Source organism: Oncorhynchus masou, chromosome 30, assembly GCF_036934945.1.
Source record: "Oncorhynchus masou masou isolate Uvic2021 chromosome 30, UVic_Omas_1.1, whole genome shotgun sequence".
NCBI lineage: Eukaryota > Metazoa > Chordata > Actinopteri > Salmoniformes > Salmonidae > Oncorhynchus > Oncorhynchus masou.
Genome location: NC_088241.1, coordinates 21,066,198 through 21,137,896, shown reverse-complemented (window position 1 = coordinate 21,137,896; position 71,699 = coordinate 21,066,198). Strand labels below are relative to the sequence as shown.

At 43.5% G+C, this 71,699-nt stretch overlaps 4 protein-coding genes across 5 annotated transcripts; 1 reads left to right on the top strand and 3 right to left on the bottom strand.

The window, feature by feature from the left end:
* Positions 1-2,781: 2,781 nt before the first annotated feature.
* Positions 2,782-4,935, bottom strand: arl4aa (ADP-ribosylation factor-like 4aa). 2 transcript variants are annotated; one of them, XM_064948455.1, is made up of 2 exons: positions 4,496-4,935; positions 2,782-4,231 (listed from the first exon to the last, which is right to left on the bottom strand). In XM_064948455.1, the coding sequence occupies exon 2, from the start codon at positions 4,129-4,131 to the stop codon at positions 3,529-3,531; it is 603 nt and encodes a 200-aa protein (XP_064804527.1). In that variant the 5' UTR covers positions 4,132-4,231; positions 4,496-4,935; the 3' UTR covers positions 2,782-3,528. The 2 variants fall into 2 exon arrangements, with proteins under 2 accessions (XP_064804527.1, XP_064804526.1); XM_064948454.1 differs by having other exon boundaries at positions 4,699-4,931.
* A 693-nt stretch (positions 4,936-5,628) lies between these two features.
* Positions 5,629-9,867, bottom strand: si:dkey-30e9.6 (uncharacterized protein LOC564083 homolog). Its single transcript, XM_064949839.1, has 5 exons — positions 9,761-9,867; positions 9,126-9,606; positions 8,880-8,964; positions 8,514-8,656; positions 5,629-8,094 (listed from the first exon to the last, which is right to left on the bottom strand). The coding sequence occupies exons 2-5, from the start codon at positions 9,567-9,569 to the stop codon at positions 8,011-8,013; spliced, it is 756 nt and encodes a 251-aa protein (XP_064805911.1). The 5' UTR covers positions 9,570-9,606; positions 9,761-9,867; the 3' UTR covers positions 5,629-8,010.
* Positions 9,868-22,675: 12,808 nt separating this feature from the next.
* Positions 22,676-54,127, top strand: LOC135522316 (von Willebrand factor D and EGF domain-containing protein-like). Its single transcript, XM_064948453.1, has 31 exons — positions 22,676-23,030; positions 28,093-28,283; positions 33,330-33,561; positions 34,753-34,818; positions 35,559-35,791; positions 36,235-36,324; positions 36,505-36,658; positions 36,867-37,084; positions 38,026-38,099; positions 38,244-38,517; positions 38,849-39,051; positions 39,396-40,264; positions 40,468-40,613; positions 42,853-43,017; positions 43,355-43,459; positions 44,320-44,434; positions 44,985-45,247; positions 45,623-45,842; positions 46,159-46,293; positions 46,454-46,717; positions 46,980-47,411; positions 50,769-50,864; positions 51,028-51,123; positions 51,367-51,462; positions 51,615-51,710; positions 51,823-51,918; positions 52,090-52,185; positions 52,381-52,476; positions 52,593-52,688; positions 52,809-52,906; positions 53,001-54,127. Exons 1-31 carry the CDS (start codon positions 22,958-22,960, stop codon positions 53,013-53,015), a joined length of 5,403 nt encoding a protein of 1,800 aa, XP_064804525.1. The 5' UTR covers positions 22,676-22,957; the 3' UTR covers positions 53,016-54,127.
* Positions 54,128-54,317: 190 nt separating this feature from the next.
* Positions 54,318-56,541, bottom strand: LOC135522315 (von Willebrand factor D and EGF domain-containing protein-like). The gene is made up of 5 exons (XM_064948452.1): positions 56,154-56,541; positions 55,863-55,958; positions 55,519-55,623; positions 55,157-55,252; positions 54,318-54,554 (listed from the first exon to the last, which is right to left on the bottom strand). The coding sequence occupies exons 1-5, from the start codon at positions 56,392-56,394 to the stop codon at positions 54,445-54,447; spliced, it is 648 nt and encodes a 215-aa protein (XP_064804524.1). The 5' UTR covers positions 56,395-56,541; the 3' UTR covers positions 54,318-54,444.
* Between the last annotated feature and the right edge of the window lie 15,158 nt (positions 56,542-71,699).

The window sequence follows — 71,699 nt, the reverse complement described above, 5'->3', positions numbered from 1 at the left end:
ATAGACAGTCTCCCATACAGATCACAGCTGCCAATGTTCAAGCCCTCTCAGTCACAGACAAAGTTGACAAAGCAATCATCACCTTGACAATGAGCCTTTCACAGAGCCTTCCACACAGGGTAAGGCAGGGGATGCCATCACAGAGCCTTCCACACAGGGTAAGGCAGGGGATGCCATCACAGAGCCTTCCACACAGGGTAAGGCAGGGGATGCCATCACATGAACACGCAGGCAGCACTGACTTCTATGCATAGTAAAACAGCCCAGACAGGAATAATAAAATCACATTCACATTCAGTGAGTAGCTAATGAACTAACTCATAGAGTTGGCATTGCCAGCACGATATCCAAACCAACTGAGCAATATTTTATCAAAATAAATCACCACAAGCAACAACAGCAAGGACAACACAGTGGTTATTGGTCTTACTTCCCATGACTTCCAAGACCCAGAATATTAAATGAATCATTTCTAGGAACATATTCGTAATAAGAACAATGATACAGAAAGTTATAATCCCTAATGAATGGATAATGAATGAATCTATGGGACCAACGATAGATTATATGCCAGGGATCATAAACTACATTACGCCGCAGGCCGATTTCTTCCTTGAGTGGATAGTCAGGAGGCCCGAACACAATGACAAATCATTTGAAGACTGCAAATTTGAAGCCCAAACTGATATTTTTGACTAAAACATAACAATTTCAAACATTGCTTAGATTTGTATACGTTCTCATATATCTATTATGGTTTGGAATACTTTGGAACAGATTTCCAAATTAAAATCACTTGGAGCTGATTTGCTGGTGTTTTTTTTTGCTCAGACAACTTGGGGGGCCAAATAAAAATCACCCGCGGGATAAATTTGGTAAAACCCTGTTATACTGTTCACTTTTTCTCAGTCTCTCTTTTCATGCTTCTGAGGATTAATGTAAAGAGAGCAACCTTACACCAAAAGAAGAGCAAGAGCAAGCTTTTCTAGAGCTCTCTGCATTTCTTTCCCTCTCCCCTTGCAGGTGACCCCGTTCACCCTACTTTCAGAGAGGCTGCTGGGACGATGGAAGAATTCACATGTAAATAGGCCACTCGCTCGCTAAAACAGGAAAAAGATTCATCCTGATATAACCCTGCATAATGAGCAGCATAGGAATATGCATTATTGCTACTTCCCTTGAGTACAGTGTACACAGCTTGAAAATGTATAGTTATAGAAAATATATTTTTACTACACAGGTAGAGAAAATATTTCCACAAAAAAATATTTGATTCCAACTTGCTCCAGAAGACAGACTTGATGTACATGTTCTTGCATTTTGAGAAAGTGAGTTGAAGCACGAAATTCCTAATCTCAAGGTTAGCTAGTAGAGTAGTGGAATGAGGAGTGGTTCTCTCCTTTCCTACAATTGTCTTCCTAAAGCGACACGCAGTTTGCCAGTGCAGCCATGAGACAATGCCTTTCCTACAGTGATCCTGTTACTGAGGAGAGGGACTTACTATCGTCACAGAGTTGACCTCAGTCAGGGCCAAGCGGTCAAATAAAACCCACCAACTAGATGTCCAGGAAACTAGTTGGGCACAGGGATATCATGTGACGACAGGCCATTACAGGGCATGTACTTTCCCGTGTTAGTGTATAATTGAGTTAGCAAAAGCAAAGTGTGAGAAAGGAAACCAGCTTCAGGATTTCCAAAGCTATGTTCAAACATAATCCCTAGTTAATTACATCAAAAGATCAACGGAAGAGACCCTGCCACCAGGCCTGTATCAGGATCTGACCCCAAAACTAGTCCCATGATCAGACTCACACTCACTCCCATTACCTCCATTTCCTAGAATGGAGAGCAGGACATGGAAATAACAGGAATATGTGTTGCTGCCATCCAATAGGGTTTCCTTCCTTGGAAAACAAGCTGGGAAGAGTTGCGCAACACAGATAAGGAGTGACACCCTCAAGATTAATCTTGGACCCGAGACTGTACGGTCTGTCTTTAAAACCTGATGCATATCAATCAAAATGACAGACATTGTAAAATGTGGTGTAGGTTTAACATTACTAACAGGAAAGAAAAGACAGTCAAATGGCATCTATAACACACAGGACCATTACAAACAGGTCAAATAATTTTGTCAAATACATCATGAGAACATAGAGCAAATTCAGCACTTGAAGTGGAGCATTGTAAGGAACAGAATAACATATGCAAATATAGTACTATATTTAGTAGGTCAACTGCTGCTCCCCCTGTTGCTCTACAGTACAAGGTTATAATTGTTCTAAAGGGATGGGTGAGCAACAGGCATCACTTCACTGAGCTATGTGACAACAGCCTCTCCCCATCACAAAAATGTTCCCAAGCCTCCAGTCTCCTCCTGCCCCAGCCTGTTGTAGAGGGTATGGCATCTGGCTTGGCATGCAGAGTAGACTGCCCTGACTGCATTGCTGAGCCTCTCGGCTCCAGAAAACAGAAAAAGGACTCCAGGCCCTATAATCACACTGCAAGTAAACACTCAACCACCATCACCTCAATCATATCCGTCTTGTATACTTTCAGAAAGAGAAAAAAGGGAGGAGATTCATTATCCATCAGTACAAAGTGTGAGCAGGAGCAACCAAGATTCATTTTTGATTTACTTCAGTTTCTTTCAAATATGAGAATCAGAGGACATACATTGTACACATCTCATCAGGTTTATCAGATCTGCAGAACTTCTCTGAAAATATTATCACGACAAATAATCAAAATAGAAATATCCTTCATACAAAACAAAAGCAGTGCTGCAAAGAGGTTTTTATTAAAGATGAAAACATGAAACACATATCCCATCTATTGTCCATGTGGCCAATAGGGACCCAGTAGTTGGCTTCTTCTGAAGCAACTAAACTCTTTGTGTAATAAGCTACATTGGGAAACCTCAAGGCTGTAAACTCCATCAAAAAAGGTTATCTAAAGTGCATTAACAAACAGACAGTATAGGTACACTAGACAGACAAAAAGCGCAAGACTGTACCTTCCTTTTGAGAAGGAAAGAAACATGTAAAAAAATGTTTACAAAAAAAGGTACAACATTTAAAAGTAGCCTAGGCACTCTTTACAAGGTTCAAAAGTTCCGTTTGAGGAAGACCACGTTTGTTGTCCTCCCACTAACCTTTGTAGAGAGAAGTGAATTATTTTCTGTTCTTCGTCAAACATGTCATTTTTGGTGTTCAATTTTGAAGTAGCCATTACTAATGGTCTAATATCAAGGATCAAAACCATTCTTTGTAACGACAACTTACAAATTCCTATATAAATCCATAAACACCAAATCCTTTACCATAGTGCTTTCTCAACCACTAAAAAGCAACAAATACTGAAGACGAAGCAAAGAGACTTGCTGTCTGAGACACAAGAACCTAGTTTAACATTGACTGATATAACTCAGTGTGCCGAGCCTATGGGAGAATTCCTATATCCACCCAGGTGCGAGAACATCTCCTTTTTGTCCTTCATTTAAAACAAGAGATTCAGTTCCCTCCTTGATCATCTCTTTTTCTTCTGTTGGCGAAGCATCTTTCTCCGTTTAAGGATCATTTCATGGAGTCTCTCCATGCCGTCTTTTAGTCCGTCTCCTATGATGGCACAGGTGGGCTGCAGGTGCCAAGGCGTGCCAGGGCCCAGTTCCTTCAACGCTAGTGCCTTTTCAATCTCCGCCAGGCTCAGAGAGTGCCTCAGGTCTTGCTTGTTAGCCACCACTAGCAGTGGCACTCCCTGGTTGTCTCCGGTCTTGGCGATCTTATGGAGCTCCGTTTTAGCCTCCTCCATGCGTTCGGCATCTACAGAGTCCACCACGAATACAATTCCATCAGTACAGCGTGTGTATGACTTCCACAATGGACGCAACTTCTCTTGACCACCCACGTCCCAGAAATGGAAGGTCACCGTCCTGTGGCCGCCCAAAGACACATTGACCTTTTCTGCATTGAAGCCTTTGGTAGGCACTGTGTTGACAAACTCATTGAACTGCAACCTGTACAGGACAGTTGTTTTACCTGCAGAGTCCAGTCCCAAAATGGCGATATGGAATGACTGAAAGAAGGGGATTCTTGAGAGGAAGGTCTGTGGTTCTGATAATCTATTCCCCATATTTGCTCATGTGGGGAACAACAGGTGGAATAAAAGGGTTGGTCTACTTTTCCAACGATGATTGGCACTGATTATATTCCAATTAGAAGACAACAGTGACCTAAAAACAAAACAAATTTTACTTCAGCCAAGCAAAAATAGGACACAAATATAAGTCTACCGCAAACTTAAATCGACACAGAATACCTATAGACTATATGAAGGTGATCAAATCAGTTATCCATGTGTTATTCACTTATTGAGGGCAGCATTTGACCCGAGTACTGCCAAATGCATATGACATTCATTAGACACGCTCAATTATAAAGGCTCAAATGAAAATACAATGCAGAAATACCGGACTTTGTCAAGGTACGCTACACACTTGAATTTTAGGCGTCAGCAATGCACAATCCTATTCCCAAGGATAGGCGCGTAAATGAATATAAAGTCGATAGGCATACAGATGCTGACAGCCAGTAACGCCACTTGACCTGATACCAGGCTCTCAAATTGCGGCATACATCTTTATAATAGCCTACAACCGTTCCGTCCAGCAAGACATTTTTCGTGCAGGGCATCACTTACATCTATCCACTCTGAATACGCGGAACTATGTTCACGAGGTCCAGTAACATGTTATCCAATGTTCACAATACAGAGCTTCTGATGATTGTCGCGCGGTCAGCAGCGTCCTATTATTTTACTAGACGGTTTCATTCCCATAGAATAATACTGCAGTGCAATTTGTGGAAAACCCTGCTCATGTTCTAGCAAACGATTGGTTCAAGGGGTAGTCCATCAATAATGTATCCATTCAGACCACGCCCATCACCTGTTGCTGCAACGTCATTATTCCAGCCAATAGAGTTATTATACTATCATTACGCAATACTATACAACATCAACAATGCCTAAAATAAAAACGTATCTGATAGTATGCTAGGTCAAAGTCTAAACATAATATTTACGAATGGTTATTAACATAACATAGCAAGCCAAGCATTCTGTAGGCTATATTCGTAAAAGTAAAAGAAACAAAAAGTAAAAGAAAAGTCACTAAATAGTTTGTGATATGAATGAATTAAAATGAACAACTTATTGAACTATAAAAAATGCCTAATTTACTGTTTTTTTGTTGTTGCTGTGTTCGTGTGTCGCATGTGCCTTGGCTTGGGTTTTGATACACGCTAAACAGCGCCTCCACATGATGGGTCCTTATCTGTGTACTTTCAAACTGATTGGTCAATAGTACAAAATGTATCCCACGCATACTGAATTTATAGTGAGAATAATCACAGGATTATTTGTAGAAATTATAATCCTGCGGTATCTATTTAAATCATGTTAATTATATATAATTAAAATAAATACGTTAGCCTATGTTTTTATAAATAGCGCCCCATTGAAGTTTACATTTAAAATAATGAAGGTGTGATTTAGTTTAGGAACGTCCCAGGGATTCTGGATAGCACTATCCGTCTTGTCAGGGGGTTGCGAAGAATGAGTCAGACGGAATGAGGTGCAAAATGAACAAAATGGTGGAATTTATTTACAGGTGCAGAAGGTTAGCTTCCTTTTAGGCAGAGTGCCGACAAAAACCTCACACAGTTGAGTTTAGCAGAGCCCCAGCTGGGACAACATGCCACTCCAGCCTAAATGTACCCGAAAATGAGCCATCTGATGCTAGTAAGGTAAAATAATAATAATAACCCAACCCTTAAAACTGGGATAATCCAAAATGAACATAAACAGGTATTTCCTCAGTTTAAATAAAGATCTCACTCAATACTTCAAATACATAATACATTTCAACACATCTGGACATAATGTCACATAAATATTCAACGAAGAAAGATATTAGGCAAACACCCATCAACAAAGAACATTGTAATTACTAAGCGCAAGCACCTGTTGGATAAAATGTGGACGTGACCAAAGCGCGCCATCCAGGTCGAACCAGTTTACAAACAATCGAAATTGGCGAGTACAGACAGAGAGAGGGGTCCAACTCGGCGGAAAATCTGCCTCCCTACAGCAGGTGGCGTTTAATGGCTTATTTGCAACACGAGGTTTATTTGATCGAATATACGTTATGTAATGTTTAAGTTGTTACGATTGTACTGTTATAAATAGGGTACGTGACATCCCGGCAACTTTGAAAAAAACAAACACTTCATATTGGAGTTGTCTCGAGATTGAATACAGGCGGGTGACGTCAACGACCCTAATCAAATATTGTAAAAAGGATTACAATAATGTGATGTAGCAACCAATTCAAAGAAAGGATAGGCGGGAGCGAGACAGCCCTCCATGTCGCTTTGTGGACAAAGGTTGTGTTAGGGCAGAGGGACATGTATCTTGTCAGTATATCCATGGTCTACTGCAGAGGGGTATATGGCCAATATACCACAGCTAAGGGCTATTCTTAAGCACAACGTCTTACATTTTTACATTTTAGGAGACACTCTTATCCAGAGTGACCTACAGGAGCAATTAGGGTTTAGTGCCTAGCCCAAGGGCACATAGATTTTTGTTTTTACCCAGTCAGCTTGGGGATTCAAACCAGTGACCTTTCGTTTACTGGCGGGACTCCACTAGGCTACCTGCGGAGTGCCTGGAGTCAGACATTAGCCGTGGTATGTTGGCCATATACCACAAGGTGCCTTATTGCTTTTACAAACTGGTTACCAACGTAATTACAACAGTAAAAAAATGTGTCATACCCATGGTATAAGGTCTGATATACCATGGCTTTCAGCCAATCGGCATTCAGTTTTCGAACCACTCAGTTTATAACAAGGTTTAGAAACTATGTGGGCATACTACAAAGCAGGATTATAACAATATTCTGATAAATTTTTTATTTTGTATAAAGATAAGCTTGACATGGGCATGGTCTAATTGATTTAACAACAATGTATTTTATTAACCATAAAACCAAAGTTATTTCTGGTTGTTTATAAAAAAATTAGCTGGCTAAATCATTGATGCTGCTTTGTAGTATACCCCCAAGTCAGGAATACAATGTGTTGGCTACAACTTCTAAATATACCTAACTTTTTTCTCGAATGCAAACTTTTATATAGCCTACAAATGTAGGGCATGTTTAGCAATAGGAATGTGCTTGTAATTGCTACATGAACAAACATTTGCAATAATTTGGTCCCGGGTTCCGAAATTAGTTTGGCTGCTCTCTAATCTCTTGTGGACAGACGACTTTAACATAATTGGTACATTCATTTGTCACGATACAACGGGAAGTGTGAGATAATGAGCAGCATTAGTTCCGGTGCTTTACAATTTCGGAAAGGGGAGGGAACATTTGGCCCATAGATTTGCCCCTAACTTGCGAAGAGAACGGGTGGAGCTGTTTGTTCCCTTCTCCCTCTCTCATGTATGGACCCAGAATTTAATCGAGCATCTGACCAATTACTCAAGATTTTCGTTCTGGATTAAGCGAGGTTTAGCTGCTCTCCAATTGTGAACTTTAATTGCATTTCGGCCTACATTTTAGAAATTAGTTTCAATGGCATTGTAATGACACACTTTGTTTACATTTTCCAGTTATTTTTGTTGCCTATTGTCTGAGAGAATATATTTATACACACACAATAGCCTATTAGGTCTAGATACATTCAAAAAGTGTCATGGCATGAGCAATTGTTTTGCAATGAACTCTCTAGTCTAGCCTACAATTATTGTATTTTCATGATACCTCAAAGTATTTTTATTAGGCTACAGCCTGCAAGATTCCTTTCTGTGATTGCAAATATTTCAGCCATGCCTTTCACACACCCAGATTAGAACATATTGTCTGGCTTAACACCCTGGACATTTTAGTGGAGCCGATGCACCGCACAGCTGTGGACTCCATAGAACACTTTAGTGGTCAAAGCGTCAGCCAGTTTTCCAAGAGCTGGAGATCTTCTCCTCTACTCTGTCCATGAAAGCACTGTACACTCCGCGTCTGTGCCTGTGTCTCTGAGAAGAAGAAAATATTTTAGAAAATGTATATCAGTAGACACTTGAAGCAGAGGATACTATATTTATTATGGGTTTGCCTTATGCTCTAGGCTTTTTAATGGCGGAAAGATGATCCTACACTGTAGAGCCTTAAAACATGTAGTTAAAACAATAATCTTGATATCATGGAGGGTCAATCATTGCATCAATATCTCTGCCTATGAATTTGAGTTGTTACATTTCTCCAGCCCTAAGCTTTTTACCAAATCAGTGGCGGGCGGGGAAATGGTTTTGTTTTGGCACTTTTGTGTTAATCAGCATAATAACTTGGTAACTGACCAAGTCACGCTACGGAAGTGGTCTAAAGTATCATAAAAGCATTGAATTAAAATGGTGTGGGGCCTATAGCCAGACTGGGCATAAACCAACCCACTCACAGTGTAGGAGGCAGATTTTGGGGGCCAAGGCAATTGAGGGAGTGTGAGCCTGGCCTCCCATCTAGGCTCTGTTGGCTTATAGGTGTCCATCTTCCCAAAAGGTTCCCTTGAATAAATGTCTGTGTCTGATCTGGTCCCCCTAACTGGAGTAGAATGGAAACCAGTGTCACAGTCGGCAGGATATTGCTGAGTTTGCTGTGTAATGTAGGCATAGTTTTGATAAAAGGCCATGGACTTAGCCTTCAAATGATAAATGACTTTGTGCTTATGTCATGAGTCAGCACAAAATGGATGATGCTTAGGAAATTGTCTAATTACAGTAATAGAGCAGTGTCTCCGCACCAATATTCAGGAAAGCTGACTTACTTATACTCGGGTGCTGAGATTTGAAGTTCAACTGACCAGGATCCCTTTCAGCTGCAGTAACCATATTTGGCATGTCATCAGCAAGCTGAAATAAATGTTACAGAGCGAAATGTTTTTCAATATATTTGTCGCCATCTTGTGTTTAGAATCATACGCGGCAAGAATTTAGTACCAGTATTTTGTACAAATCATGGAAATCACAAAGAACATGTAAGGAAGGTGTTATGTTATATCACAGCAACATACCTGTCTAAAGTTATGTGGTTTAGGGTTCTTGTAGGCCACAGGAGGGTATTTCCCTGTTTTAACGAACATCAGCTTGGATTCTAAAGAGCCAGGAGGTCTGTATGATGTGCTGAACTTTGGCAGTGCTTTTTTATTCTGGTCAATCTCAGGAATTAGAATGTTTGGGGTAAATCTGTCCACACTTAAGACTGTCTCACTGGAGGCAAGTGTCAGTAAAGGTTGATGTGTATTTTTTGTCTTCTTCCTTCGAGGGACACTCAGAGATGTGTAGAGTTTAGGAGAGAAATCAGGCGGCTTCAAGTTCCATGGGTCAACCTGATGTGAATAATGAGGACGGATAAAACCTTTGCTTCTTATGGTGGCTAAGTTCAGGCTAGCAGAAAAGACTGTCTTTTTATTCAAATAAACTGATGTCGAAGGATCCAAATAACTGTTAGAGGTCATTGTGATATCACAGTCCTGAAATTGTATGAACGGTAACCTGTTCAGGTGCAAAGAAAATAATTAAGGGCTATTGAACTTCTCAACCATACAGCAGTAGAAAACTCTAAAGTGTCTAACATTACACACTTTGCTTCTACCTCTTTTAAATACATCAAACGGCGTTGACCAGGGATGAATGATTTTACTCTTACCTTGAATTTCAAAGACACAATCTGTTACAGACGACACATGTTCAGAAATGACCGCGTTTCAAGTTCAGCTTGCACTGTTTGATGTGAAGTAAGGGACAACACAGGAAGAAAGTGTTAATACAATAGAAGTGGTTGCTAAGTGACCAGGGTCTGGAGACTCTACATAAAGAATATGCAAAAGGTCTGAGAACAGCAGGAGACTCCGCTAAAAGAAAAAAGAGAAACGTCCTAGCAACCGAGGAACAATGTGCCCTCTGAATGCCAATATCAACCCTCAAACTTAAGGACCTGTCAGATTAGTAAAGACTGACTAAGTAATTTGGAGGCATATGAAATGACGCGGTCTGTGCTTGGTAGACTTTCTATCCTGAAGGGTAGTTTTCGAATGTGTAAACTTTAGTGTAGCTTCTTAGAATATTTGATTAAATCTACAGTGTTTGTCTGTTCACAAATGTGTTTGATCACTGAATTGTTATGAGTAATAGAGTAGAAAATGATATGGTAATTTACACAATCAGGATGTGAAGACAGAGGCAGTCTAATCTCGTACTAGACGTAACGTAGTACATGTAAATCCGGGACACTCAAATTAGTATGATATGTTTGGTATGGTTACAGAACATAGAAGGCTACTTAGTCGGGGTGGATGGGTGGGCATATAACACGAACGTCTAGCAAACCTGAGGTTGCGTATTTGAATCTCATCATGGACAACTTTTGATTTTTAGCTAATTACTTACAGGATTAAGATTGAATCCTACTACACCAGCTCTGACTCTCGTCGGATGTGTCAGGGCTTGAAAACTAGTACGGACTTCAAAGGGAAACCCAGCTGCGAGCTGCCCATTGATGCAAGTCTACCAGACGAGCTTACAGCCTTTTATGCTCGATCGAGGCAAGCAACACTGAAGCATGCATGAGAGCACCAGCTGTTCCAGACGACTATGTGATAACGCTCCCGGTTGCCGATGTGAGCAAGACCTTTAAACAGGACAACATTCACAAAGTCGCGGGGCCAGATGGATTACCAGGACGTGTACTCAAATCATGCGCGGACCAACTGGCAAGTGTCTTCACTGACATTTTCAACCTCTCCCTGACAGTGTCTGTAATACCTACATGTTTCAAGCAGACCACCATAGTCCCTGTGCCCCAGGAAGCAAATGTAACCTGCCTAAATGATTACCACCCCGTAGCACTCATGTCGGTAGCCATTAAGTACTTTGAAAGGTTGGTCATGGTTCACATCAACAGAATCATCCCGGATACCCTAGACCCACTCCAATTCGCATACCGCCCCAACAGATCCACAGATGACGCAATCTCAATCACACTCCACACTGCCCTTTCCCACCTGGACAAAAGGAACACCTATGTGAGAATGCTGTTCATTGACTACAGCTCAGCATTCAAGACCATAGTGTCCACAAAGCTCATCACTAAGCTAAGATCACTTGGACTAAACACCTCCTCCTGCAACTGGAACCTGGACTTCCTGACAGGCCACCCCCAGGTGGTAAGGGTAGGCAACAACACGCCGGCCACGCTGAACCTCAACACTGGGACTCCTCAGGGGTGCGCTCTTAGTTCCCTCCTGTACTCCCTGATCACCCACGACTGCGTGGTCAAACACGACTCCAACACCATCATTTAGTTTGCTGACGACACAACAGTGGTAGGCCTGATTACCGACAAACCTATAGGGAGGAGGTCAGAAACCTGGCAGTGTAGTGCCAGGACATCAAACTCTCCCTCAATGTGAGCAAGACAAAGAAGCTGATCGTGGACTACGGGAAAAGGCGTGCCGAACAAGCCCCCGTTAATATCGTCAGGGCTGTAGTGGAGCAGTTTGAGAGTTTCAAGTTCTTTGGTGTCCACATCACCAATAAACTATCATGGTCCAAACACACCATGAGAGTCGTGAAGAGGGCATGACAACACCTATCCCCCCTCCCAAAGATTTGGCATGGGTACCCAGATCCTCAAAAGTTATACAGCAGCCTCCCAGGTGGCGCACTGGTTACTGCAGTGCCAGCTGTGTCACCAGAGACTCTGGGTTCGCGCCCAGGCTCTGTCGTAACCGGCCGCGACCGGGAGGTCCGTGGGGCGACGCACAATTGGCCTAGCGTCGCCTGGGTTAGGGAGGGGTTGGCCGGTAGGGATATCCTTGTCTCATCGCGCACCAGCGACTCCTGTGGCGGGCCGGGCGCAGTGCGCGCTAACCAAGGTTGCCAGGTGCACAGTGTTTCCTCCAACACATTGGTGCAGCTGGCTTCCGGGTTGGATGCGTGCTGTGTTAAGAAGCAGTACGGCTTGGTTGGGTTGTGCATCGGAGGACGCATGACTTTCAACCTTCGTCTCTCCCGAGCCCGTACGGGAGTTGTAGCGATGAGACAAGATAGTAGCTACTAAACAATTGGATACCACGAAATTGGGGAGAAAATGTGGTAAAATAAAAAGTTATACAGCTGCCCCATCGAGGGCATCCTGACTGGTTGCCTAGTATGGCAACTGCTCGGCATATGACCGTAAGGCGCGACAGAGTGTGTAAGGCCCAGTACATCACTATGGCCAAGCTTTCTGCCATCTATAGGCAGAGTCAGAGGAAAGACCAAAATTGTCAACGACTCCAGTCACCCAAGTCATACACTGTTCTCTCTGCTACCGCACGGCAATTTGTACCGGAGCGCCAAGTCTAGGACCAAAATTTTATTTAAAATGCTCTTTAACAGCTTCTAACCCCAAACCCTAAGACTGCTGAACAATTAGTCAAATAGCCACCCAGACTATTTACATTGACCCACCCCCCTTAAATTAATTTGTTTTTACACTGCTGCTACTCACTGTTTATTATCTACGCATAGTCACTTTATCCCTACCTACCTACAAATTACCTTGACTAACCTGTACCCCCGCACATTGACTCGGTACCGGTGCCCCCTGTGTATAGCCTCGTTATTGCTATTTTGTGTTACTTATTATAATTTTTTACTTTAGTTTATTTGGTAAATATTTTCTTAACTCTTTCTTGAACTGCATTGTTGGTTAAGTGCTTGTAAGTAAGCACTACACCTGTTTTATTCGGCGCCTGTGACTAATAACATTTGATTTGATTTAATGTTAGCCTAGCTAACATTACCGTTAGCTGACGTTAGCCACAACAAATTGGAATTTGCAACATACACTACATGACCAAAAGTATGTTGACACCTGCTTGTCGAACATCTCGTTCCAAAATCATGGGCATTAATATGGAGTTGGTCCCCCTTTGCTGCTATAACAGCTTCCACTCTTCTGGGAAGATTTTCCACTAGATGTTGGAACATAAGTGAGGTTGGGCAATTAGGCCTAGCTCACAGTCGTTGTTCCAATTCATTCCAAAGTAAGTTTGATGAGGTTAAGTTCAGGGCTCTGTGCAGGCCAGTCAAGTTATTCCACACCAATCTCAACAAACAATTTCTGTATGGACCTCGCTTTGTGCACAGGGGCATTGTCATGCTGAAACAGGAAAGGGCATTCCCCAAACTGTTGCCACATGGTTGGAAGCACAGAATCGTTTAGAATGTCATTGTATGCTGTAGTGTTAAGATTTCCCTTCACTGGAACTAAGGGGCCATGCCCGAAACAATGAAGAACAGCCACAGACCGTTATTCCTCCTCCACCAAACTTTACAGATGGCACTATGCATTCGGGCAGGTAGAGTTCTCCTGGCATCCGCCAAACCCAGATTTGTCCGTCGGAATCCAAGATGATGAAGCATGATTCATCACTCCAGAGAACGCGTTTCCACTGCTCCAGAGTCCGATGTGGCAAGCTTTACACCACTCCAGCCGATGCGTGGCATTGCGCATGGTGATCTTAGGCTTGTGTGTGGCTGCTCGGCCATGGAAACCCATTTCATGAAGCTCCCGATGAACAGTTATTAGGCTGACATTGCTTCCAGGGGAAGTTTGGACCTCTAGTGAGTGTTGCAACCGAGGACAGACGATGTTTAGCTACTCGCTTCAGCACTCAGCAGTCCCATTCTGTGAGCTTGTGTGGCCTACCACTTCACGGCTGAGCCGTTGTTGCTCCAAGACGTTTCCACTTCACAATAACAGCACTTACAGTTGAGCGGGGCAAATCTAGCAGGGCAGAAATTTGACGAACTGACTTGTTGGAAAGGTGGCATCCTATGACGGTGCCACATTGAAAGGCGCTGAGCTCTTCTGTAAGGCATTTATACTGCCAATGTTTGTCTTTGGAGATTGCATGGGTGTGTGCTCGATTTTATACACCTGTCAGCAACGGGTGTGGCTAAAATAGTCTAATTCACTAGTTTGAAGGGGTGTCCACATAGTGTATCATACGATTTGAAAATTCGTAACATATTGCACGAATTGTAATTCGTAACATATCATACAAAATTAATGATGGACATCCACAAATGAATACATACCGATATGAAACCTAACATATCATACTAATTGGAGTGTCCCTTGATTTACCTTTACTATGTTACGTCTACCCTTGAGTCCAGGTTGACAGGGAATTTCTAATTATTAATTTGGTCTCCAATAGTTTACCTCTTGTCAGGTGGGGTGAGGAAAATAAGAAACCACTAGATGGCACTATATACTTTTCACTTGGAGTATGTTGTATGTGTTATAACATCAGTTGAGGAGGCTCTAGAGTGTGTGTGTGTGTGTGAGAGAGAAAGAGGAGTCTACATAGGTGTAGAGAGGGAATGTCTCTTGTTATATGTAATGTATGTAAACTCAGCAAAAAAAAAGAAAAGTCCCCTTTTCAGGACCCTGTCTTTCAAAGATAATTTGTAAAAATCCAAATAACTTAACAGATCTTCATTGTAAAGGGTTTAAACCCTGTTTCCTGTGCTTGTTCAATGAACCATAAACAATTAATGAACATGCACCTGTGGAACGGTCGTTAAGAAACTAACAGCTGGCCTCTCCGGTGGCGTAGTGGTCTAGGGCACTGCATCACAGCGCCAGCTGTGCCACCAGAGACTCTGGGTTTGCGCTCAGGCTCTGTTGCAGCCGGCCGCGACCGGGAGGTCCGTGGGGTGACACACAATTGGCCTAGTGTCGTCCGGGTTTGGGAGGGTTTGGCCGGTAGGGATATCCTTGTCTAATCGCGCACCAGCGACTCCTGTGGCGGGCCGGGCGCAGTGCACGCTAACCAAGGTCGCCAGGTGCACAGTGTTTCCTCCGACACATTGGTGCGGCTGGCTTCCGGGTTGGATGCGCGCTGTGTTAAGAAGCAGTGCTTCTTGGTTGGGTTGTGTTTCGGAGAACGCATGGGAGTTGCCTGTATGGGAGCCTGTACGGGAGTTGTAGTGATGAGATAAGATAGTAATTACTAACAATTGGACACCACAAAATTGGGGAGGAAAAGGGATAAAAACAACAACACACTAACAGCTTACAGCCTGGCAATTAAGGTCACAGTTATGAAAGCTTAGGACACTAAAGAGGCTTTTCTACTGACTCTGAAAAACACCAAAAGAAAGATGTCCAGGGTCCCTGCTCATCTGCGTGAACATCCCTTAGGCATGCTGCAAGGAGGCATGAGGACTGCAGATGAGTCCAGAGCAAAAAATGACAATGTCCGTACTGTGAGACACCTAAGACAGCGCTACAGGGAGAAAGGACGGACAGCTGATCATCCTCGCAGTGGCAGATTGCGAGCACTGATGGAGGATTGTGCATTCCTGGTGTAACTCAGGGAGTTGTTGTTGCCATCCTGTACTGCGGGACAAGTACAGGATGGCAACAACAACTCCCCGAGTTACACCAGGAATGCACAATCCCTCCATCAGTGCTCAGACTGTCCGCAATAGACTGAGAGAGGCTGGACTGAAGGCTTGTAGGCATGTTGTAAGGCAGGTCCTCACCAGACATCCCCAGCAACAACGTTGCCTATGAGCACAAACCCACCGTCGCTGGACCAGACAGGACTAGCAAAAAGTGCTCTTCTCTGAAGAGTCATGTTTTTGTCTCACCAGGGGTGATGGTCAGATTTGTGTTTATCGCCGAAGGAATTATCGTTACACCAAGCGAGGCCTGTACTCGATTTGGAGGTGAAGGGTCCGTCATGGTCTGGGACGGTGTGTCACAGCACCATCGGACTGAGCTTGTTGTCATTGCAGGCAATCTCAACGCTATGCGTTACAGGAAAGACATCCTCCTCCCTCATGTGGTACCCTTCCTGCAGGCTCATCCTGACATGACCCTCCAGCATGACAATGGCACCAGCCATACTGCTCGTCTGTGCGTGATTCCCAGCAAGACATGTATGTCCGTGTTCTGCCATGGCCAGTGAAGAACTCGGATCTCAATCCCATTGAGCACGTCTGGAACCTGTTGGATCGGAGGGTGAGGGCTAGGGCCATTCCTCCCAGAAATATTCAGGAACTTGCAGGTGCCTTGGTGGAAGAGTGGGGTAACATCTCACAGCAAGAACTTGCAAATCTGGTGCAGACGATGAGGAGGAGATGCACTGCAGTACTTAATGCAGTTGGTGGGCACACCAGATACTGACTGTTACTTTTGAATTTGACCCCCCCTTTGTTCAGGGACACATTGTTCCATTTTTGTTAGTCAAATGTCTGTCAGAACTTGTTCAGTTTATGTCTCAGTTATTGAAAAATACAAATATTTAAGTTTGCTGAAAATAAACAGTTGACAGTGAGAGGATGTTTCTTTTTTTGATGGGTTTATTTCAGCAGTTCTCTCAATATTTCAGTTAAATTCTGAGGCATATTTCCATCAGTAAGACACAGTGAGGCCTACCTGGTAAGCAAATAGTTTATAATGAATACTTCATCAGAAACCCTCTAGAGACAGGCCAATGCATGCAGAGATTATGCTTCTTCCAGACCTTGACTTGCTATCATTCTCTGAATCAGACCGCTGTTTTATGTCTACTATACAGGTAGCTACATGGAGATACTTTTACAGACTAAACCTCCCAGACAAATCAGACTGTCAGCAGCAAGTTCTGTCCTGCACAATACATTTCCACCTTTAATTATGTCTTTGTAACAACTGTCCCAATAGTAAAATGAGTAGCCCCCTCATCATATTTTGTGATCATTGTGAAATGCGTCTAGTCACATCTCAGTGTTTTATGTCAGCTTTATCCCCAAGCAACAATGAAGTTGTTGGACATTACGTTGTATAGAATAGTATGATGAGTTATCCTCAAGACTGTTTCCTCCTTTCAGGTCAGCGTTCTCAAGGCAACTAAGAGAAACATGCACAAACCATAACTGCATTCATTGTATTCAGTTGCCATTGTGCTATGCCAAGTCAGCCATCTATAATGGTCTAATGGTCAATTGTGCTATGAGGAAAACATTTTTGGACATGCTGAAAGAAACCTTTGTCTATTTCTTTCCTGATAGATTCCCAATATCCTGTGGTCGAATGAGGATGGAACATCAGGTCTAGACACAGACAGAGGAGGTCAGAGGTCACAGCTGCAATATATTGGGGTCAGACGTAAAGCGGAGGGTATCCCCTTACACAAATTCATATCTGCATGTGGGAGAGTTTACCCACGCAGTTGGTGTGGTGGCCTTTTTATTTGGGCCCATCATGGCAGCTGTACAGACAGGCTAAAGGCAACAGGAAACCTGATACAGGCCATACAAACCCTGTAAAGGAGTTGACCCTAATGCCCCTATAAAGCTGGGTTTAACCTTTGCCTTTTCAGCTGTGTCTTAGAATAGTTCTTGCCATTGTATCCAGTATCATTTACAGCTACCAAGCCCTCAAGGTTCAGTTGTACCAATTATTGTGGGTTTTTGTCAAAGCTGTCAACCTGAGAGGCCATTGATGACCCTCTGTTTAAGTGCACTTAAACACATCCCACTTAACCCCACAATAAGTGTAGTGGAGAGTGCCAAAGCAGAGAACTGTCAGCGGTGCCTAATTGCTATATTGTCTGAACACAAACAAGTGAATAGCCCAGACAAATCACGCTGTGAAACAGAGAGATATCTCTGGTAGCTGTAGGTGTACTGAAAGAAACACACAAAGCTAAATACAGATGGAGAACACAAAGAACAAATGGCAGCCGATAGTATATGTGTGGACTGTGGAGGTGGGCTGTGAAAATGGTTCTTCCATTAACCGCTTGGGTTCATTACTAAGCTGCATGTCTCCTATTTCCTCCCCAGCCATTCTCCTTCAGCTCAACGCCCCCGTCTGCCTGGGCCACAGCCCGTCTCTGACCACGTTCCAGGACCCAACGTCTGTTTTTACCGTTGTTTAAGCTCGGTCACAAAAGTGACTGTGGGTCCTAGATCCAGCCATTCCCCCCCCCCATCCTTTCAACTGTCTACCCTCTCACCCCTCCTCCCTTAGGTAGGCCTACTTTTATCTTTGTCTGGAAACAGGATGTTTGGTCTTAGGAAAAAAGGAGTGAACAGATTGCAGTGTAAATCAGGGTCCTGGGTCAATGTCGTATTTAGATGTCATGTCAGAAAGGGTTGTACACTGAATGCATATCTAAAAAGGTCAGAGGTCAGCAACTGACTTGATGAAGACCTCATATTTTAGGTTGTTTCTGGAGCACAACAAGCAGTGTGTGGGTTATTTTTTATTTCCTGTACATCTAGGGCACCAGAAGCACGGTCATGTATATCGACAGCTTTAATACGGCATGTTACCATGTTATCGAATAGCCTCCCATCCTTTTGTCTGTATAACAATTGACCATGTCAATATGCCAATCTGCTCAGCAGTACCTCCTGCTTGGCAACTGATTATAATGAACATCACTTTCTCCATAGTGCCATCTTTCTATCAATAAGCAGAAGAGGGCTGGGCATGTGAGCACATGTCTGGATGCGTGTGTGGCTTTGGCCTCTGGAGTGGTTCCCTGTTGCAGCACCACTATGCTACATGGACAAGGTCAGTCCGGTAATGGTCCTATAAGGCCTGTCACTAGATCTTTCCATTACTTTTCCTACTGACATAAATCATATAGCTTGTTCTGTCTTTATCTTTTGTATTTTGCTTCCATTGTTTTGTTCTGTTGGTGATTATAGTTAAAACTGTGTGTGCTTTAGTGGTAGGCTTTACACTGTTTTGTAAATATTGTTTGTGAGAGGGCCGCGTTTTGTGTTGCACAAATTAGGGGCTAAAAGTATAAATACCAAAACCATGTTGTGTATACATGAAGTTGTACATTCAGGGTTTGTAAGTGGAGGTCAAAGTAATTACACAGCAGTATTCCATTAGCTGATATTAGATTTCTCACAGGAGGTATAGGAAGTAGTATTTTCTCCTCACTCCATCCATGCATAATTGTAATAGGGAAAATTGCAGAAAATGAGGTCAAGTGCTTAGATTAAAATATCAAATGGTCAATTACCTGTATTTGTTAATGGGTCAGATCACTTATTCTTTCCCGAGATTAGATTTATACATGATTGTATATAGTGTTTACATGGTTGAAAAACTAAGTGATTAGGAATGTACGATCAAGATTTTACCTAATTACTTGTTATGGGAAAGAAACTGCATGAGGGGAATATCTGTGTTTTACCTGATAGATTTTCCAGACACTAACAGGTTGATGGTCCAGGAGATTTACGAGTGAGCGGTTGTGCCTCCCTCTGCCTGAGAGTCAAAAGGAGAAAGCCTTGGACAAGATGGTTAGGGAACCTTTATCCAGCAGTATATACAGTGCCTTGCGAAAGTATTCGGCCCTCTTGAACTTTGCGACCTTTTGCCACATTTCAGGCTTCAAACATAAAGATATAAAACTGTATTTTTTTGTGAAGAATCAACAACAAGTGGGACACAATCATGAAGTGGAACGACATTTATTGGATATTTCAAACGTTTTTAACAAATCAAAAACTGAAAAACTGGGCGTGCAAAATTATTCAGCCCCCTTAAGTTAATACTTTGTAGCGCCACCTTTTGCTGCGATTACAGCTGTAAGTCGCTTGGGGTATGTCTCTATCAGTTTTGCACATCGAGAGACTGAAAGTTTTTCCCATTCCTCCTTGCAAAACAGCTCGAGCTCAGTGAGGTTGGATGGAGAGCATTTGTGAACAGCAGTTTTCAGTTCTTTCCACAGATTCTCGATTGGATTCAGGTCTGGACTTTGACTTGGCCATTCTAACACCTGGATATGTTTATTTTTGAACCATTCCATTGTAGATTTTGCTTTATGTTTTTGGATCATTGTCTTGTTGGAAGAAAAATCTCCATCCCAGTCTCAGGTCTTTTGCAGACTCCATCAGGTTTTCTTCCAGAATGGTCCTGTATTGGGCTCCATCCATCTTCCCATCAATTTTAACCATCTTCCATGTCCCTGCTGAAGAAAAGCAGGCCCAAACCATGATGCTGCCACCACCATGTTTGACAGTGGGGATGTTGTGTTCAGGATGATGAGCTGTGTTGCTTTTACGCCAAACATAACGTTTTGCATTGTTGCCAAAAAGTTCAATTTTGGTTTCATCTGACCAGAGCACCTTCTTCCACATGTTTGGTGTGTCTCCCAGGTGGCTTGTGGCAAACTTTAAACAACACTTTTTATGGATATCTTTAAGAAATGGCTTTCTTCTTGCCACTCTTCCATAAAGGCCAGATTTGTGCAATATACGACTGATTGTTGTCCTATGGACAGAGTCACCCACCTCAGCTGTAGATCTCTGCAGTTCATCCAGAGTGATCATGGGCCTCTTGGCTGCATCTCTGATCAGTCTTCTCCTTGTATGAGCTGAAAGTTTAGAGGGACGGCCAGGTCTTGGTAGATTTGCAGTGGTCTGATACTCCTTCAATTTCAATATTATCGCTTGCACACAATGCTCCTTGGGATGTTTAAAGCTTGGGAAATCTTTTTGTATCCAAATCCGGCTTTAAACTTCTTCACAACAGTATATCGGACCTGCCTGGTGTGTTCCTTGTTCTTCATGATGCTCTCTGCGCTTTTAACGGACCTCTGAGACTATCACAGTGCAGGTGCATTTATACGGAGACTTGATTACACACAGGTGGATTGTATTTATCATCATTAGTCATTTCGGTCAACATTGGATCATTCAGAGATCCTCACTGAACTTCTGGAGAGAGTTTGCTGCACTGAAAGTAAAGGGGCTGAATAATTTTGCACGCCCAATTTTTCAGTTTTTGATTTGTTAAAAAAGTTTGAAATATCCAATAAATGTCGTTCCACTTCATGATTGTGTCCCACTTGTTGTTGAGTCTTCAAAAAAAATACAGTTTTATATCTTTATGTTTGAAGCCTGAAATGTGGCAAAAGGTCGCAAAGTTCAAGGGGGCCGAATACTTTCGCAAGGCACTGTAAAGGTCATCATGTGAAAACTTTTTCTGAAAGTCATAGAATGGTTATCACCCATCTGATTGGTTTGTTAGTTTTTCAAGAGCTCTTTGAGCCCACTGAAAATCCTCCCCATTAAGATATCAGTCCTGTCTTTATAGTGTAATTCTGTGTTATGTAATTCTAACAGTTCTCACACAAATGTTAGTGTGGGATGTCAATGTGTTATTGAATGATGTCCACAGCTATAGTAAAATTTCAATCTTTATAAACACAATTCAACAGCTTTTTAACTCCCACACACATCACTGAACTTATTTGCCTTTATATCATAGGTAAAATTTCGGCTCAGTAATGAATAGCATTTCACATTTCCCTATGTAGGATCTTAATTTGATCACTATTGTTGATGAGAATTTCCCCATACATCAGGAAAAGCAAACGTAGTGTATTCGAAGGTTTAAAAAAAATCTTCTAACATCATAATACACATAGTAATTTCCATTTTAAAATAACAAATATGCCATAACAAATGTATCAGCCCCTACAAAACATTTCCATATTACAAATAACATGTTGCTACAGGATTATTTTCCTGCTGTAGCAAACTGGTTCAAATTAAGATCCTACATCTCTGTATAAACAATTCGAATTGAGCGATCATTGTCGGTTCAAATCCAAACACTGAAAGAGATCTTGGAATGCCCTAAGCAAGGTATACGGTTGCACAATACACTTTCAAATTAAATGAGACTGGAAAGATACCGTTTAGCGTTTATATTGTCCTACGTGATATCTAGCCTATCCAAAATCTCACTATTTGGCCGAGTCATTTTCCTGAAAGATACAGTATGACCATCTGGTTTAGTGGATTGGAGTAGTGACATCCCATGACTGCATAGTGAATGGAAATCATTATCGCCTAAATTGTCGCTGGATAATTAGAGAGAAATCTAGGGGGAGAGAGAAAAATCATAGACTGTACACATCTTTGCCTGTGGTAAATTCAGTTTAACCTTACTGTTCTGGTCCTACATGGGCGTATGGAATGTATAATTATTGTATACTGCAGAATAATTATAAGGCAAATAACCAGCCAAGCTCGGTCAAGTTGGTCAGGTTCAATCACCCAATGGTAATGTCATACATTTTAGTGCTAATATTAATTTCCATGTTTTTTGTTTTATTATGCATTTGTAATTATGATGGTATTCAACGTCATCCACTCAGCAGCAGCAACGGTGACAAAATTATGATGTGTTTTGGGTAGAGTTCACAGTTTGCTGAGTGGTAATTATAGTCCAGAGGAAAAATCAATCATGACTAATAACATTGTACCAAGAACAAACATTGTAATAACAGTCCATTATTTTCAACAACAACAAAAACATCAATTCTACTTTTATTTCATAATTGATTTAGGCCTACCATTTTTACATTTGCTTAAAATTGAAAGCTGCATCAGTTCTCGGCGAATGAATGACCACAATCATGATGACGACTCGACCATGTTCCTGTTGATGCAACTGGATAGTCCCCATCACTTGTCCTCGTCTAAACAGTCGTCGCTGTTGATTCGGTCGAGATAAGGTTCGTGGACGCTCCTCCTAATATGTTGCTGCTTTTGCTCTTGGAGTTTGTGGTCATGCGCCGCAGTCCGGTGTACCGGGGAAGTGCTTTTATCAGCTCTTGCGAACCTCTTAGAAACGGACTTTCTTTGACTCTCGGCGGTGTCTTTGATTCTCGTTTATTTCTGCCCATCCCTACTCGTTTTTAAGGCTACTGGAAAATCGAAGGCAGCTGAACTGAGCATTCCTTTTGAGGAGCCAAGGACCGTTGTAAAACCGTGGTCTGTCAGTGGTCATTTTAGAAGGCTTCACATTGCCTCGTGAACGATGAAACTTAACATAGTTTTGGAACATTTGTATTTACTAATTTTACTCCCTAATGCAATGTTTTGTCAAACAGGTAAGTGGTATGTCATGGTTATTAATTGATCATGCCAAATTGGGACTACATTGGATGTAGACCGTAAAATGATGTGCGTAAATGACCTGGAGCCTACCATTCTTTTTTCAACGGATGGTTTACGATGAATATTATGAACACAGTAAGCCTACTATTATGAACTGGGGGATAAATGTAGCATAGATATGGAAGAAAAGGTGACAATACCGTTTTTAATGCTGAAAATATATAATTTATTAGAGCCAGATAAACATTTTGTATCTGCTCTCTCCATTAGTCCTGTCCATCTGGTAAGAATGGTGTAAATCTGTGGCGTGTATACTGATAGTAAAGTTCATCAATCAAGGTGCTGTCATCCAAGGGCACATACCTACGACTCTCATTGCTATGGCAGTCTGTTGACCTGTCATTGGAGGCAGCAAGGGCCAAGCCTGTCTCTGTGTCTTCTCCAACCACACAAGCCTTTGACCCCTGCGGCCAAGGTGGAAAGAGACACGTGTCCATGAGGGCCGCCCACTCGGACAGAGATATGGTGCTGAAGGGGATCTCAGGACATTTACTATGAGAGTTTCCGTCTTGGCGGAAGAGAGATGGACTGACCAGGTGCTGCTGAGAGTGAACGATGATAGGGTAGCTCTGAAAGATCCTGTCGTCACCTGCAACAACTTGTCCGACTGGCGTCACTGTGTCATAGTTAGTTGGGCTATGACTTTTCACTTGGCTGTGAAATCCCTGCCTCATGCTCATCTCATGTTGGCCTTTAAGTCCCACAGCTCTCACTTTTGGAGTTTTCTCTCCATCTTTATCTCTATTCATCTTGCCTTCGTCTTTATGTTCCCTCATGCTGTTCTGCTCTTCATTAACCATTAGCATATATAAGTCTCTGTCAGGGGTACCCACCACTTCTCTTTTGGCCTCAGTTGCCTGACTTGGAAGATTCACCATATCAGTAGCGTCCCATCTCTGATAGTTTGTATAAGAGGTGTCGTCAATTTTGGTTCCAGTCTTGCCCATCACCGTCATCAGTCTCCTGTATTTCTGAGTGAAACTGTTAGGGTCTCTTTTTGCCCTCGACCTAACAGCTCGTTGCCTTTTATCCTTCTCTCTTTTCATCACCGTAGAGGGGATGCTGGGATCAACCACAGACATGGGAGGAATAGCAGCACCCACCATGTTTGGAACACAGTGGTATGGCTGTGAGGGCCAGGCTGGTCCAATAGGCAACATCGGAAAGGGCTGAGGGTGTGGTGTGTAGACATAATCAATCAATGGAGTAGATGGCTGGGTGATACCTCCAGAGGTGTAGGCCTCTGTGGAAATGTTTGCAAGAACAGCAGAAGCTAGGCCCATTTTTGAACGGTGTCCTGTATATTGAAGACAAATTAGTTTTATATTAAATATTTGATCAATCATGACCATCTATTTTTGTTAGGCTTGCAATTTAATAGTAATCATACTTGATGCTAGTACACCCTAAGTACACTTTTTCTTTGTGAAGCAATTTCTGATTGTTTCAACATTTTTGGTTTTGTGGTTATGCTATTAAAAGATGTTCAAACAACACACTTACCATGATCTTGTTGTAATAAGTGTTGTTGGTAATTGTACTGAAAGTTCATTTTTATCCTCTGCTCTTATGCCAGATACATTATAAAGGACACACCTACATAAAATCAAGAGCATCAGTAGCACATTTTAGAATGTTTTTAGAATGTTACCTGACTGTGATGTCAGAATTGTTACTCAGGTGAACACAGCTGGTGTTACTGTGGCAACAACCAAACATTCTTGCTTCAGAACAGCTGTATTTGCAGTAGGCTCTACTTTCCCTCTCAGCAAAGTTTCAAGAGGATGTCTTTCTTTTAGATTCTGTCCAACACCCGAGGGTCTTGCTTCGGTATGCTCCAAATAAATACTTTCCCTCCTGTTTCAATTTCACATTTCACCTTAAACTGAGAAATCGGACTGTCTTTGAAGCTACTTTAAGCATGCTTATCGTAAGCTAAATTCTGATCATCACATCAGTTTTTTACTACATACCATTGAATAGCATGTACCTCATATTGCTTTCCCCTTTTATGATACCTCTCATGTGAAGGCATATATTAAAATGTACCATATGGACATTAGCAGTCACATCCTGCCAAACCTGAAATATCTCTACTTGACTTGGAAGCCTATAAATAATAAGGCTGTTAGCTTTGGCTACGGCTTAGTTCCGTAGCCAAAGAGACGCCATGTTTGGTAACGGATCCTTTCATACTAAACACTTTCACTCTAACTGCTCCCAGCTGGGACTGTCATTGGCTACATTAAATTACATGTAGGGGAAGTTGAAGACAATCACATACAAAGTGGATCTCCTCACTGTGCATAGTGGATTTGACAATCACCCTTCCCTGTAAATCACATTCAATTAGTGAAACACGACTGTCCGTAACTTGCATACAGTACAGTGACAGTCAATGTAGAAAACATAGAAGTGAACCATCTTTACCACCTTTTGTAGTATACCCCGTGCATCACTAGTTTCCTAAAAGATACACTAAACACATGCAAACCAAAAAAAAAATGCCATTCATTTATTCCAGATCTCCATTAGCTTTTTCCAGGCGCTCATGGTTCCCTTCAGCATGGGTACTGTGGGACTACTCAGGTATTTCTCCAGAGTGTACTGGTCCCTGTTGATGAACACGTTGTGGTCCCAGCCTTGTTTGGTGATCCGGGACATCCTTTCTCTCTGCTGCTGGGTCTTCCTCTTCATGTCCTCCCTCTCCTCCCTCTGCCACAGAGAGATGGGCACAGAGGCCTGCCATGGGCTGGGAAAGTAGAGGGAATCAGGAGGGGGTAACCTCCCGTACTGCCCAGGAGGGGTTGGGTGATGGCACGTGTTGGGATGGCGAGAACCACGGTACCTTCTCCTTGGTTGAGGGTTGGGGGCTTTGAACGGGGGGTGGTTTTGGGTAATGGGTGGTGCGAAGGGTAGGGAGTGTGTGGGGTCGCTGTAGATTGTTCCCCCTGATGAAGTTGGTTGTCTACTCTGACAAGATGGTGAGACAGACTTGGTTGTGGAGCTAGCATACTTCTGTGAAAGGTTGTCAAGTGTTATTGGGTTGTCAAAGACAGTTGGTTTTGCAGACGAAGGATGTTCAGCTTGGGATGCCCCAATGGTATCTACAACATCTCGCATTCTTATTTCCACCACTGAGGAGTGACTGTTTGCTACGGTAACATGAATCGTCTCAAAGTCTAGCAGGTCGCGGTCAATCAAAATGACCTGTTCTTCTGTTATTTGTTCATTGGGAATAGACTGGTTGGACTGATTGGATGTGTGGGATTTTACCCCAAGTTTGTGGAAAACCTGGACAGACTGCATCATCTGATGACCCAGACGGCTCCTTGTCAATTGGGGTGGTTGAGGAGCGTTTGGGGTAGGCTGCACCCCTAACTTAGCCCCCTTAAAGATACCTTTCTGCTTCCTGGATGAGGAAATGTCTGAACCTGTTCTGTCCCCACCTCCATCTGCAGCACCACTCCTTGCACATTGGACCAGCTCCTTCACAGGACTAGGGTTACTCTCCTCTACACTTCTTTCTCCATCCCTCTTTTCACCTTCTATCTTTTCACTGTTCACGCCATCACTACTGTCACCAACCTCTCCAATGATGGCCGTTTTCTTTGTCGTCTCCCCTCTTCCCTGCTCTGCATCCTCCTCTTTATTTTTAGTAGCTTCCATCACAGGGCTTCCTGCAGCCTCCAATGGGACAAGTGGATTGTCAGTGTTCATTGTTGTGTCAATAGGTGCCATGGTAATGTTGGTTGCAGCTGCTGGTGCTGGTGCAGCCACACAGATGTACCCTGGTGGGGGGCATACTGCCCAGATTTGTGGCACTGGTGGTGGCTGAGGGGGCTGATCTTTGGTAGACAACAATGTGCCATAGATCGCATGTTGATGGGTTTGATGATGAGAAAGAAGGGGTTGATGGTGATGATGAAGATGGTGATGAAGGAGATTGGGATGATTAGGAGGCTGCTGGAAATGGGCTGTTACAACCGGAGGGTTTGTGCTGTGATCTATGACCAGAGTTATCTGTCCTGCCAGTAAACTGTTTCCTGAAAGGAAACCAAATTATAATTGTTTGATTCACAAAATATTTTGTACAGTATGTTATGAATAAATGCATTTGTAAAGTCATTATGCCTTAATTAATTTCTGTCATGCAAAATGATAATTTCATGCTAACTTTAGAATAAAGCATAAAGCATAGATAGTTAGAAAGCTGAAAAGCTAACAGACAGTTTTGAGAGGTATGAATTGTAATTGAACATAAAATGCTTACCTTGTGTTGAGTCAGGTGTGAATGCATTACTCTGGAAAGGGTTATGATCCTCCATAATTATAAACAGTTATTTTAACTAGTTTAACACAATATTTTTTGAAAGTACTTTGTTGTTTGGTCAAGTAATTATTTGATTGATGCACCTAGAATGTCAGTGTCTCTCTATGATGTCACCATTTTTTACTTGATTCTAACGAGAGGGAGTACAGCTACGACCGGAAGGTACTTTTTCGTAGCAGGTTAGGATCATTTACTCAGCAGGTTAGGATAATTAATGTGGCAGGTTAGGAGAATTAGGTTAAGGTTAGAAAAAGTTTAGGGTTAGCTAAAATGCTCTCCTAACCTGCTGCGAAAAGTAACTTCTGGTCGTAGCTGTACTCCCTCTAGTCACAACTCCTAGACGTTCCAACTCCAGAAATTCCAACTCCACAAACAAGATCAACATATTTTCAACATTAATTTGTCTCATAATCCCGTAACTCCTATTTTACAATTATTATGATTAGGCTAGGCATAGTTATTGCATGGTTGCAACATAGTATTGACAGTGTTTCATTGCTAACTCAGTTGATTTTGTTTGTGTGTGTTGGGGGGGAACTTGGGATCGGTAAAATCAAATCAAATTGTGTGCATATGCGTGCGTGTGCTTTGAGTGAAATCACAGCAGCACCTTATTGACTCATGTTTGTGCTACATGTTTGGCTGCTTGTGTCTATCCTCAGTGCTTCCCCCAGAATGTGCTCCGGGGGGTCACTCTCTGCTCCAGAACCCATACCGCAGCACCAGTTTCAGCTCCCGCAGCCTGCAGCAGTCAGCCCTCCAGGACTTCATCTGTGACCATTCCCTCATACCAGGCTGGTACCAGTTCCAGATCTTTGACAAGCCCGCCAGCATGCCCACACAATGTGTGGAGGTAAATACCGATGATATATTTTATTTTATAGTACTTTTTCTCTCTAGGTCTCAAAGCATGTTACAATGTATGGAGGTTACCCAATGCCCCTACGTGTCGCTAACACCCATATTTTTTCTTGACTGTGTCCAGCATATTTTTTCTTGACTGTGTCCAATCACCAAAATGGATGCTAGACAGTCAAGAAGGAATAAACATTTCCAAAACAATGGATAGAGGACTATTTTTTTTTTTGACGCAGAGGAAATATTTTTTTAAATATCAGTGCCGCCCTCCGGACCTCTGTTGAAGACCGAATGTGGCCCCCAGAGAATGTTTTTGTTTTACACCCCTGGTTTAGGTGGTCTTTCATAGCAAATGCCATACCTCAGTCAGAACAGTACAGAAAAATATTGTCCCCATGATATAAGATCTTATAATGGCGCCGGAGGGGATGGCTGCCATTTCACGGGCTCCTAAACAACTGTGCTATTTTGTGTGATTCTTTGCATTGTTTGTAACTTATTTTGTGCATAATATTGCAGCTACCGTCTCTTATGACTGAAAAGAGCTTCTGGAAATCAGATCAACGATTACTCACCTCGAACTGGGTGAAGATTTTTTTATTTAATGAGTCCGACGTGAAGGATATACTGCATCTCTGAGACCAGGCCCAAATCCCATCATTTGCGTGAAGAAAAGACGGAAATACAGGGGGTGGCGATCGGGGTGCCTTAAGAGAATTCGTCAGCGAGTGGGTAACCCGTCTCTACCATCCGTTCTATTGGCCAACGTGCAATCACTGGAAAATATACTGGATGATCTCCGTTCGAGACTATCTTACCAACGTGACATTAAAAACTGTAATATCTTATGTTTCACCTAGTTGTGTTTAAACGACGACACAAATAATATACATTTTTCGTAGCCGCCTATTTACCACCACGAACCGATGCTGGCACTAAGACCAGTAAGGCCCTCAGCAAACAAGAAAATATTCATCCAGAAGCGGCGCTCCTAGTGGCCAGGGACTTTAATGCAGGCAAACTTAAATCCATTTGACCTCATTTCTACCAGCATGTCACATGTGCACCCAGAGGGAAAAAAAACTCTAGACCACCTTTACTCCACACATAGAGAGGCATACAAAGCTCTTCCTCACCCTCCATTTGGCAAATCTGACCATAATTCTATCTCCTGATTCCTGCTTACAAGTAAAAACTATAGTGGTCAGATGACGCGGATGCTACGCTACAGGACTGTTTTGCTAGCACAGACTAGAATATGTTACGGGATTCATCCAATGGCATTGAGTATACCACCTCGGTCACCTGCTTCATCAATAAGTGCATTGACGACTTCATCCATAGTGACCGTACATACTGTACAGTTGAATTCTGAAGTTTACATATCAGTGCCTCTTTGCTTGACGTCATGGAAAAATCAAAAGAAATCAGCCAAGAAAAATTGTAGACCTCCACAAGTCTGGTTCATCCTTGGGAGCAATTTCCAAATGCCTGAAGGTACCACGTTCATCTGTACAAATAATAGTATGCATGTATAAACATCATGGGACCACGCAGCTGTCATAGCACTCAGGAAGGAGTTGCATTCTGCCTCCGAGAGACAAACGTACTTTGGTGTGAAAAGTGCAAATCAATCCCAGGACAACAGCAAAGGACAATGTGAAGATGCTGGAGGCAACAGGTACAAAAGTAAAACGAGTGCTATATCAACATTACCTGAAAGGCTGCTCAGCAAGAAAGAAGCCACTGCTCCAAAACCACCATAAAAAAACAGACTACGGTTTGCAACTGCACATGGGGACAAAGATCATACTTTTTGGAGAAATGTTCTCTGTTCTGATGAAACAAAAATAGAACTGTTTGGCCATTATGACCATCCCAACCATGAAGCATGAAGGTGGCAGCATCATGTTGTGGGGTTGCTTTGCTGCAGGAGGGACTGGTGAACTTCACAAAATAAATGGCAACATGAGGGAGGAAAAGTATGTGGATATATTGAAGCAACATCTCAAGACATCAGTCAGGAAGTTAAAGCTTGGTCAGAAATGGGTCTTCCATTTGGACAATGACCCCAAACATACTTCCAAAGTTGTGGCAAAATGGCTTAAGGGCAACAAAGTCAAGGTATTGGAGTGGCCATCAAACAGCCCTGACCCCAATCCCATAAAAAAATTGTGGGCAGAACTGAAAAAGCGTGTGCGAGCCTACAAACCTGACCAGTTACTCTGTCAGGAGGAATGGACCAAAATTCAACCAACTTATTGTGGAAGGCTACCCGAAACATTTGACAATTTAAAGTCAATGCTACCAAATACTAATTGAGTGTATGTAAACATCTGACCCACTGGGAATGTGATGAAATAAATAAAAGCTGAAATAAATAATTCTCTCCACTATTATTCTGACATTTCACATTCTTAAAATAAATTGGTGATCCTAACTGACCTAAGACAGGAATTGTTACTAAGATTAAATGTCAGGAATTGTGAAATACTGAGTTTAAGTGAATTTGGCTAAGGGGTATGTAAACTTTCGACTTCAACTGCACATATCCCAACCAGAAGCCATGGATTACAGGCAACATCCACACTGAGCTAAAGGCTAGAGCTGCCGCTTTCAAGGAGCGGGACACTAATCTCGCTATGCCCTCAGACGAACCATCAAACAGGCAACGCATCAATACTGGACTAAGATTGAATCGTACTACACCGGCTCTGACACTCGTCGGATGTGGCAGGGCTTGCAAACTATTATGGACTACAAAGGGAAGCCCAACCGCGACCTGTCCAGTGACGCGAGCCTACCAGATGAGCTAAATGCCTTTTATACTCACTTCGAGGCAAGCAACACTGAAGCATGCACGAGAGCACCAGCTGTTCTGGACTACTGTGTGATCATGCTCTCCATAGCCGATGTGAGCAAGACCTTTAAACAGGTTAATATTCACAAGGCCGCAGGGACAGACGGATTACCAGGACATGTACTCAGAGCATGCGCAGACCAACTGGCAAGTGTCTTCACTGACATTTTCAACCTTTCCCTGACCGAGACTGTAATACCTACATGTTTCAAGCAGACCACATAGTCTCTGTGCCAAATAAAGTGAAGGTAACCTGCCTAAATGACTACCACCCCGTAGCTCTCATGTCTGTTGTCATGAAGTGCATCATCCCGGAAACCCTAGACCCACTCTAATTCGCATACGGGCCCAACAGACCCACAGATGACGCAATCTTAATCGCACTCTACACTGCCCTTTTCCACCTGGACAAAAGGAACAGCTATGTGAGAATGCGATTCATTGACTACAGCTCAGCATTCAACACCATAGTGCCCACAATGCCCATCACTAAGCTATGGACCCTGGGACTAAACACCTCCTTCTGCAATTGTATCCTGGACTACCTGACGGGCCACCCCATGTGCTAACAGTAGGCAACAACACATCTGCCACGCTGATCCTCAACACTGGGGCCCCTCAGGGGTGCGTGTATAGTTCCCTCCTGTACTCCCTGTTCACCCACGACTGCGTGGCCAAGCACAACTCCAACACCATCATTAAATTTGCTGACAACACAACAGTGGTAGGCCTGATCACCAACAACGATGAGATAGCCTATAGGGACGAGGTCAGAGGTCTGGCAGTGTGGTGCCAGGACAACAACCTTGAGCAAGACAAAGGAGCTGATCATCGACTACAGGAAAAGGAGGGCCGAACACGTCCCCATTCACATCGACGGGGCTGTAGTGGAGCAGGTTGAGAGTTTCAAGTTCCTTGGTGTCCACATCACCAACAAACTATCATGGTCCAAACACACCAAGACAGTCATGAAGAGGGAATGACAACAACTTTTCCCCCTCAGGAGACCGAAAAGATTTGGCACAGGTTCCAGATCCTAAAAAAGTTGCACCATCGAGAGCATCCTGACCGGTTGCATCACCGCCTTGTATGGCAACTGCTCGGCATCCGACTGTAAGGTGCTACTGAGGGCAGTGACTACCTCCCAGTACATCACTGGGGTCAAGCTTTCAGAGGAAGGCCCAAAAATTGTCAAAGAAAATTCACCCAAGTCATGGACTGTTCTCTCTGCTACCGCACGGCAAGCGGTACCACAGTGCTAAATCTAGGTACAAAAGGCTCCTTAACAGCTTTTACCCCCAAGCCATAAGACTGCTGAACAATTAATTAAATGCCCCCCCCCTTGTTTTTACACTGCTGCTACTCATTGTTTATTGTTCATGCTTAGTTACTTTAAAAACTCTACCTACATGTAAAAATTACCTTAACTAACCTGTAACCTCGCACATTAACTCGGTAATGGTATCCCCTGTATATAGCCTCATTGATGTTATTTTATTGTGTTACTTTTTACTTTAGTTTATTTAGTAAATATTTTCTTAAGCAGCTTTTCTTGCACTTGAGTACTTTTCAGTGGGTAGCCAAATCATTGCAATGGTAACAGGAGTGCTAGTCTTGCCCTTTGAAGTGAACATAGGCTCTTTGTTCTGAGGACCCTGGGATGGTATCAGCATTAAGCACAGGACCAAAGAGAGCGAGAGACAGGAGAGAGATATTAGAGACACAGGAGAGACGGGAGAGAGACGAGAGACACGAGAGAGACGGGGAGACAGTTAGAGAGAGAAAGAGACAAGGTTAGAGAGATAGAGAGAGAGCATTAAGAGAGAGACATGGTTAGACAGCAAGAGAGGGAGAGAGAGAAAGATCCTCATTTTCCCTGAGCTGCCCGCTGTGCTGCAGACTGAAGGATCCATCAGAGGTGTCAGCTTCCTATTCTTCCCAGGTCATGTGTCATGTGTCATATTGCAGTTGTTGCCTGCAAAGTGTCGCCCTACCAATCATTACCCATGTGGTTGTATTATTACCATCCAGTATAAACTAGCCTGGTCCCAGACATATTTGTGCTGTCTTACCTTTTATCACATTGAGTGACTAGAAGTTTGCAAGACAGCACAAACAGATCTGGAACCAGGTTAAAGTAATCTCATTCTGTTCTCCATTGTCTTTACCTGTGTCCACCAGGTGAACCACTGTGGGACCCAGGCCCCAGTCTGGCTGTCTCTGGGGGAGGGCGAGAGCCTTCCCCGGCCTCTGGAGGTGACGCATCTGACGGCCTGTGCCACCTGGCAGTTCTTCCTCAGCAGCAGTAAGGACTGCTGCCTGTTCCGCATCCCTGTCACCGTGCGCAACTGTGGAGACTTCTACGTCTACCTGCTCCAGCCCACCCAGGGTTGCATGGGCTACTGCGCACAGGGTACAGCAGCTGTTTACGATAGTCTGTTTAGGTGGAGGCAATGAGGAGCTCCATATGCTATGAAAGTGAGGTGGCATAGTTTTTTTCTTCTTCAATGGGCAAAAACGTAGCGCCATGGTCTTCAGCGGCACAATGTCATAAAAGGCAATTCATCCACAAACACAAATATAATTTCATAAATGAACGTGTTTTCATTAATTTGATGATATAATCGTCAAGCCCACTCAAAAGATTAGGGCTGTCCTCGGAAGTACAGTCCGATGTAGTGCTGCATCACTTTCATAGCGTATTGCCAATTCTCTATGCTGTGATCTCTTACTGTATGTGTCAATGTAAACATGACATTACTTTAATCAAATCAAATTTATTTATATAGCCCTTCGTACATCAGCTGATATCTCAAAGTGCTGTACAGAAACCCAGCCTAAAAACCCAAAACAGCAAGAAATGCAGGTGTAGAAGCACGGTGGCTAGGAAAAACTCCCTAGAAAGGCCAAAACCTAGGAAGAAACCTAGAGAGGAACCTGGCTATGTGGGGTGGCCAGTCCTCTTCTGGCTGTGCCGGGTGGAGATTATAACAGAACGTGGCCAAGATGTTCAAATGTTCATAAATGACCAGCATGGTCAAATAATAATAATCACAGGCAGAACAGTTGAAACTGGAGCAGCAGCACGGCCAGGTGGACTGGGGACAGCAAGGAGTCATCATGCCCGGTAGTCCTGAGGCATGGTCCTAGGGCTCAGGTCCTCCAAGAGAGAGAAAGAAAGAGAGAATTAGAGAGAGCATACTTAAATTCACACAGGACACCGGATAGGACAGGAGAAGTACTCCAGATATAACAAACTGACCCTAGCCCCCCGACACACAAACTACTGCAGCATAAATACTGGAGGCTGAGACAGGAGGGACTGAGACTTTAGGTTTCTTTAGAAGTGCTAAATGCTGTACATGCTCCTAGAATAGGATATAACTCATTTTATTATTATTATTATTAAGAGGGAATTCTTATACAGGTAATAGCGTAAAGGTGACATGATACAACTGTAAAAACGCAAAAGAATTCGCACTAACCACATGTAACTCATTAAACTGCTATTTATGTGCTTGTGACTCAGACCTCTGTAGTGTTAACTGTTAAGACCACCACTGTTAATTGTCTGTTCATTGTCCTGCTCTCATTCACCATGTAGAGATGTCAGACTCTGCGGCTGTGGTGTGTGGTCCTGACGAGGTGGAGGTTGATGGAGCGTGTAAAGGTGAGTGAGCTCTCTGCCTCCTGACTGTGTGCTGTCCGGCTCTATAGGAGGCCCTTGTTAAAGTCAGACACCACAACAATCCACGTCAGAATTGCCATGCGGTGTGGAATGCAGTAACAGGCCCCTCACAGGCCCTCTTAATGAGCTAAGCATGTGTGTCCTGCCTCCCTCGCCCCGTCTCTATGACGATATCTCTCGGCGAGGTCGTGAATTTTCCCTCCCGGTTTTAGGGCGAAGGAGGAGGGGGGCTGGGGACATAGGTGGATGGTTTAATGAACTTTTATTCACACAAGAGACGTTATCAAGTTGAAAGGGATACTATAAATAGGAGAAGGTACCCACCGTTTAGGTACCTACTCTTTTGGTTTATTATGGTTGGCCCCTTTCTCTGATTAGAGTTACAGAAATAGACCAAAATGTTGGGACCCACTGGAAAGCAGTGGCTGATGACTGGATCTTTGTCTGAAATATAGATTTTGATTACTTAATGGGTCACAGGACAGAAACATTCAGCCAAGCTTCTATTATAACACAACCATCTCATATCACCCAAATACTGTATACACTATTACCTGCTATGGCCATGTAAATACCAGTTACATGTTCAGTAGGAAGAAAACTGGGTGAAACTACCCATTTTGTCCAATAAGACATTTTGTCTAATTTTGTCCAATAAAATATGTTGCTAAACATTTTGCTTCGGTGTACCCTACTGAACACAACTCCGTTATCCCTTCCAGCCAAACATCCTCCTTCCCCAGCGGTACCTGTGATAGTAGCAGAGCTCTCTGGGAGCATCGTCTACCTGAAGTGCAGCTTCGAGGGCCATAGCGTGAACAGCTCCCTAGGTTATGTGGTTGCCTGGTCTCGCCTCTCCCCCCAAGGCATCAAAGAAGAACTGAAACAAGAGATTACTGTCCAAACCGTTGCCTTCATCGAGCTGGATGGGATCAACCTCCGACTGGGGGACAAGGTGGGTAGAAGTTACCCCTAACCACTGACACGGGTTCAGATATTTTTCCTCTCTAATGGTTAAGGTTAAGATCGGGGGTGGTATTATTTGATCCGAGACTTGTGGTTACGGGTAGCTTCTACTTCGCTTGTATAACAGTCAAACGGCCAGAATAATGCTAGCTTCCGAGCTCTCTCTCAAAACTGAAGTGAATTTATTTTACAAGTGAGGATATAGAGCAATCGAGCTGGCCGTGTTGAAAACCTAGACTGCCACCAGCCATCAAAGTTATACAGTATATTGTCGTGTCATCCTTTTATGAATCTCTTGTCAGACATATTGCTTTGTTTTCCTGTGGTATCATGTATATTACCTGGCTTCAACTATAAAGGCTTTTCTACATCCTGAACTGTAGCCTCTCTCTTCCTCCTGAACGGCTGTGGTTGTCCTTCCCTCTCTGTCAGATTTACTGCAGTTGCTCCAGTTTTTTTGTGGACTCGCCGGACATCCAGGGAGCCCCAGCGGAGAGCGAAGAGTTCTTCGCCGGGATCAGGGTAAGTCAAAGAGATAGAGAACACTATTTCAAGGATTTGGTGTTTGAGTGTGTGTGTGAAGTGTGTGTGTGCGTGCATACCTGTCTGTCTGTCTCTCTCTGGGTCTGGGTTTGTGTGTCTCCTTTTTGTTTTAAATAGTCACTGGTTAATCAGAATTTCTCTTGTGATTTGTCTCTGCAGTTGAGACCCAAGGTGACTACTGTGTCTGAGGATGGGAAGGACTATGAGTTGACTGTGGAGAGTACCATCCCTGTCCCCTGCCCTGACGGTGCCTCCTTCTCCTCTACCACAGAGCAGTGTACTCTCTCCTTACACCTGAGTACAAGCAATCAAGGTAAAGGCTTCGTAAGTAATCCTGCATACTCACAGTATCACCACAGTAAAGTTTTATTCTTCAAAATGTAGTATTCTTAATAACTGATTTTGGCAATAAATTTGATTTCCATAGCGTCTTGATTCTCTTGTGACATGTTGGAATCCCTACGAAATAGACAAAAACAAAGCCAATGACAATAACCATTAAATAATCTATTCCTCCGTAGGAGACGATCTGCTGGGTCCAGACGTGGTGTTGACGTCGTGCCGGGTGGATCTCTCCCAGAGCCTGGGGTGTCGTAACGGAGTGTGTAGCCAGGCCCTGGTTCACCTCAGCGCAGTCACAGACTTCCTCAGGGACGGGGACAGGACAACGCAGATCTTTGTCAAACCCATCGTCACATCCAACTTCCTCTGGAGCGGCTACACACCACAGAGTGTGCAGGTACTGGAACTGGAAAAAGTACCCTTGTGATGGGTTGGGAGGAGAGTGACGGATTTTATTAGCCTGGTCCCAGATCTGTTTGTGCTGTCTTGCCAACTCCTATGGTCATTGTCATACTGTTTGCCATAACACAAACAGATCTTTGCCATAGCAAGACAGCATAAACAGATCTGGGACTAGTCTAGGTTGTTAACAGATCTGGGACTAGTCTAGGTTGTTAACAGATCTGGGACTAGTCTAGGTTGTTAACAGATCTGGGACTAGTCTAGGTTGTTAACAGATCTGGGACTAGTCTAGGTTGTTAACAGATCTGGGACTAGTCTAGGTTGTTAACAGATCTGGGACTAGTCTAGGTTGTTAACAGATCTGGATGTAACATATACGCCAGGAGTCAGGAAACAGGTGCAGAAGGTGAGTTTAATAAAGAACCGATACAGATGAACAAACACGAGGCTGAACATTGGAGAAAACAATAACACCTAGTGTCCGAAGACAACTGAGGGCTAAATAAAGGGGGAGTAATCAAGGAGGGAATGACAACCAGGTGTGCGTATTGATGGGGAACAGGTGTGCATAATAATGAAGCCAGGACCGGAGGTTAGTAGACCGACGAAGTCGAGCACCGGAGGGAGGGAGCAGGAGTAGGCGTGACACCAGAACCAGCCTATGTTAACAGATCTGGGACCAGTCTAGGTTGTTAACAGATCTGGGACCAGTCTAGGTTGTTACACTTAACTCACTCAATGCAGAATATGCTATGACGCTGTATACACTGTATAGTGTACATTTGCTCACTGACACAGTGCCCATACACAAACTGTAAGCTGCCAACACACTCATATAAGCATGCCCTGTATACACTTTATTTTCTCATCTAGATAGCTGAATGTGAAAATGAAATAAATTATATCTGATATGTGATATGTTCTCTGTGTTTTCAGATCACAGTGACGGATGTTCCCTCTGCATACTGCTACTCTTTCACTGATCCTCACATCATCACGTTTGATGGCAGGTACTTCAGTCACTCCTTTATAGTCAGCATAAATGATAGATGCAGTCAAGGCAATGTTAACCTGCAAATAGGACAACAATCACAAGGATACACATTACCGTAACTGATACTGTAGTGTAATGTATTTCATGCATTTCCTTTCAGGCAGTATGACAACTATCAGATCGGGACGTTTGTGTTGTACAAGAGCACGAGGCAGCCGTTCGAGGTTCATGTGCGCCAGTGGGAGTGCGGGAGCGTTGTCCACGGCGCCTCGTGCACGTGCGGCTTCGTGGCGAGACACGGCGGTGACGTCATAGCCTTCGACATGTGCAATGGAGAGCTGGGGGACACCAGGCCGCACCTGTCGGTGAAGAACAGGGACGTGGGCAAGAGTGGCATCCGCATCACTGAGTCTTACCAAGGACGCAAAGTCACAGTGAGTGAATAAATAAATAAAGTCTAACGTAAAAAATTGAATTCAATTCAAGTTGTCTTCCGATGAGTTGGTGGTGGCAGGAAAAAGAAAAGATCACAGAGTTGAAGCCCACGCCCACAGGTAGTAGTCATTAGCCAATAGGGTGTTGAGAAAGGCAGTGTAAACTTACAGTGCAAAGTCGGTATTCAATTGTTTATGCTAATTATGATATGATACAGATGTGGTGATATAGCGAAACACTGGAAAGCAGAAAATCGTTTAGTTGTAATAGAGTAGAGCAAAATCAAATGAAATACAATAGGATCTAATCCCCTTTCTGTCTGTGCTGTAGATGACCTTCTCGTCTGGGGCATTTGTGCGTGCCGATGTGTCTGACTGGGGCATGAGTCTGACCCTGAGGGCCCCCAGCTCAGACTGGAGCCAAACCCAGGGCCTGTGTGGGACGTATGACGGACAGACCCACAATGACCTCCACACAGCAGGGGGCGCAGCGCTGGACAACGAAGACGTAGCAGCCTTCATCTCTGAATGGAAGTTAGTCTGATGCCAAGTCTCAAATCAACCTCACGCCCCTAACGCTATGGAGTTTGCAGATCTGAAGAAGATATGTGGTGATGGTTCTAACCAGCCTATCAGTGATTGCACTGCAGCTTTCATTGTAATTCCTATGCCTATACAGTTTCTTTAGATCTGCAAAGCGGGAGTGGGCTTTTGTCCCAACCAAGTCTGGACATGAGACTGTTCTTTTAAACGATGGATATGAATCATTTTGAACATTTTACATGAGCTCTTTCAGCTGTGGTTGTGTTACGTCATTATTTGTTGAATGTGTTTCCGTCGAGATCCTAACTGATAAGGATGTATTTCTCTTCTGGCAGACTCCCTCCTGGTGGCAGCTTGTTTGACACCGTTCCGTCCTATCAGAGCGCCCCAAACCCTCGCAGGTACTGTAACTGTGAAGAGGAGTCCCACCCCATGTCCCCGCAAACCAGGTCTCAGCCAATCCCTGGCTCCGACTCCTCCTGTTCTCACCATGGCAACGTGAGACTCCACAGTATCATCCCCACTCTGGATGTCACTGCCGAATACATCAAATCAGTAGAGCTGTTCAAAGGCCACCACGACCACCCGTCAGGAAACTCCAAAGAGCACGGCCGGGCCGAGGACACCGCCGGCCAGCCTGTAGAGAGAGGCTCTACCCTAACAGGCTCCAGCCATGGAGCCAACAACCAGAGGAGCCGTGGAAGGCGCCAGTCCTACCAGTTCCTCCCCGACACGCCCTACCAGAGCCTGAGCCAGTCCGACCTGGAGGGCTTCACCTACTTCTTCCCAGAGGACCACGAGCTGACGGCCCGGCCCGAGTTCTCCCCTCCCCCGGCCTGGCCCACCCTGTCTGGGCTAACACAGCTCCAGGCCAGGGTGCAGTGCCAGCGGGCGGTGGCTAACTCCAGCATGGCCCTGGGCTGCGGCCGGCTCTTAGGCCCGGCCATAGTGAGCCAGGCGGTGGCTATGTGTGTCAGCGACCTCCAGCTAAAGGACGACCAGGCCTGGGTGGGCGCCACTCTGCCTCTGCTTGAGAACGAGTGTGAGAGGAGGCTAGTGGAGGAGAGGAGGAGAGCGGAAGAGCACCAGGACATGCTGTCCTTCCTCAAGTGTCCTAATCTATGTAATGGGAATGGGCAGTGCTCCAATTTGGGGTGTGTGTGCTTCCCCGGGTTCGGGTCCTATGACTGCAGCATTATCTATGGTAAGAAGAGGGGAGGGTTAGATCTGTAATACACACCTATACTCTAAGTCAATCATACATATTGTCAACACTAGACCAGGGTTTGGCTCATAGTTCATCAAAGACATATCACAGTGATTTACTAATCCTAGTGAAATTATTTAAAAAAACCTGCTGACATTTTTTTTGCTTCTCATTTCTGTCTGTTTCTGGTTTCGTTTGAGATGGTGAAGACCAGACTCCAGAGATCACAGAGCTGGAGAACGAGGGACTGTGTGATGTCAGACAGAGTGACTGCTCCACTGTACAGGTCTTTGGACAAGGCTTCAAAGACTCCTATGAACTCAAGTGTGAATTTTTGAAGGAAAAGGTACCATACTACATCACACACAGAAACACACACATATACAGTGGGGCAAAAAAGTATTTAGTCAGCCACCAATTGTGCAAGTTCTCCCACTTAAAAAGATGAGAGAGGCCTGTAATTTTCATCATAGGTACACTTCAACTATGACAGACAAAATGAGAAAAAAATCAAGAAAATCACATTGTAGGATTTTTATTGAATTTATTTGTAAATTATAGTGGGAAATAAGTATTTGGTCACCTACAAACAAGCAAGATTTCTGGCTCTCACAGACTTCTTATTTAAGAGGCTCCTCTGTCCTCCACTCGTTACCTGTATTAATGGCACCTGTTTGAACTTGTTATCAGTATAAAAGACACCTATCCACAACCTCAAACAGTCACAGTCCAAACTCCACTATGGCCAAGACCAAAGAGCTGTCAAAGGACACCAGAAACAAAATTGTAGACCTTCACCAGGCTGGGAAGACTGAATCTGCAATAGGTAAGCAGCTTGGTTTGAAGAAATCAACTGTGGGAGCAATTATTAGGAAATGGAAGACATACAAGACCACTGATAACACACTACGCCGCCAGGGACTCAAATCCTGCAGTGCCAGACGTGTCCCCCTGCTTAAGCCAGTACATGTCCAGGCCCATCTGAAGTTTGCTAGAGAGCATTTGGATGATCCAGAAGAAGATTGGGAGAATGTCATATGGTCAGATGAAACCAAATGTTACGGATACAGTTATCCTGTGTGTGTGTATCCTGTGTGTGTTTCTTTTCTCTCCTTCTCCCCTCACAGGTGAAAATCATCACTCCCCAATCAGTCAACAATCAATCATCAATCAGAAGACACACCTCCTCCTATTTCCTAACCTATCACAGTTCCTTCCCCATGGTTTAAAAACCCCATCATTTGTTTGTTCTAGAGCTCAGCTCAATCTCTCTGTAAATGTCATGTCTGTAGGTCTCTGTGTTTCACTCTCGCTTTGTGTCTTAACCTCTCTTTTGTTTAAGCACCTCATAGCACTTTGTCATCACCTGTGAGTATTGTTTTTGGTTATGGTGTTTGTGTTTGATTGCTGGTGGGAAAAGGGGGAAACCAAGACAAGTCGCCCATGGGCATACACTACCCGTAGGTGAACTTTGTTAAATACACTAGTTATACAGTGGGTGGTCCGCCCAATTCTTTTTGGTTAGTTAGTTAGCTGTTGTTAAAGTAGGCTAGTCTAGCTTAGGGGTGTTTTTGAATACTTATTGTTTCTTTCCTTGGGTCCAGCTCAGCCCCTTTTCCTGCTCCCCCCATTACCGTGTGTTTATAAATAAACCTAGAGTTTGACGGTAGATTTCTGTTGTCGTGGTTATTTCGTTCACACTTTTCCTTTGTCACAATAATAATTTGCATGAGTTATGTTACGGGTCTCATTACCATCCCCCCTAGACTCAACTCGTCGTGTTTGGAGGACAAAGAATGCTGAGTTGCATCCAAAGAACACCATACCTACTGTGAAGCATGGGGGTGGAAACATCATGCTTTGGGGCAGTTTTTTCTGCAAAGCGACCAGGACGACTGATCTGTGTAAAGGAAAGAATGAATGGGGCCATGTATCGTGAGATTTTTGAGTGAAAACCTTCCATCAGCATGGGCATTGAAGATAAAACGTGGCTGGGTCTTTCAGCATGACAATGATCCCAAACACACCGCCCGGGCAACGAAGGAGTGGCTTTGTAAGAAGCATTTGAAGGTCCTGGAGTGGCCTATCCAGTCTCCAGATCTCGACACCATAGAAAATCTTTGGAGGGTGTTGAAAGTCCGTGTTGCCCACCAACAGCCCCAAAACATCACTGCTCTAGAGGAGATCTGCATGGAGGAATGGGCCAACATACCAGCAACAGTGTGTGAAAACCTTGTGAAGACTTACAGAAAACGTTTGTCCTCTGTCATTGCCAACAAAGAGTATATAACAAAGTATTGAGAAACTTTTGTTATTGACCAAATACTTATTTTCCACCATAATTTGCAAATAAATACATTTAAAATCCTACCATGTGATTTTCTGGATTTTTTTTCTCATTTTGTCTGTCATAGTTGAAGTGTACCTATGATGAAAATTACAGGCCTCTCTCAGGCCTCTCATCTTTTTGCCCCACTGTACACACACACACACACACACACACCTCCATATTTGTGATATTAACTTCTGTAGCACAGTACTTCTGAGCTGAGTGTCCCCGCCTGTCTCTGTCTGCGTGCGTCCAGTTTGTAGATGGTGAGTGGACCCTGGACGAACCTCAGTTTACCCTGGCTACCTTCCTGGATGTGTCAGGTCTGGAGTGTCAGCTCCCCCTGGAGTACAGACAAGCCACTGCAGGCCTGGACATGGATACGCCCACCGACAGACCCCTCGCACGCTGGCAGATCAAAGTCAGTGGAACAACACTATGCAGCACATCGCAGTAAAGTTTTTACCGTTTCTAACCAGGAGCCAGTCTTAAGCTGTTACCCAAAAGATCCCAACCCACCAATGGGCAAATCCCTCATAAAATACAGCTGGGTAAGAGAGCCCTAAACAATAGTACGGTTTGCAGCAGGGCAGGGTTCTGGCCTAGTGTTGTAATATGGTTTGTTTGCACACCTACCAGATGTTTTCAAGATGGTGCAACCTGATGTTTTCACGATGATACCCTTACATAGTAGTAGCTTCTGTAAAGGTGTATTACCAGAAGTCACTGATAATAAGTCATTAACGTTGTCTTGGCAGGTGTCCAACGACGGCTACGGCTACAGCAACGCCAAGATCCTGACCCTGTTCGATGGAGCCTGTCAGATCTGCACGCTCAACGCTGACGTTCTCTGTACCTCCAGGGTGGGTTTCTCTCTTCTTTTTTTTCAGGGTTTTAACGGTATCAAAGTTTCTGGTAGCATGATCAGAATGTGTTGTTTAATGATTAGAATCTGACTTTAAATGATTCAATACTTGTAACAAGGTAACTTTCCCCCCTTTTTTTCATGTCCTTGTTCATTGTGTTTTCCATGTTGATTGAGAACATGTTCTCAGCCTGGCGATGTATGAATCCGCTTTTCGTAGTTTGTGTTCTGCTTTAGACACTAACATTCAACAGATACTGTACATTATGTTGTGGGACATTCCACAGACGTTCAGGCTAGCTCAAATTTCAGGCCCCTTTCCCACCAGGAAAAACCAGCACATGGGCTCGTACCCTCTTAAAACGAACTGTGAGTGTAGCACATGGGGATGTGTGAAACGTACTCCTCCACCCGAAGCGTCTTACCAGTCGGCGCCACACAAAAAGCTAGCTATGTGGCGCAAGTGGAGACGCTTCATGCTGACAAGTATGTTTCACACATCCCCAAGTGCTATATGAGCATCACTCCTCCTTGTTACGCGTGCCAACCAGTTTCTTCTCAAGAACTCAAACAGAACATTTATCACCCAAATGAAAAGTGGCCAATGCTCTGATTGATTACCTCTCTGGCATCTCTTAACATAGGAAACAATTAGGTGTTTTAGCCCAGTCCACATGTACAGTGTGATTGTCAAGGTTCACTTGCTTGTATATGTAGTAAGACATTGCCAGCCCTTGTTCTCTTGTTGGCCCGAAAAGTGTTCCTGGTTCCTATTTCAATGGCAAGAACAGATGTTTTTATGTTTTCTAAAAGGCAAACGGATAAATGCCAATTTTGTTACTGTGTATCAATCCCCAGGAGAAAACATGCAACATTGACAGTGTGTGTTATGGAGAAGGAGACCTCAATCCCAGCAGCCCTTGCCTGATATGCCGACCAGACTCCTCCAAATACACATGGTCCATCGCTGAGAGTAAGTACAATGTCCTCTTACCTATAACGTACTTTTACTCGACAACTGCTGTTTACATTATACAACAGCGTCTCTATACACATTCATACCACGCAAACTGGAAGGTATTTGCTGCCACCCACTACTGACGACAGCACACAGTCACAGAGAACACATATGGCTGCATGGTCTCTGCAATATGTCTACAGCTCAGTGTTGGTCATGCTATAGACAACAAGGTTACTATAATGAGTCTGACCCCAATAACACATCAGGCCTCTGGGTACTGTAATTGTGGTTGACTCAATGTGTTCTTTGTGCTGTGTTTTGATTTGAGTGTTTATACAAAATGAGGCCAAATCACTCCAGATCAATCAGAGTAAATTGTAGAAATTAATACAACTGGTTCAAATTAGGAATAGAACCATTTACAAAGATAAATAAACATATCCATAAACAAGTTGAAATAAAGGGAAAATGATTGTATATTTTGTACCTCAGATAATGGCATGGACTTTAAGGATGAAATGATTAACGTTATTACTAAATATGACTATTCTGCGCCTGGAAGAGAATGAGCCACCAGTGTTTCAGTCAGCACAGGGGCGTCTGCAGACGTTCCAGGGAGAGAACTTTGTGTACCAGCTGCAGGCTCAGGACCCAGAAGGCTCTGTGGTGCTGTTCAGTCTGGAGTCAGGCCCCAGGGACTCCTCCCTCTCCCCCACTGGCCTGCTCATCTGGAAGGCTACTGACACTCCTGCCTCCTCCTCCACACAGACCTTTCAGTTCACTATCACAGACGGTTGTAGTGCTGAGACGCTTGCCTCTGTACAGGTAGGTTTCAAAAGATGAGAACACTGTTGAATAAGGATGTTCCCGAAATAAGAAACTTGGGATGCGAATTCCTTGACTTGATTCTGTTAACTCTGTGAATAGGGATTCCGAGAGATTTCTCTTGATTGTCAGCTTTTCTGTCTACTGCGAGAGGGAGCTCTAGATGTACAATCCTTATTGTCCAGCCTGCCGCTGTACTAGTCTTTCTGCATCTGTTGCTTTGGTATGTCTGTTAGCAAGACATTCAAAACTAAAATGCACTAATTACTCACGGATTGTCAATCATTCTTCCTCATGCTTATATGTCCATTTCAAAGTATTTGTGAATTAAACTCAAGCTCTACTAACACTTCCCACTCCTTTGTGTGCGTCCAGATCTCTCTGCGGCCCTGTGGCTGTCTGAACGGAGCTTCCTGTGTTACAAACATCAACCTCCCCTCTGGCAGCGGGGAGTACCTATGTGTCTGTCCCGCTGGCTTCACAGGGGACAGGTGTGAGGAGGACATAGACGACTGTAAACCCAACCCCTGTCGTCTGGTCAAGTGTATAGACGGACCCAACTCTTTCTCCTGCATCTGTCCCCCCGGAATGACCGGTACTGTACATGACATAAGTAGAATTACAACGCACACTGTACGTTGTACATGCTGTACATGCTAATACTGCAGCTCATTTGTGGGTCTCGGATGCTTTTATGACTCTGAGAACTTACTTTGAATCATTCAGTTAGGAAGCTGTGCTTTGACATTCTATGAACCATACTCCTTATGACCACTCTTTAGTGTTTGGATACAAGCATTGTAGATTTCCTTATCTGGTTCAGTGAATTTAGATTTTGATGTTTTGTTAGTAGATTACAATCTGTGTGTGTGGGAGGCTGAGTTTTCATTCATGTTGTTTTTGTGTTCCAGGTCATACCTGTAGAGAGGATGTGGATGAATGTGCCGCAGAGCCATGCTTCCCTGGGGTGGGCTGCAAAAACACACTAGGCTCATTCACCTGTGGCTTCTGTCCAGAGGGTTACACTGGGGACGGGAAGAGTTGCAGTGGGTCCCACTCTCCCCCTCTCCCTGTCTCTGTTTCTATCCCTCCCTCTGTATCTCTCCCTTTCTCTACCCCTATCCTCTCACCCCCACCCCTCATTATTTTATCAATATATTTCTATTGACTGTGAATAATTATATTCTACCTCCTCTTCTTCTGTAGTTAAATCGGAGTCGTCCAGTGGTAAGGATGATGACTTCGAGCCTATTCATAGAGTGACCGTGCCTGTACCCGCTGTACCCACAGGAGGTCACCAGGGTTCTGGCACGGTTAAACCATCAAACCAGGCCCCCTGCTCCAGACAACCATGCTACCCAGGGGTGCAGTGCTTCAAGAGCACACATGTGTCCGTAGGGTACATCTGTGGACCCTGTCCACCTGGGCTCCATGGCAACGGACACACCTGTAGTAGAAGCACCACAACAGGTGAGAAGGGTCACCTGATCACTTAGCTGATGATTCCTCGGGGTTTGGGTGTTTATAATAAGGTTATTAAATATCTGGGCTTATATGGGCTTTTTTCATAGTTTTATAGCTGGATCATAGCTGGCTCCTAGTAAAGCTAACTGTTATGCCAGTATTATTTAGCTAGGTCTTCAGGGTTAATTGATAGAGTTGATAGAGGTGATTGAGTTATAATAGCTCTTATACAAATCCCATTTAATTTCTAACTTCCAGTGTTTTACAGGACAGAGGCCAGTTACCACCAACAGAGAAGATGGACGTCCTCAAGTGACGGAAGACTCCAGTAGGGAAATCACTGGCACCACCTCCTCCTCTTCTTCCTCCACCTCCTTCCCCCAGAACAGGAGAAAAACTGAGGGGCCCTCATTGGGGAGCAAGAGAGTCTTCTCCGTGAACAGAAAGACATCTATTAGCCCCCAGGACCAAACTATCACCAGAGTCTCCACCCCCACCAATCACAACCGAGGTCAGAGCAGCAAGGTGGAACTGACTCCTGACCTCAGCCACAGGGTGAGGTGGGGGTCATCGTCTCCCATTGTGACCTGTGCAGACTCTCCCTGCTTCTCCGGTGTGCCCTGCGAGCCCACTGTCTCAGGCTCCTTCAAGTGTGGCCGCTGCCCGTATGGTTACACTGGAGATGGGGTCACCTGCAAAGGTTAGCGGTTAGCACTCTTGTTGTCTGTTTTTCATTCATATGGTCTTTGTTCTTTTTTTCATATCTTTTTAACATTCAAATCCTTACATGGAAGTACAATGCCTTGCAAAATTATTCATCCTCCTTGGCGTTTTTCCTATTTTGTTGCATTACAACCTGTAATTTAAATGGATTTTTATTTGGATTTCATGTAGTGGACATACACAAAATAGTCCAAATTGGTGAAGTGAAATTAAAAAAATAGCATGTTTCAAAAAATGATACAAAATAAAAAACGGAAAAGTGGTGTGTACATATGTATTCACCCCGTTTGCTATGAAGACCCTAAATAAGATCTGGTGCAACCAATTACCTTCAGAAGTCACATAATTAGTTAAATAAAGTCCACGTGTGTGTAATCTAAGTGTCACATGATATGTCACATGATCTCAGTATATACAGTTGATGTCAGATGTTTACATACACCTTAGCCAAACACATTTAAAGTCAGTTTTTCACTATTCCTGACATTTAATCCAAGTTTTAAAAAAACCTGTCTGAGGTCAGTTAGGATCACCACTGTATTTTAAGAATGTGAAATGTCAGAATAATAGTAAAGAGTGATTTATTTCAGCTTTTATTTATTTTGTCACATTCCGAGTGGGTCAGAAGTATACATGCAGTCAATTAGTATTTTGTTGCATTGCCTATAAATTGTTTAACTTGGGTCAAACGTTTTGGGTAGCCTTCCACAAGCTTAGCACAATAAGTTGGGTGAATTTTGGCCCATTCCTCCTGACAGAGCTGGTGTAAATGAGTTAGGTTTGTAGGCCTCCATGCTCGCACAAGCTTTTTAAGTTCTCTCCACAAATTTTCTATAGGATTGATGTCAGGGCTTTGTGATGACCACTCCAATACCTTGACTTTGTTGTCCTTAAGCCATTTTGCCACAACATTGGAAGTTTGCTCATTGTCCATTTGGAAGACCCATTTGTGACCAAGCTTTAACTTCCTGACTGATGTCTTGAGATGTTGCTTCAATATATCCACATAATTTTCCTGCCTCATGATGTCATCTATTTTGTGAAGTTCACCAGTCCCTCCTGCAGCAAAGCACCCCCACAACATGATGCTGCCACCCCCGTGCTTCATGGTTGGGATGGTGTTCTTCAGCTTGCAAGCCTCCACCTTTTTCCTACAAACATTACAATGGTCATTATGGCCAAACAGTTCTGTTTTGTTTCATCAGACCAGAGAACATTTCTCCAAAAAGCACGATTTTGTCCCCATGTGCAGTTGCAAACCATAGTCTGGCTTTTTTATGGCGGTTTTGGAGTGGTGGCTTCTTCCTTGCTGAGCGGCCTTTCAGGTTATGTCGATATAGGACTCGTTTTACTGTGGATATAGATACTTTTGTACCTGTATCTTTCAGCATCTTCACAAGGTCCTTAGCTGTTGTTCTGGGATTGATTTGCACTTTTCGCACCAAAGTACGTTTGTCTCTAGGAGACAGAACACGTCTCCTTCCTGAGCGGTATGACAGCTGCATGGTCCCATGGTGTTTATACTTGTGTACTATTGTTTGTACAGATGAAAGTGGTACCTTCAGGCGTTTGGAAATTGCTCCCAAGGATGAACCAGACTTGTGGAGGTCTACAAATTGTTTTCTGAGGTCTTAGCTGGTTTCTTTTGATTTTCCCATGATGTCAAGCAAAGAGGCACTGAGTTTGAAGGTAGGCCTTGAAATGCATCCACAGGTACACCTCCAATTGACTTAAATTATGTCAATTAGCCTATCAGAAGCTTCTAAAGCTATGGCATAATTTTCAGGAATTTTCCAAGCTGTTTAAAGGCACAGTCAACTTAGTGTATGTAAACTTCTGACCCACTGGAATTGTGATACAGTGAATTATGTGAAATAATCGGTCTGTAAACAATTGTTGGAAAAATTACTTGTGTCATGCACAAAGTAAATGTCCTAACCGACTTGCCAAAACTAAAGTTTGTTAACAAGAAATGTGTGGGGGTTGAAAAACGAGTTTTAATGACTCCAACCTAAGTGTATGTAAACGTCCGACTTTAACTGTGTATACCTGTTCTGAACGGCCCCAGAGTTTGCAACACCACTAAGCAAGGGGCACCACCAAGCAAGCGGCTCCAAGACCAAGGAACTCCTCAAACACTTCAGGGACAAAGTTGAGGGGAAGTACAGATCAGGGTTGAGTTATAAAAAAATATCAGAAACTTTGAACATTCCACGGAACACCATTAAATCCATTATTCAAAAATGTAAAGAATATTGCACCACAACAAACCTGCCAGGAGAGGACCTCCCATCAAAACTCACAGACCAGGCGAGGAGGGCATTAATCAGAGAGGCAACAAAGAGACCAAAGATAAACCCCAAGCAGCTGCAAACCTCCACAGCGGAGATTGGTGTATCTGCCGTACACTCCACAGTGCTGGGCTTTATGGAAGAGTGGCCAGGAAAAAAAACATTGCTTAAAGAAAAAAATAAGCAAACACATTTGGTGTTCACCAAAAGGCATGTGGGAGATTCCCCAAACATATGGAAAAAGGTATTCTGTTCAGATGAGACTAACATTTTGCTTTTTGGCCATCAAGGAAAACACTATGTCTGGCGCAAACCCAACACCTCTCATTATCCCCCGAGAACACCATCCCACAGTGAAGCATGGTGGTGGCAGCATCATGCTGTGGGGATGTTTTTCTTCGGCAGGGACTGGGAAACTGGTCAGAATTGAAGGAATGATGGTTGGCGCTAAATACAGGAAAATTCTTGAGGGAAACCTGTTTCAGTCTTCCAGAGATTTGAGACTGGGACGGAGGTTCACCTTCCAGCAGGACAATGACCCTAAGCAAAATGCTAAAGCAACACTCGAGTGGTTTAAGGGGAAACATTTAAGTGTCTTGGAATGGCCTAGTCAAAGCCCAGACCTCAATCCAATTGAGAATCTGTGGGATTGCTTAAAGATTTCTGTACACCAGCGGAACAAATCCAACTTGAAGGAGCTGGAGCAGTTTTGCCTTGAAGAATGGGCAAAAATCCCAGTGGCTAGATGTGCCAAGCTTATAGAGTCATACCCCAAGAGACTATGGTGGCTCTACAAAGTATTGACTTTGGGGGGGGGTGAATAGTTATGGACGCTCAAGCATTCAGTTTTTTTGTCTTATTTCTTGTTTGTTTCACAATAAAATATATTTTACATCTTCAAAGTGGTTGGCATGTTGTGTAAATCAAATGATACAAAACCCCCAAAATCTATTTTAACTCCAAAAAATACCAAGGGGGGTGAATACTTTCGCAAGCCACTGGAAACTGTAGGTTCCCATGAAACTGTTTGTGGTGTTTTCCAGCTGTGTGCCGGTATCCATGTGGAAGGAATATGGAGTGCTCTCTACACAATACCTGCACTTGTAAAGAAGGCTATACCGGATATAACTGCCACATAGGTGGGAACAACAGTCAGGGTTGGACGAGACAGCTGAGTTTCTATTCTTAAGGCTTTTTATGAGAGTTACAAAGTAACTTCTGCAAAAATGTCTGTAAATTTGAAAAAGTTGTTTTCAGTTACACATAGAAGTTGTAAATTCTATTAACCTTCTACCTTCTCAGCTGTCTGCCGCCCGGACTGCAAGAACCAGGGGAAGTGTGTCAGCCCAGATGTGTGTGTCTGTCCCGTGGGCTACAGCGGACCAACATGTGAGGAAGGTAAACATATCATCCCACACATATTTGAACTCGAACTATGTACTCTATATCCTGGCCCCAAATCTGTGCTAACTTGCCAACTCATTGTCACTCATTGTGTGGCTTGACAATGACGTAATAGGAGTTGGTAAGATAGCACAAACAGATCTGGGTACAGGCTACATGTTCTCCATGTTAAATATTGTATATATTGTCCTTTTCTTACTGGATGCTCTGTACACCCCTTGGTTACTGTGTTTGTAGCTAACTGTGAGCCATCTTGCCAGCATGGAGGAACCTGTCTGGTCAGGAATCTCTGCACCTGTCCTTACGGTTACGTGGGACCAAGATGTGAAATCAGTGAGAGATAATTCAATCCATTTGACCCTTTCTGGCATATATCATGTTTCCCTACAATTATCTAAACCAGTCTGCTTCCTAACAAAATGGAATGTGTGTATAGGGGTTAGGAGTTGTCGTGTGTAACTGTGTCTATGTGTTTCTCTGTTCAGTGGTGTGCAACAGGCACTGTGAAAACGGAGGGGAGTGTATTTCTCCCGATGTGTGTAAGTGCAAGTCTGGCTGGTACGGACCAACATGTAACTCAGGTAACTCCAATCAACACCACATGTTTCTACTTAGAAGCCCATGACGAATATATCTCTTTTCGACAACAGTGTGTTAGCTATGGGCTAAATATTCCATTGTCTTCACCTCCAGCTGTCTGCAATCCAGTGTGTTTGAATGGTGGGACTTGTATCAAACCCAACATCTGCGCCTGTCCCGGTGGCTTCTATGGCTCCCGATGTCAGATTGGTAAGAATAGGTGTCACACTGACAATCAATAACTTCAATTGATTATGACACATTCTACTGTTCCCCTATTAGTGATTGATCCGTCATTTTGCACAGAAGTCTATTGCATGGTGGTTCTGTGGTTTAGTGAGGTATAACTGTAGCTGTGTCACTGTGTGCCTTGCCCTCCAGCTGTCTGCAGCCCTCCCTGTAAGAATGGAGGTCAGTGTATGAGGAACAGCGTGTGTTCCTGCCCCGGGGGCTACACAGGGAAGCGGTGTCAGAAGAGTAAGAGCCACTGCCACCCAACACGACCAAACACCCCACATCACTGTCTATCCATGTAGTATTAAATGGTTATAGGCCCTATACCAACGGAAATACATGTGAAAGGACCTAATTGTAATAACCCTGTAGCAAGCTAGTATGTACATGCAGTTATGTTAGTTGAGCCAAAAATGCATGTTGCATTGTGTCTTTCAGGTGTGTGCGACCCCATGTGCATGAACAAGGGGAAGTGTGTGGGGCCCAACTCCTGCTCCTGTGCCTCTGGGTGGAGGGGGAAGAGGTGTAACATTCGTGAGTGACAACATAATGTACAACCACTGTTAACCTGAACCTGTCACCATGTAAAGATGCCTTTACAATGCTAAGCAACTCTGTGTGTGTGTGTGTGTGTGTGTGTGTGTATTTAGCTGTGTGCCTGCAGAAGTGTAAGAACGGTGGTGAGTGTGTGGGACCCAACACCTGCCACTGTTCCACAGGATGGGAAGGCCTACAGTGTCAGTCTGGTGAGTCCTTCTCTCATTCAATATGATATATTGTTGCCAAGTTTCAATACATAGCTATATACTTTTATCCTGTACTTATATTGAGTTCTATACTATTTCCTCCTTCTGCCTAACGGACAGCCATCTGTAAGCAGAGATGCCTCAACGGGGGAAGGTGTGTCCTGCCCAACTTCTGCCACTGCCGCAACGGGTACACTGGCGTCACCTGTGGGTTAAAGGTGAGCATTGGGCCACAGTTTAGGTGTTTATTAACATTTTTTAATTTTTTATTGTTGGGAGATTATGTACTGTAAGATCTCTGCTCTTTTGTAGGCCGCTCTTGCATAAGGGAAATGACTGAAGATGCTGAAGTTTTACAAAATACACAGCGCAAGTGGAGAGTCCTTATTAGGCAGTGTGTGATCATGAAGTGTGTGTGCCTGTATGTGTGCTTGTGTGTATCTTTGTAAATTAACAGAGGGGCCGGATATATTGCACGTATCTAATTGTCCGTTTTGTTACTACCTCAATGCTCAAGGTAGCACATTGATGTAAAGCCCTTGCATAACATATTCATAAACAATGCATAATACTGCCTTAAACACTGCATATCCATTCAGAAATGTTTATGCCAATCGTGTTGTCTCAAAAGCTACATTTACACAGGCAGCCCAAGTCTGATCTTTTTCCACTAATAGGTGTTTTGACCAATCAGATCAGCTCATTTAACAATAAATGGGCAAAAGATCAGAAATGTGCTGCCTATGTTTACATAGGCAAACCATGTAATCTAACAGACATGAAGTCATGTATTTTAATGCATACAAATGTGTTTTATTGTCCTTATCCAAGGCTTTTTATAAAAAAAGTGTTACTGCACACAGTATTATGTTGGAGTAAGAGAAGAGGATCAGATGAAAAATGAGTAATGGTTTATTGAAGAACAATCTGGCTTTATAAGATATTAATACCCACTTTTCTTTTTGATTTGTTGTTCCTTGTTATTGATTTGGCCAAAGTTTTTTTCAGCTCGGGTTTATTGTGATACAGAAAGTGTTTGTTTTTTGTTGCCTAAGCTGTTGTGCACTGTTTCATACTAAATATTTATTGAGAAATAACACTATTCTTCTTTATACATCACATCTGCCCTTGGAAATGTTATTAGCTTATTTGATTTTTAGGGCCACTTGTCTGCAATTGTTTTGTAACTGTTGATGAGATCTGTTGTAAGTATCAATTCAGATATACTTGATCAATTTTATACGTTATACTGTACATAGGTCAAAACATTTGTTATTTTAACATTTACACCGCGTTGTTGTAAACCACGCATATGGAAACAAAATAAAAAGTTAGTGTCATTTGCTTTAAGTAACACGTTGAATGCTTGAAATGCAATTCAGTAAGGCATGGACGAACACTTTTGTAACAGTTTAGTTATTCTATTAATTGGCTACAGTATATTGTTAGTAAAAGCAGTTTGCTAGTGTTGTTTTACTGTAAATCATCTGACTGCATGATAAGAAATGATTTCAAAAGAAAATAACAAACCTTTTAGCCACATTTTATTCATAATATAGCTCAAACCCAAAATTGTATAGTAGATATTGAATTAACAGTCAAATGTTATTGTTAACACAAATCTGTGGTTCTTTATAAAAATAAAAATAAACATTTTTACCAAAGGCAGAGACGATATCTAAAGCACCAGATTTGGAATGAATACGGTTCTATATGGCCTCTGACTGGTCCTCTTTGACCTCTGACCCCAATAGGGTTAAAACACCTTCCTCTCCTCACAGTGTGGTCCAGAGTAAGGAGGGCGACAGCGGCACGAATCGGGAGACAAACACTTGCCTCCATTCAGACATGGCCGGTGACACACAGCTGCAAGATAGAGCGAGAGAAGAGAGACGGAGGGAGGGGGAAATGAGAAAAAGAGATGTTAAGAGAGGAAGGAGGGTTCATTATTTTTTCTGTTGGCCTCTTCACATCTGGAGAATGACAGCTCTCAGAATATCTCAAAACAGTCATTTTCAACAGGTATCTCATATTGACAGGTTTCTCACTCAGATTATTTCAGGATAAAGGATTTATATTTTAGCATGCCTGATTAACTTCTCTGCTATCTATTGTTTGACCCAAGTGTGTCAGTGTGTTAAAAATTAACACTCTTAACACACATCCAGAACAGATCAGTGATTAGGCTCCAGTTATGGGTTATACATTTATTTGGCCTGTTGCCTGTATCTGTGTAAGTGTGTCTGCAAGTGTGTGCATAATTACTGTGTTTGTGTGTCTGTTGGGGTCAGAGTAAGGAAGTGCATGTCTGAAAATGTGTATAGTGTATGTTGGTTGTGTGCCAAATATGAGTGTATGAGTGTGAAGTGTGTATGATTCTCATGTTTTACATTACATTTAGTAATTTAGCAGATGTTTGCATCCAGAGCGACTTACAGTTAGTGCATTCATCTTAAGATCTCACTCACCAGTGTGGCAGGCTCCACCCAGCCAGCCCTCTGGACAGCTGCAGATTCCTGGGGCCACACAGCTGCCCCCGTTCCTGCACCCCTGGGGACAGATCGCTGGGGAAACATCGCATTCTCAACTTTCTGGGAACCAATAAATCATCATTATACCTTTGGCCATGTGAAGCGTTTTCTTTGTCCCATTCGATCGTAATTGAAACAACTATTCTTTATTGTTTTAGTAGGTGTGAAGATATCTCAGCATTTCAATGGAGTTGCCAGAGGGTTCCGGAGAGGATTAATATGCTACTGTTGATTAATAGGCCAGCTGAGCAACCAGTCTCACCTCTGTGTGGATTAGGCTAATTAGGAGGTAAACAAACCCTCTTGGCATTTGGAGCCAGTCCAGCTGGAGGGACAGATGCACTTGGCCACTCCATTCACAGCAATGCAGTCGCCCCCATTCCAGCATCCACTATCACATTTCACTGGAAAAGACAGACATAAAATCAAATCATCCACTTACCTCTCCATGTCCATGTTCAAGTCTTAACTCCCTACCCTTTTCAAAGCACAGTCTCTCTAAATTAAACATATTAGGCTACTTGTACTAGCCTACTGTAGTTACCAATAAATAAATATGATTACAATATTTAATCAGATGTGTAACATTAACCAAGCACCAACATACTGTATATCTAAAAGGTTAACAGAATTAGATAAGTACCTTTATGACAATATTTTCCTCCAAATCCAGAAGGACATCTGCATTTTCCAGGGCGAAGGCACTCTCCTCCATTCTTACATTTAGGATAGCAGTTAGCTGTTCAAAACAACAGACAATATATTCATCAGCACTCACCCAGTAAGTCATGCAACCTTTGCATCACATGTTGTGAAGAAAAAAATATATGATATACACATTTCATATATTCTCCAATGCATCACTTTTCTTTTCTAGTTTGGACTATTTTGTTTACCGTCTCCTTTGTAGGTAAATATAAAGTTGTAACATCACCATACTGGCAGGTCTCTCCCTCATAGCCGCGAGAACAGAAGCAGGTGTTGTTTCGGATGCAGATGCCAGCATGTTGGCACGGAGGGTCGCAAGTCGCTTTGAGGTCAAAAACAAAGGGCACCGCCACCCCTCGCGGAGCGTCCGAGCGCGCCAAGCAGATGCCCACAAGCGCAACCAAGCAGGCAAGCAGCGCGACGTTCATCTTTACCGACGCGGGAAAGCAGCAGCGAGCAAGCACCATCCTCTTCTTCACTTAGTGGACAATGGGAACTGGGGTTGAAACGAAGTTCTTCGAACAATGACGCCTCAAGGTTTCTCTCCACGTCGCCCCCACTGATGGACAGAGATACGACAGCAGATGTTAGTCAGTCGAGAGAAAGGATACGGAGAGGACGGGACCTATGTGAAGCTTGCCACAATGTCGATTAACAACAATAGTGGAATTTGCGTTTCGGCTTTCAAATAAAAGTCCCTCATTGAAAGTGACGCAAACGGATACAAATAGTGGTTTTCGTGACATATTTGAACTAGCTAATGCTAAAAAAAGGTTGGATTATAAAAGTATTGCATTTGGGGCATACATACATACAAAAGTATGTGGACACCTGTCTGTTGCGACATCTCATTCCAAGATCATGGGCATTAATATGGAGTTGGTCCCCCTTTTGCTGCTACAGATGGACAATTCCAAAGGACGAAAGTGGCATCTGCCAAACCCAGATTGCATTTCCACTGCTCCAGAGTCCAGTGGTGGCAAGCTTTTACACCACTCCAGCCGACGTGTGGCATTAAGCATGGTGATTTTAGGCTTGTGTGCACGGCTGTTCGGCTATGGAAACCCATTTCATGAAGTCCTGACAACAGTTCTTGTGCTGACATTGCTTCCAGATACAGTTTGGAACTTGGTAGGTAGTGAGGCCAGACGATTTTTACGTTCTATGTGCTTCAGCAATCAGCGGCCCCATTCTGTGAGTTTGTGTGGCCTACAACTTTGTGACAGAGCCATTGTTGCTCCTAGACGTTTCCACTTCACAATAACATCCCTACAGTTGACCGGGGCAGCTCTTGCAGGGCAGAACCACTTCACAATAACATCACCTACAGTTGACCGGGGTAGCTCTAGCAGGGCAGAACCACTTCACAATAACATCACCTACAGTTGACCGGGGCAGCTCTTGCAGGGCAGAACCACTTCACAATAACATCACCTACAGTTGACCGGGGCAGCTCTAGCAGGGCAGAACCACTTCACAATAACATCACCTACAGTTGACCGGGGCAGCTCTAGCAGGGCAGAACCACTTCACAATAACATCACCTACAGTTGACCGGGGCAGCTCTAGCAGGGCAGAACCACTTCACAATAACATCACCTACAGTTGACCGGGGTAGCTCTAGCAGGGCAGAACCACTTCATAATAACATCCCCTACAGTTGACCGGGGCAGCTCTAGCAGGGCAGAACCACTTCACAATAACATCACCTACAGTTGACCGGGGCAGCTCTAGCAGGGCAGAACCACTTCACAATAACATCACCTACAGTTGACCGGGGCAGCTCTAGCAGGGCAGAACCACTTCATAATAACATCACCTACAGTTGACCGGGGCAGCTCTAGCAGGGCAGAAATTGGACGAACTGACTTGTTGTAAAGGTGGCATCCTGTGACGGTGCCACGTTGAAAGTCACTGAGCTCTTCAGTATGGGCCATTCTACTGCCAATGTTTGTCTATGGACACTGCATGGCTGAGTACTCAATTTTATACACCTGGCAGCAATGGTTGTTCGAATGAGACCAAGGTGCAGAGTGGTAGGCGTACATTTTGAATTTATTAAATGAACACCAAAAAAAAGAAACAATACAACAAACATAACGCTTCATAGCGCTAACACAGCAACTAACAAAAACAAGATCCCACAACTGAAGGTGGGAAAAAGGGCTGCCCAAGTATGATCCCCAATCAGAGACAACGACAGACAGCTGCCTCTGATTGGGAACCATACAAGGCCAAAAAAGAAAAAGAAAACATAGATATACAAAAACTAGAGTACCCACCCTAGTCACACCCTGACCTAACCAAAATATAGAGAATAAACAGGGATCTCTGAGGTCAGGGCGTGACAAATCCACTAATTTGAAAGGGTGTCCAAATTCCTTCGGCCATGTAGTGTATATGCACTGTACAGCCTTACCTATGGTGTGCACCTATGAAATGGGGTATATGCCTACACAGTGACACCCGCAGAACAAAACTGTAGAGTTGGCAGATATTAGCCTCATAGCTCTCGCAGGACTTTGACTGTGGCAAATCACCTCTCCATTTCATGGGTGCACACTTCATAGGTAAGACTATACCTTTCAATATGAATGTTCAATATATTGGCTGGGGAGGAGATTTGCCATTGTCAAAGTCCTGCAATAAGAGCTATGACGCTAATATTTTTGACTCCAACACCATCATCAAGTTTGCTGATGACACAACGGTGGTAGGACTGATCACCGACGACAATGAAGCAGCCTGTAGGGACGAGATCAGAGACCTGGTAGTGTGGTGCCAGGACAACAACCTCTCCTTCAACATCAGCAAGACAAAGGAGCTGATCGTGGACTACGGGAATAGGAGGGGCGAGCACTCACCCATCCACATCGATGGGGCTGTAGTGGAGCAGGTCAAGAGCTTCAAGTTCCTCTGCGTCCACGTCACTAAGGAACTAACATGATCCACACACACCCACACATTTGTGAAGAGGGCACAACAAGAGGCTGAAAAGATTTGGTATGGGCTATCAGATCCTCAAAAAGTTATACAGCTGCACCATTGAGAGAATCTTGATTGGCTGCATCACCGCTTGGTACGTCAACTGCAATGCATCCGACCGCAAGGCACTATAGAGGGTGGTGAGTACAGCCCTGTGTGTCACTGGTGCTGAGCTCCCTGCCATCCAGGACCTCTATACCAGGCGGTGTCAGGAGAAGGCCCAAAGAATTGTCAAAGACTCCAGCCACTAAAGTCATATACTGTTCTCTCTGCCACCGCATGGCAAGCAGTTCAGTCTGGAACATTTTACATTTTGCATTTGAATAATTTAGCCAACGCTCGTATCCAGAGCGACTTACAGTTAGTGCATTCATCTTAAGATATCTAGGTGGGACAACCACATATCACATAGTACATTTTTTCCTCAATTAAGTACCTATCAGAGAAGTCAGAGCTAGTAAGGGGGAAGAAAGTCAAGTGCAAGTGTTAGTTCACAAAGGGCTTTTTGTGTTGGGGGGGGGGTGAGGAGGGGGTGTGCTGTGGGATTATTTAAGAAACTCTTCGAATAGGTAGGGTTTCAGATGTTTCGGAAGATGGGCTATCCTATCTTCAAGGTGAAGCTGGTTCCACCATTCTGGTGCCAGCACAAAGATGAGCTTGGACCCGTATGGGTGGGAGGGCCAAGAAACTAGCGGTGGCAAGAATGGAGTACTCGGGTTGGGGTGTAGGAGTTGAGCATAGCCTGAAGGTAGGGAGGGGCAGTTCCTCTTGGCTGCTCCGTAGGCAAGTACCATGGTCTTTTAGTGGATACGAGCTTCAAGTGGAAGCCAGTGGGGTGTGCAGAGGAGCAAGGTGTCATGGTGGACTTGAGAAGGTTGAACACGAGTTGGGCTGCAGCGTTCGGAATAAATTTCAGGGGTTTCGTGGAAAAGCGGGGAGCCCAGCCAACAGCGAGTTGCAGTAGTCCAGACGGGAGATGACAAGTACCTGGATTAGGACCTGCGCCGTTTCCTGTGTGAGGGAGGATCGTACTCAACGGATGTTGTTGAGCATGATCCTGCATGAGTGTATCACTGCTTTGATGTTTGCAGTGAAGGACAGTGTTACGGTTTTCTAGGTGTGATGAAGAGTCGGACCAAAATGAAACATCCACGAAACACTCAAAGAATATGGCTGCCTAAATATGGTTCCCAATCAGAGACAACGATAAACACCTGCCTCTGATTGAGAACCACTTCAGACAGCCATAGACTTAACTAGAACACCCCACTAAGCTACAATCCCAATACAAACACACCACATACAAAAACCCATGCCACACCCTGGCCTGACCAAATAAATGAAGACAAACACAAAATACTTCGACCAGGGCGTGACAGAACCCCCCCCCCCCCCCAAGGTGCGGACTCCCGGACGCACACCAAAAACCATAGGGGAGGGTCTGGGTGGGCGTCTGTCCATGGTGGCGGCTCCGGCGCGGGACGTGGACCCCACCCTATCAAAGTCTTAGTCCCTCCTCCTCGCGTCCTTGGATAGTCCACCCTTGCCGCCGACCATGGCCTAGTAGTCCTCACCCAGAACCCCACTGGACTGAGGGGCAGCTCGGGACTGAGGGACAGCTTGGGACTGAGGCAGCTCGGGATTGAGGGGTAGCTCGGGACTGAGGGGAAGCTCAGCACTGAGAGGAAGCTCAGCACTGAGAGGAAGCTCAGCACTGAGAGGAAGCTCAGCACTGAGAGGAAGCTCAGGCAGGTAGTTGGATCTGGCAGATCCTGGCTGGCTGGCGGTTCTGGCAGATCCTGGCTGACTGGCGGATCTGGAAGAGTCTGGCTGACTGGCAGATCTGGAAGAGTCTGGCTGACTGGCAGATCTGGAAGAGTCTGGATGACTGGCGGATCTGGAAGAGTCTGGATGACTGGCGGATCTGGAAGAGTCTGGCTGACTGGCGGATCTGGAAGAGTCTGGGCTGACTCCTGGAAGAGTCTGGCTGCTGACTGGCAGACTGACGGCTCTGGCTGCTCCATGCTGATGCTGACTGGTGGCTCTGGCTGCTCCATACTGACTGACGGCTCTGGCTGCTCCATGCAGACTGGCAGCTCTGGCGGCTTCTTGCAGACTGGCAGCTCTGGTGGCTTCTTGCAGACTGGCAGCTCCATGCAGACTGGCAGCTCTACAGCTCCTTGCAGACTGGCAGCTCCTTGCAGACTGGCAGCTCCTTGCAGACTGACAGCTCTAGCTGCTCCATGCATACTGACAGCTCTGGCTGCTCCATGCAGACCGACAGCTCTGGCTGCTCCATGCAGACCGACATCTCTGGCTGCTCCATGCAGACTGACAGCTCTGGCTGCTCCATGCAGACTGGCAGCACTGACTGCTCCATGCAGACTGACAGCTCTGGCTGCTCCATGCAGGCTGGCAGCTTTGGCTGCGCTGAACAGGCAGGAGAGTCCAGCAGCGCTGTAGAGGAGGAAGGCTCTGGCAGCGCTGAACAGGCGGGAGACTCCGGCAGCGCTGTAGAGGAGGAAGGCTCTGGCTGCGCTGAACAGGCGGGAGACTCCGACAGCGCAGGAGAGGAGAAAGGCTCTGGCAGCGCTGAACAGGCGGGAGACTCCGACAGCGCAGGAGAGGAGGAAGGCTCTGGCAGCGCTAAACAGGCGGGAGACTCCGACAGCGCAGGAGAGGAGGAAGGCTCTGGCAGCGCTGGAGAGGCGAGGCGCACTGTAGGCCTGATGCGTGGTGCTGGCACTGGTGGTATTGGGCCGAGGACACGCACAGGAAGCCTGGTGCAGGGAGCTGCCACCGGAGGACTGGTGGGTGGAGGTGGTACAGGGTAGACCGGACCATGCAGGCGCACTGGCGCTCTTGAGCACCGAGCCTGCCCAACCCCACCTGGTTGAATACTCCCGGTTGCTCTGCCAGTGCGGCGAGGTGGAATAGCCCGCACTGGGCTATGCAGGTGAACCGGGGACACCGTGCGCAAGGCTGGTGCCATGTAAGCCGGCCCAAGGAGATGCACTGGGGACCAGATGCGTAGAGCCGGCTCCATGGCATTTGGCTCGACGCTCAATCTAGCCGGGCCGATACGCGGAGCTGGAATATACCGCACCGGGCTATGCACCCGCACTGGAGACATTGTGCGCACCACAGCATAACACGGTGCCTGCCCGGTCTCTCCAGCCCCCGGTAACCACAGGAAGTTGGCGTAGGTCTCCTACCTAACGTCGCCATACTCCCTGTGAGCCACCCCCCAATAAATTTTTGGGGCTGACTCTCGGGCTTCCATCCGCGTCGCCGTGCTGCCTCTTCATACCAGCGCCTCTCCGCTTTCCCCGCCTCTAGTTCTTCCTTGGGGTGGCAATATTCTCCTGGCTGTTCCCAGGGTCCTTCTCCATCAAGGATCTCCTCCCAAGTCCATTTCTTCAAGTAATGCAGCCTCTCCAACTGCTGCTGCTGCTGCTGCTTCTCTTGCTTCTCCTGTGTTGCTACTGCTGCTACTGCTGCTGCTGCCTCTGTTGATTCTCCTGATTCCAGCGCTTCTCCGCTTTCTCCGCCTCCAGTTCTTCCTTGGAGTGGCAATATTCTCCAGGCTTTGCCCAGGGTCCTTCTCCGTTTAGGATTTCCTCCCAAGTCCAGAAATCCTTATTTCGTATCTCCTGCTGCCGCTGTTGCTTCACCTGCTGCTCCTGCATGTTGACACGCCGCTTGGTCCTGTTGTGGTGGGTGATTCTGTTACGGTTTTCTAGGTGTGATGAAGAGTCGGACCAAAATGCGGCATGTAGATTGCGATCCATGTTTAATAAACGAACGTAAAACACGAATCAATTACAAACAGTACAAAACAAAGAACGTAACGAAAACCGAAACAGCCTATACTGGTGTAAATAAACACAGAACAAGGACATGAGGACACTAAGGACAATCACCCACGAAACACTTAAAGAATATGGCTGCCTAAATATGGTTCCCAATCAGAGACAACGATAAACACCTGCCTCTGATTGAGAACCACTTCAGACAGCCATAGACTTAACTAGAACACCCCACTAAGCTACAATCCCAATACAAACACACCACATACAAAAACCCATGCCACACCCTGGCCTGACCAAATAAATGAAGACAAACACAAAATACTTTGACCAGGGCGTGACAGACAGGGTGTTGTCCTAGGTCACGCCAAGGATCTTTGAACTCTAGGAGGGGGACACTGTGGAGTTGTCAACCATGATGGAGAAGTCTTGGAGTGGGCAGGCCTTCCCCTGGAGGACAGAGCGTGAGGTGGTGGGTTGACATCCAAGCTGAGATATCTGCCAGGCACGCAGAGATGAGTGTCGCTGTAAGGGTCTATGTGTAGCTGGTGCAGAGGAGTCAGGCGCAGGACAGCAGAGATGAGTAAATAAAAGTAACTTTACTCAAAGTCATCAAAATACAAGATAAATCCAAGCCCACAATACGGACCACAATACAACAAACAATCACTCACAACCAAACATGGGGAACAGAGGGTTAAATAATAAACAGGTAATTGGGGAAGTGAAACCAGGTGTGTAAGACATAGACAAAACAAATGGAAAATGAAAAGTGGATCGGCGGTGGCTAGAAGGCCGGTGACGTCGACTGCCGAATGCCGCCCCAACAAGGAGAGGGATATTCGTGACATTCGCCACCTGGGTGTCAGAAGGTGGGACGGAGAAAGATAGTTGTGTCATCCGCATAGAAATGATAGGAGAGACTATGTGAGGATATGACAGAGTCGAGTGACTTGGTGTATAGAGAGAAGAGGATAGGGCCTATAACCGAGCCCTGGAGGACACCAGTAGTGAGACTACATGGTGCAGTCACAGATCCCCTCCACGTCAAATGGTACAAGAGTCCTGCAAATAAAAAGTGTGCAGAGGCTGAGATGCCCAGCCCTGAGAGGGTGGAGAGGAGGACCCTGAACAGCTTCTACCCCCAAGCCATAAGACTACTAAGTACAGTGGCAAGAAAAAGCATGTGAATCCTTTAAAATTACCTGGATTTCTGCATAAATTTGCCATAAAATTTGATCTGATCTTCATCTAAGTCACAACAATAGACAAACACAGTCTGCTTAAACTAATAACACACAAACAATTATACGTTGCTCTGTCTTTATTGAACACACAGTGTAAATACACTGTGTTTCTTTTATACATAACAAGTTCAAACAGGTGCCATTAATACAAAGTGGATGACAGAACCGCTTGGATTTAAGGTCAATTGGTTGATTCTTGCTTTTTGCAGCAATAACCACCAACCAAACATTTGGAAAATCCTGCACAATGGTTTTCTGGAATTTTTTCTTCTCATTTTGTCTTCATAGTTGAAGTGTATCTAGATGAACAATATTCTGTTTTTTTAAGGATGTCTGGTGGCTGAAAATACTGCTCTCTGTATATCATGCCACAGCATCTCAAATCCAGTTGTATATAGCCATGTTATTTTCCACTCTGATATAGCCATTACAGAAGAGCCATGTTATTTTCTTCTGTTGAAGCCATGTTATTTTCCATTCTGTTGTCATGATTTTCCACTTCTGTGTTTTTTGTCATTGTCCTGTTGCATCCACCCCTGTATATAGTCATGTTATTTTCTTCATTTGGTGGACAGATATAGCCATGTTATTCTCCACTCAAATGTCTTGATTAAATCCCTGTATATTCATTTTTTTCCACTCGATGATATAGCCATGTTATTTTCCAGGCCCTATATAGCATGCAAATATAGCATGCCCCATATAGCCATGTTATTTTCCCTCCACCATGTTATTTACTGTTGGGATGAGGTTTTGATGTTGGTGTGCTGTCTTTTTTATTTCCACACATAGTCATGTTATTTTCCTTCCAAACAACTCATATAGCCATGTTAGTTTAATCTGTCCATAGACTATTTTCCAGTATATAGTCATGTTAACATCCATATAGCTGCCACTCCCTCTATATAGCTGTTATTTTCCACTCCCTAATATAGCCATGTTATTTTCCATAATAGCAAATCCTATATATGTGTTATTTTCCACTCCCTCTATATAGTCATTTTTTTCCATTTTATATAGTCATGTTATTTTCCACCTCTATATAGAATGTTATTTTCAGGCCTCTCTATAGTCATGTTTTTTCCACTTTATATAGTCATGTTATTTTCCACTCCCTGTATATAGCTGATTTTCCACTCCCTGTATATAGTATGTTATTTTCCACTCCCTGTATATACATGTTATTTTCCACTCCCTGTATATAGCCATGTTATTTTCCTCCCTGTATATAGCCATGTTATTTTCCCCTGTATATCGACTCATTTCTTTTCCACTCCCTATATATAGCCATGTTATTTTCCACTCCCTGTATATAGCCATGTTATTTTCCACTCCCTCTATATAGCCATGTTATTTTCCACTCCCTGTATATAGCCATGTTATTTTCCACTCCCTGTATATAGCCATGTTATTCTCCACTCCCTGTATATAGCCATGTTATTTTCCACTCCCTGTATATAGCCATGTTATTTTCCACTCCCTCTATATAGCCATGTTATTTTTTACTCGTCATTGTTGTTCACTCTGTATTTATTCCTTGTGTCACTATTTCTATTTTTTATTTGATCTTTTATCTTTAACCCTGCATTTCACTGTTAGTCTACACCTGTTGTTTACAAAGCATGTGATAAATAACATTTGATTAGATTTTTAATATATGTGTAAACTCTACAGTTGTAATCTGTGGGTGTCACTGAGTAGGCTGATACCCAAATTCATGGGCGCACACTCCATAGTTAAGGCTGTACAGTCCAACATGAATGAATATTTAAAACGCACAAGGGTTTGACTGAGGAGGTGATTTGCCACAGTCAAAGTCCTGCAATAAGACGCTAATATTTTTGACTCCAACACCATCATCAAGTTTTCTGACGACATGACAGTAGCAGGACTGATCACCAATGACAAAAGAGCTCTGACGCTAATTTTTGTGTAAACTGTACCGAGTTGTAATCTGTGGGTGTCACTGTATAGGCTGAAACCCCACTCCATGGGTGCACAGACAGTGCACACTCCATAGGTAAGGCTGTACAGCGCATATACTGTATGTATGCCCCAAAATGCAATTATGCAGTAAAATACATCCACAGTGGGATTAAAACATTGTTTGTACTATTTATTTTCAAATTAATGAATTATTGTATTTATTTAGAATTATATAACTACAAGCCAGGCTTGCTTAGCATTATCTAGTCCAAATATGGCATTGTTCCACTATTTGTATCCGTTTGCATCACTTTCAACGTGGGACTTTTATTTTGAAGGCAACTCGCAAATTCCATTATTGTGGCTAATAGTTATTGTGGCTCGCTTCACATCGGTGTGGACAGGGTGGGATTGGGGAGTTTGAAGGTGGTCTCAATTTCCTCTCGGGACCTCTCTGTTAAGTGGTTCTGCAGAGAGGAATGCCTGCCATTCAAAGTGATAAACCCTGGCTGCTTATGTAGGTAACTGACAGGAGTGTCAATGAGTGGAATGTAAGCGAAAGAGACTGGTACACAGACTATGAACACCTGACATAGTAGCTATAAGTATTCAAATGTTTGTGTGAACTGGAAAAGGACCATAATTGGGTTTCTCTAACATTAAGGGAGTCCCTTGTTGACCTTTCACATTAGCTGGAAAAGTCTGACAGAGTTCATAGACAGCTGTCAATAAATCACTTCAAAACAGTGAGTGGCGTCTGTGCAATGGTAATTTATGTTCACCCAGTACTAAAGTCTCAAGTAATTTGTCAGCTGCCCACCCACGAAAGATTAGTGCAATGGTAAAAATGTTGTAAATGTTCAGGCGATCTCAATTCTCTAAGTCAACAAGTCTTCAAATAGGCCTAGGCATTGTACTTTTTTCTTGCATATTTAATTAAACCGACGAATTTGGTGATGTTCAATTTCAATTCATTGGCACAAAACGTGCGTCAGACAAAAAAATATTATTGTGCAATTCATGCATCTCCGCTGGCATCTCTACTGGCCTCTCACATCCATCCTCTCTCTATTCCTCATATAACTATTGAACCAGTAGTCTAGCCCAATGTGTGTCCCAATGCACTGAGTGCACAAAACATTAGGAACACCTTCCTTATATTGAGTTGCCCCTTTCTATTGTCATACCCCTTTCAAAGGCACTTAGATCTTTTGTCTCGCCCGTTCACCCTCCGAATGGCACACATACACAAACCATGTCTCAATTGTCTCAAGGCATAAAACTCCTCTGTTTGGAAAAAGCTGTTCAAAAGAAGGCATTGTATTATAATTTCTTTGTACTCCCTGACAAAGGCCATGCAGCCGAAAGGCGTCGGATATTTAAAACGTTGTTTACATTGAACATGCCATACAAATAAAGACATTTTAATTAATCATATGAGAGTGCCTTGGTCCTCCTTTCTTTTTGAGCATCAAAATCATTCTTTAATTAACCTGTCTCTGCCCCTCCATCTACACTGATTGAAGTGGATTTAACAAGTGACATCAATAAGGGATCATAGCTTTCACCTGGATTCACCTGGTCAGTCTATGTCATGGATAGAGTAGATGTTCCTAATGTTTTGTACACTTAATGTAGTTTGGTCACCTATTTTGAGCAATTAAAACATATATTCGACAAAGAAGCACCTTGCTCTTGCTTGCTGGATATAAAATATGCTACAGTGTTCACAGTAGCAGGGAAACTTCTCTGGTGTGATGTGATCACATTGGCTGGTGGTAAGAAAGCAATGAACGGGAATGCTCTGTTCTCCCCGCGCCCAATGTTTATGTTTACAATAAAATGTTTTATGTCAGAATGCTCATTGTTAGAATGCTTCCAATCAAATGTATGAATTATTATTTATTTTTTTAAATGCTATCTAATTTGCATAAACATTGGAATTTGATAGCTGTGAGGGTTATCGAATCAGGATCAAATTCTCTGATCTCCTCGAACTCATTAATGATAGAACGTTCATATTTGAAGATTCCCGAAAGGCCAGTCTCTTTGGCAAATGACAAGTGGCAAGGAGTGGAATGTAATAACAGAGAAGGCAACCTGGCTAATGTGTCCACCTGATAGACTTCAAAAGAAGTTTAAAAATGATCAAGGATTCATTATTATGTTCTATGTGCAATGTGATGGTTATTAGTCAGAATGTAGGCCTAATGTGGGCTATAGCCTGCTGAGTTTGAAGTAGACCTAATTCAACATTTTTATTTTATACCTTTATTTAACCAGGCAAGTGAGTTAAGAACAAATTCTTATTTTCAATGACAGTCTAGGAACAGTGGGTTAACTGCCTGTTCAGGGGCAGAACAACAGATTTGTACCTTTTCAGCTCGGGGGTTTGAACTTGCAACCTTCCAGTTACTAGTCCAACACTCTAACCACTAGGCTACCCTGCCACCCCAATGATAGCTACACTCTTAGAAAAATCAATTCCCCATAGGAGAACCCATTTGGTTCCAGGTAGAACCATTTTTAGTTCCAGGTAGAACTATTTTGGGTTGCATTTAGAACCCTCTGGAAAAAGGGTTCTACATGGAACACAATAGGGTTACACCTGGAACCAAAAAGGGTTATTCGGGAACCATTTGAGGTTGTACTAGGCAACTCTAGTGCTCCATCATGGAAGGGAGAATAGGGTAGTGGTAGAACATTAATGTTCAGTTGGTTTTCTCTGTAATGGAAGTCCATCAACAGTGCACCTGGAAAAGTCATTTCCTTAGAAAAAGGAAAGTACATATCATCTATGGGGAAGGAAATGACATTTACACAACCAAACTAGTCTAGTCTGCTCCCATTTCTAACTTCCTAGTCTACCTTACACTGATATCTAAATGTATTTTCGGTGTGCTATGATATTTAGTGTTGTTTGTAGAAACACAATTGGATCTAGATCATTATTTCACACACTTGTTGTTTGTCTAGGCTACATCCCTGAAACATGAACCCATACACTGGCATCCATACATCCCTGGGTTAATGTACTTCCTCAATAGCTGTAAAAACATCATGTTACGTTCACCATTTGTAGCTTTTCTCCCTGAAGAACAACCATATTTCCGCAAGAACTCCATTTTGTGAACATTGCATGAACTGCTTAACCCAGAAGTCTGAAACCAAATTCACATCCTCACTCAGTCTACTTTATGTTCCAGATGTCTTGTATCATGCTGTGGAAGCACAGTAAGACTGCACACCATTACAAATAGTTCCCGAATCCTGACCATTAGTTTCAATATACTCTGAATACAGGAAAACTCAGTCTCCCTCATAGTTGGTGGTCATAAATGATGCCAGTGAGCACAGCGTGTGACTGCATTGTGTCTGTGTCTGGACCCGTTTTCCCAATAGATGGAACTCAAGCTTAACGTGTTACACAATATGATTGAAATACATAGGCCTAGGTAGCCTATACTGTATTTACATTTTTTTTTTACATCATCTCGGTTTTCATTTGAAGCATATTTTTTTATCCTTTGCTTGTTTGTAACAATTGCAAAGCCATTGGCAACTTTGTATTTCTATTGAACTTTGTGGTCACAGAGGTGTATAAACATCCTTGTTGCATGTTTAGTGGAGATCTTCTGTGTATAAAGTGACGCAGAAGGGCAAAAAAAAGCATTTAACAACGCAAAGTGAAACTTTAGTAACAATGGTTTTGGGAAACTATTGAGGCACGAATCCTTTTCAAGTCATGGGACCGATATTAGCATTTTTTTGCGCATCATGTTCAAAACATCTAGAACTGACTTTGTTGAGCTTTTACAATCAATTTGAGATACCTTCAGATGATTTGGACATGGTGTGTGAAAAATGCTAATATTGGTACCATGACTTTAATGGGATTTGTGCCACAAATGCTAGAATGTTAGCATATGGAAACAGTGCCAGGGAAACTAAACCAAATCACGGATTGCTGTCATACCTTTTCCATAGACTGCTTACAGGGCAAGGAAACCAATGTGTCATTTTGTAATTTGGGAGAACTATCGCTTTAAGATGCTTTTGGGAAACTGGGCCCTGGTTAATTAGGAACCGCTCCAAGTCCCAGACCTGAATCCTGGGGAGGAAGTCAACTGCCATTTAAACGACAGCAACAGATGTGAGGTAAGCATACCGTTACACACTGGAGAACTGAAGCATCTAGAAGCAAACAAAGTAACACACTGACACACATCCAGAACGGTCTACAAATAAAATCAAAGGTCATACAGGACTAGCAGATGCATTACAATACACATATATTACAATACAGCATACATTACAATACACACACATTACAATACACATACATTACAATGCAAATACATTACAATACAGCATACATTACAATACAGAATGCATTACAATACCCATACATTACAATACAGCATACATTACAATACACATACATTACAATACAGCATACATTACAATACACATACATTACAATACAGCATACATTACAATACAGCATGCATTACAATACAGCATGCATTACAATACCCATACATTACAATACAGCATGCATTACAATACACATACATTACAATACAGCATACATTACAATACAGCATACATTACAATACAGCATGCATTACAATACACATACATTACAATACAGCATACATTACAATACAGCATACATTACAATACAGCATGCATTACAATACAGCATACATTACAATACAGCATTACAATACAGCATACATTACAATACACATTACAATACAGCATGCATTACAATACATTACAATACAGCATACATTACAATACAGCATACATTACAATACAGCATACATTAATACAATACATTACAATATAGCATACATTACAATACAGCATAATACACATACATTACAATACAGCATGCATTACAATACACATACATTACAATACAGCATGCATTACAATACACATACATTACAATACAGCATACATTACAATACAGCATACATTACAATACAGCAGACATTACAATACAACAATACACATGCATTACAATACACATACATTACAATACAGCATACATTACAATACAGCATACATTACAATACAGCATACATTACAATACAACATGCATTACAATGCACATACATTACAATACACATACATTACAATACAGCATACATTACAATACAGCATACATTACAATACAGCATGCATTAAAATACAGCATGCATTGCAATATACATACATTACATTACAATACACATACATTACAATATACATACATTACAATACAGCATACATTACAATACAGCATACATTACAATACAGCATGCATTACAATACAGCATGCATTACAACAAGCATACTTTACAATACACATACATTACAATACAGCATACATTACAATACAGCATACATTACAGCATACATTACACATACATTACAATACATCATACATTACAATATAGCATACATTACAATACACATATATTACAATACAGCATGCATTACAATACACATACATTACAATACAGCATACATTACAATATAGCATACATTACAATACACATACATTACAATACAGCATACATTACAATATAGCATACATTACAATACACATACATTACAATACAGCATACATTACAATACACATACATTACAATACAGCATACATTACAATACAGCATAGAAACTTGTTTAGGATCTTGTAGAACAGAGTACCACATTGACACAATACTGTATGACAGCAAACACATGCAGTATACTGTCCATTTAGAATAAAAGTACATGTGTTCACTAGAGCACCCTGTCAAACATACTTAA

What these genes read in the sequence shown, in the direction of transcription:
- arl4aa (XM_064948455.1), bottom strand. Translation starts at nt 4,131, where the DNA reads ATGGGGAATAGATTATCAGAACCACAGACCTTCCTCTCAAGAATCCCC.
- si:dkey-30e9.6 (XM_064949839.1), bottom strand. Translation starts at nt 9,569, where the DNA reads ATGACCTCTAACAGTTATTTGGATCCTTCGACATCAGTTTATTTGAAT. An exon ending in ATCTCAGCACCCGAGTATAA is followed by an intron (nt 8,657 to 8,879) that starts GTAAGTCAGCTT and finishes ATTCTACTCCAG; the next exon opens with TTAGGGGGACCAGATCAGAC. An exon ending in CAAAATCTGCCTCCTACACT is followed by an intron (nt 8,095 to 8,513) that starts GTGAGTGGGTTG and finishes TCTTCTTCTCAG; the next exon opens with AGACACAGGCACAGACGCGG.
- LOC135522316 (XM_064948453.1), top strand. Translation starts at nt 22,958, where the DNA reads ATGAAACTTAACATAGTTTTGGAACATTTGTATTTACTAATTTTACTC. An exon ending in TGACTGCAGCATTATCTATG is followed by an intron (nt 40,265 to 40,467) that starts GTAAGAAGAGGG and finishes GTTTCGTTTGAG; the next exon opens with ATGGTGAAGACCAGACTCCA. An exon ending in GTGAATTTTTGAAGGAAAAG is followed by an intron (nt 40,614 to 42,852) that starts GTACCATACTAC and finishes GCGTGCGTCCAG; the next exon opens with TTTGTAGATGGTGAGTGGAC.
- LOC135522315 (XM_064948452.1), bottom strand. Translation starts at nt 56,394, where the DNA reads ATGGTGCTTGCTCGCTGCTGCTTTCCCGCGTCGGTAAAGATGAACGTC. An exon ending in AGGAAAATATTGTCATAAAG is followed by an intron (nt 55,624 to 55,862) that starts GTACTTATCTAA and finishes TGTCTTTTCCAG; the next exon opens with TGAAATGTGATAGTGGATGC. An exon ending in GGGTGGAGCCTGCCACACTG is followed by an intron (nt 54,555 to 55,156) that starts GTGAGTGAGATC and finishes TCTATCTTGCAG; the next exon opens with CTGTGTGTCACCGGCCATGT.